This window comes from Quercus lobata, chromosome 5 (assembly GCF_001633185.2).
Source record: "Quercus lobata isolate SW786 chromosome 5, ValleyOak3.0 Primary Assembly, whole genome shotgun sequence".
Classification (NCBI taxonomy): Eukaryota; Viridiplantae; Streptophyta; class Magnoliopsida; order Fagales; family Fagaceae; genus Quercus; species Quercus lobata.
This window is the reverse complement of record NC_044908.1, coordinates 21,906,089-21,978,177: the sequence shown is the minus strand read 5'-3', so window position 1 is coordinate 21,978,177 and position 72,089 is coordinate 21,906,089. Positions and strand designations below refer to the sequence as shown.

The window sequence follows — 72,089 nt, the reverse complement described above, 5'->3', positions numbered from 1 at the left end:
TTGAGTATTTCCCTTCTTAGCCCTAGAGTTCTTAATCTCTTTTTTATCAAGCTTAGGGGGTGCTCCTAAGATAGATTTACCCTTGTCTACATTCTCACTAGCTAATTCATTCTTAACATCATTGTTCTCAGTTTCAACATTATTAGCTAGAGGAACAAAAATAGTAGTACTAGTAGAAGCAATACTAGGAGAAGAGAAATCATACCCTAAATCGGTTTGATCGAAAGTAGATTTCTGAAGATTAAGTATCTCATTGAGCTTAGTGTTTGAAGTCCTCTCCAACTGAGCTCTAACTTGGAACAGTTCTGCCTCAAGCTTCTTGGTCTTTTCAGCCAATAAATTATTCTCAAATCTCAGTGCTCCAATAGTCTAATTGGCTTCATCAAACTTTGTGGAGATTTTTTCTTGCTCAAGCTCCACATCACTAAGCTTCTTGGTGGCCAACCTATACAACTTCTCATGCTTTTCGGAGACCTTGTATAACTTTGCATAGGCTATGTGGATATCATCTTGTTCATCCATCTTTTCAAACTTAGACTCCACCAATTCCTCTTCTTAATCCACATCTTCAACAATTCCTTCAGTAGGATTTACAGTGGCAGTGAAGGCATTTAGGATTCCATCATCCTCATTATCGGAGTCATCCTTAGGCTCAGTGTCGCTCAAGGTAGCAGCAAGTGCCTTGCTCTTCCCAATAGTCTTGAGATACGTAGGGCACTCTTGTTTCATGTGACCGAAACCTTGACATCCAAAGCCTTTTGGTCCTGAGGGAATAGTGTACTGACCGCCATCCCTAGCATCCTTCTTCCCTTTGTCTTGACTCTTGAACTGCGAAGAACTGGATTGCTTTCGGTCCTTGTCAAATCCTTTCGCGTTGGCATTCTTCATAAACTTCTTGAACTACCTTGTAATATAGGATTTCATCTTAGAATCTTCATTGTCTGAATACTCATCAGCGTCACTGCTCTTGGCCTTCAATGCCAAGCTTTTGCTCTTGCTTGATTTCCCGATTCTTGTCAAGCCTAACTCATAGGTTTGCAGATTGCCAACCAATCAAAGGAATTTTGTCAATATCCCTTGATTCCTTAATCGCAGTGATCTTGGCATGAAATCTCTCGGGTAAAGATCTAAACACCTTTCTCACAATCTTGGGTTCAGGAATGGTTTCCCTAAGATTAAAAGCTGAGTTCACTATGTCCTTGAGGTTGGCATAGAACTCATCGAACGACTCATCCTCCTCCATCTTGATCTCTTCAAAACTTGTAGTGAGCCTCTAAAGCTTTGAATCCTTGATAGCCTTGGTTCCCTCATAGGTTGTCTGGAGAATGGTCCATGCTTCCTTTACAGTTTTAGTGGAGGATATTTTCTTGAACTCCTTATTTGTGACTGCAGTGAAAAAAGCATTCAATGCCCTACTATTGAAGTTTGTCGCCTAGATCTTAGCATCATCCCAGTCAACTGGCGCTTCCATAGGCTTAGTCCAGCCTATCTCATAGCTTGCCACGCTTTCTCATCTAAAGACTGTAAGAAGGCTCTTATGCATACTTTCCAGTATGCATAGTTAGTGCTGCTAAATAAATGAGGTATAATAAGAGACTGTCCTCTATCCATGACAAATAAGGGTCAATGGATCACATAGCAAAGATTAACACCTAATCAGAGTGTGCCTACTCTGATACCACTTTATAGGCCAAGAATGTATTAACCCTTTGTGATAAATTAACCAATTAATTAGCCAAGTGAATTAATTAAGTTAATTAATATGCAAAGCACGTGGTAGTACAAAAAAATCACCAATTAACTAAAGTGCAGTGGAAATTAAATTGACACGGTGATTTGTTTTTCAAATGGAGAAAATCTACACGGCGAAAACCCCACCGGGTGATTTTAAGGTCATCACTCTCGAGAATCCACTATTATCAAAACAAGCGATTACAAGTAAATGAATCCTAGTACCTTATATCAACCTACAGTTGAACCCTTACTCCAATACCCAATTGGACTTGTTCTGTAGTAACAATCTCTCATTTCAATGCATGCTTCCAGTATGTGACTAACCAATAGATGCGCAGATCCCAATACACAACTTAATCACCAACTTGAGAAGAATCTTGGCTGCAAAGTTTTTCAGTTCATCACACGATGAAGTTTAAGAAGCTCATTGGTCACAAAATCCTATGGTGTACAAACACAGCAGCTTCTTCAATAGAAAGATGAATTAGGGCAAATTATGTCTCAGGTCACAATTTACATGAACAAAACTTTGCTTCACACTTGCGCAACCCTAGATGGCCCTTAAAATAATCCTTATATATGTTTGGGGTTATGAGAAAAAAAGCCTAAGCACATACTCACGGATTGGATGAAAATTAACTCTGAAAAACTGAGTTTCTTAAACTTTGATAGATAGCCATCTATCGAGCTAGCTATCGAGTCATGGGTTGAAACAGCTTTTAAACCTCGATAGATGCTAGTTGTCGAACTTTAAAATCCAGCACTTCTTCACTTGTTTCTTGGATAGACTTGCATGGTTTTAACACTTGAACTTGAAACCTTGTTCCTTGAAGTATTAAACACATCCTAGATCTACCAAATTACAAGTAAAGTGCGTTTTGTCAAAGGATTAGCCAATTACATAAAATATTGACATATGTTCTTAACATCAAATCACATATGTCCTAACAATCTCCTCATTTGGCAATCCGTGACAAAATCACAACAAACAAATGAACATATGAGAGAAGTCATAAATCACTCAACTCATACTCACTTGTTGAATACAATAAAACCTATCCTAACACAAACTCTTGAAAAATTTTGCAAGAAGAGAGTTTATGGCAAGAAGACTTTGACAACATGTATTTCTGAAACACTACAAACAAAACTCATCAAGGCATCTTAGTGTGAAACAAAAATAATAGATTGCATACATTAAATAAGAAGCATGTGCATAAGGAGAGTCTCCATTCAAAGAGAGTCTCCAATACTTTGATGAGCTGAAGTATAATGAGTCAAACAGAATTGTGGATACTTTTAATAAAGGTTTACGTTATTGTATTGACGTTGGAGTAGTAGAGTTAGCTGTAGGAATCACATTCCTAACGAAATTCACCACTGACCTAAAGGCGATTCTACATCTCCTTTTCTAATGACTCTAGTCCTTTTTGGGTTCCTTTGAAATGAATATTTATTTTAATAAATGTTTGAATTTTATCTAAGTTTTCATCCTTTTTTTTTTTTTTTGGTTTTCTTTTTATGTTTAATTTTTATTCATGCATTTATTAATCTTATAAGATATATGAAATGTTGAGTAATAAAATTATAGCAATATTAAAGTTTTAAAAAAACTGGTGCCACGTGCCATAATGAAAATAACATGGCATTCTTTTATTAGATGAACTAAACATACATATATGACAAGCTTATGTGGCACTTAATAGAAAATGTAGAAGGAGGAGCTGTTGAGGCAAATAAAATATTACTTTATGAGGCAAAATCCAACATCTGAAACTTTAGGGTGTAAAAACTCCAAATTCAGATGTGTGTTTTGCATTTTAATCTAATTTCTTTAAATAGTGTCTAAATATCATATACAAACACAATTTACTATATAATGAGTATCATAATTGTATATTGAATAGTTTCTTATATAGAACATAATCTTATTAAATATCCAGGCCATTAATTACTATTATAATAATCAAATTCATATGTTATATTGTTTCATATATAAACAAAATTAGAAGGTGAAAATGCTATTTTGGTTTCTACAATTTGGTAGCAGCCAATTTGATCCATGATATTTTCATCTTACAATCAATTTGGTCATCGACTTACCATCAACTCACTAATAGAAAATGTCTACATGACAAATGGAATACATTATTGACACAGTTGAAGCTTATGTGACTAATAAAATGCTAATATTTTTTGATAAAATGATAATATAAATGACATGTAGACAATAAAAAATTTTAATTTATCAATTTTAATGAAAAAAGAAAAAAGAAATAAAAGTAAGAACCCATATGTGTGGGCACAACGGAATGGAGTCGCCACCTAGTTATATGGTCTAGGAATCATAAATATAGCGTCTTTTCAAGGAAGGACCTTTGATCTTACTACTAGAGTTTTGGTTCAGAGTTTAGGTATTCTCTTGGGAAGGTGTTAAGCACCCAAGATCGTCCAACCCTAAGGTTGGCCTCCCATCATTGTGTCTTACGTCTTAACCTTATTAAAAACATGTTCAACACTTGCATCTATACTCACACACACACTGGCATACATTTAAGCATGCAACATGGCATCATTCGTCCCAAAACACATTTCCACCCTCAAAGCAATGAAGAAAACCTAAAACTAAACATGTGTAAACATAAAAACAACAGAAAAAGATTAAAATAAAGATAATAGCAGAAAAGAAAAAGAAAAGTTTAAAAGGATACCTTAAAGAAAAAGCTCCTAGGCTTGATTTTTGATTGTTCCCCTCAGTTAAATCTATCACAATTCAATAAAAAAGTGATTAGCAATCTTAAACTCAAAGGGTTGGGGCCAGAAAATGTCCCAATCAAATAAAAATGACTTGAGAGTGTTTTGTAAAAAACTCTATTTTGATTCACTATTTTCTAGTGAATCTTAGGTTTTTCTCGTGGAATTTCTATGTGTTTTGAAAATGTACCATGTATGGCTTTATATAGTGGAAAAAATGGAGTTTGGAATGGCTTCTAGATGATGTGGGATTCGTTCCAAACCCTAGCCATTATTGCAGAAAACTTGCATTTCTTATGCTTTTGAAACCCTGGCTGCTTACATAGGAATGTGGCTGCGTACGCAAGCCACGACCCACGTACGCAGGCCGAAGGTTACCTTGGTCATTTTATTTCCAAAACTAGTTTTTTTCTCATTTAAAAGGTTATATTTTCCATTTTAACACTCCTTAAGTCATTTTAATATATGATTGGGCTCTAAACTAGCCTTGGGCCTTAGAGTTCGAGCATCATTGGGGAACAGGGGCTTGATTCGTAAGGGGTACAAAATACGGTGTCTAAGAAGGTTACATCTAAAAAAATTCAACCAATTTAACCAATAGTAAAATAAAAATTTAACCAATTTAAAAAGGTTACCTCTAAAAAATGAAGAAATTGGTGAAGGGTGTTAGGACATATGTGAATCATGTTAGGAACATAGGTCAATATAGAATTGGCTAATCCTTTGACAAAATGCACTTTACTTGTAATTGGATAGATCTAGGATGTATTTAATACTTTAAGAAACAAGGTTTCAAGTTCAAGTGGTAAAGCCATGCAAGTCTGTCCAAGAATCAAGTGAAGAAGTGCTGGATTTTAAAACTCGATAGCTAGTATCTATCGAGGTTTAAAAGGCTATTTAAGCTTGATGCTCGACAGCTGCTTAATAGATAGGGTATCTATCGAGATTTAAGAAAATTAGACTTTCAGTTCCGATTTTCATCCAATCTGTGTATAGATGTTTGGGCTTTCTTTCTCATAACGCTAAACATATATAAGGATTTTTTTAAGGGTCATCACAGCTGATGCATCTCAATGCAAAAGTTTTTCACAAGCACATTATGAACCAAAGACATATGCTCTAGTTCATCTTTCTATTCAAGAAGTTGCTGTGTTTGTACACCATAGGATTTTGTAACCAAGGAGTTTCGTGGTCGTCATTGTGTGGATGAACTGAAGAACTTTGGAGCCAACATCTTTCTTAAGTTGGTGAGTAAGCTACGTACTGCGATCCGCACATCGAATTGGTTAGTCACATACTAGGAGCCGTGCATTGAAAGGAGAGATTGTCACTATAGAATAAGTCCAACTGGGTATTGGGGTAAAGGTTCAACTGTAGGTTGGTATAAGGTACTGGGATTCCTTTACTTGTAACCGCTTGTTATGATAATAGTGAATTCTTGGGAGTGGTGACCTTAATATCACTCGGTGGGGTTTTGCCGTGTAGGTTTTCCCCATTTGTAAACAAATCATAGTGATAATTTATTTTCCACTGCATTTTAATTTAGTTGGCGATTTGTTTGTGCTACCACACTTATTACATGCTAATTGAATTAATTAATTAACTTGGCTAATTAATTGGTTAATTCATCACAAGGAGTCAATATATTCTTGGCCTATCAAGTGGTATTAGAGCAGACATACTCTGATTAGGGTTAATATTTGTTGTGTGATCTATTAACCCCTATTTGTCATGGATAAAGGACAGTCTCTCATTATACCTCATTTATTTGATGACACTAACTATGCATACTGGAATGTACGCATGAGAGTTTTCTTACAGTCATTAGAGGAAAAGGTGTGGCAAGCTGTAGAGATAGGCTGGACCAAGCCGAAGGAAGCGCCCACCGATTGGGATGATGCTAAGATCAAGGCGGAAAATTTCAACAGCAGGGCATTGAATGCGTTATTTAATGCAATCACGAATGAGGAGTTCAAGAAGATATCTTCTACTGAAACTGCTAAGGAAGCATGGACCATCCTTCAGACAACTTATGAAGAAACTAAGGCTGTCAAGGATTCGAAACTTTAGAGGCTTACTACAAGCTTCGAAGAGATTAAGATGGAGGAGGATGAGTCATTCGATGAATTCTATGCCAAGCTCAAGGACATAGTGAACCCAACCTTCAATCTTGGGGAAACCATTCCCGAACCCAAGATTGTTAGAAAGGTGCTCAGATCTGTACTCAAGAGATTTCATGCCAAGATCACCACAATTGAGGAATCAAATAATATTGATAAAATTTCTTTGACAAAGCTGGTTGGAAATCTACAGACCTATGAGTTGGGTTTGACAAGGATAGGGAAATATAGTAAGGGAAAGAGCATGGCATTGAAGGCCAAGAGTAGTAAAATTGATGAGTCTTTCGACGATGAAGATTTTAAGATGAAATCCTATATCACCAGGCAATTCAAAAAGTTTATGAAGAATGCCAATGCTAAAGGATTTGATAAAGATCGCAAGCAGTTCAGTTCGTCTTAGTTCAAGAACCAAGACAAAGGAAAGAAGGATGCTAGGGATGGCGGTTAGTACACTGTTCCTTCAGGACCAAAATGCTTTGGGTGTCAAGACTTTGGTCACATGAAACAAGAGTGCCTTACGTATATCAAAACTACTGGGAAGAGCAAGGCACTTGTTGCTACTTTGAACGACATCAGGCCTGAAGATGATTTTGACTATGAGGATGATGGAATCTTAAATGCGTTCACTACCACTGTAAATCCTATTGAGGGGATTGTTGAAGATGTGGATGAAGAAGAGGACTTGGTGGAGTCTAAATTTGAGAAGATGGATGAACAGGATGACATCCATATAGCCTATGTAAAATTATACAAGGTCTCGAAAAAACATGAGAAGTTGTATAGGTTGGCCACCAAGAAGCTTAGTGAAGTGGAGCTTGAACGAGAAGAAATCTCCATGAAGTTTAATGAAGCCAATCAGACCATTGGAGCACTAAGATTTGAGAATAATTTATTGGCTAAGAAGACCAAGAAGCTTGAAGCGAAGCTGTTTCAAGTCAGAGCTCAATTGGAGAGGACTTCAAGTGCAAAGCTTGATGAGATGCTTAGTCTTCAGAAATCTACTTCCGATTGAATCGGTTTAGGGTATGATTTCTCTTCTCCTAGTATTGCTTCTACTAGTACTACTATTTTTGTTTCTCCTCCTAATAATGTTGAATCTGAAAACAATGATGTGAAAAATGTGTTAGCTAGTAAGAACATAGACAAGGGTAAATCTATCTTAGAAGCACCCCCTAAGCTAAATAAGAAAGAGACTAAAAACCCTAGGGCTAAGAAGGGAAACACTCATAAGCGGTTAGCCACTTATAATCATTGTGGTGCAATTGGACATACTCAACCTAATTGCTATAAGCGGTTAGCCACTCAACAGAGCAACAGTATGATCTGATCGGAAAACCAAAATCAGTTTCCATCCTCTTTTGCTTATTTTAGAGATCTTCTCAAGGCCCTCATATTCCTTTTGAACTTGAACGGTTTCAATTCTTCCACTTCACTGCCAGATCAAGGGTTTGCAAAATGGAAAAGTTCTTCCAAGGTGTGGAAGGAAAAAGGTTCCAAGTGATTTAGTCACTTTTTCTCTCTCTCCCCTTCTTGTTTTTGGTTTTGCATTACTTGTGTGTTTTACTTTCATGTTTTGAGGTAGTCTAGTTTTATGCATTGCTTTGTTTAACAAGTTTTTGTTTGTTTATTTTTTCAGTTTTGCTTTATTTTTGTTTTTCATAAAAATAAAAATAAAAATAAAAATTGAAAAATCAGAAAAATACAAACATAGTGTGTGTTTGTGTACATTGGTACTTGTGTACCTTGAATGGCCATTAAAGCAAAGTTTTCTAAACTTTGTATCTTTTGTAGCTTAGATGAGCATCTCTTTACACAACTAAGCAAGTGAGCTTTGTGGCTTGTGTTTGTGATAAGTAAGATTAAGTAATCTCTTGTACTTAACACTCATATCACTTTTTTTGACAGGAAGGACTAGAAAATTCTAAGAGAAAGGCATGAATAATCATGTAACACCCTAGTTATTAAGTGTAATTTGGAGGAAGCTTGACGGGAAAATTGGTAATTTACTCACAAGATATTTTTGGGGCAAATTGGTAATTAAGCTTTTCAACTTAAGTCAGCCCCCCCCCCCCTCCCCTTTTCTTCCTCATTTTCACGTTGATATCTCTCTTCCTCTTGACTAGCTGCCCCTTCTCTCTATTTCTCTATCCTTCTATCTCACCCACCCACCGAAACACACACAAACACACTCTAGCTCCCATCTCCTTCATCATTTCTTTCCCCTCTCTAGTCGAAATCTCCCTATTATGGAGGATTATGTCTCCATTGATTCTCCTAGTAGAGCCAAAACTCCATGAGATTTTGAAGTGCAAGAGACCCAACGTAAAAATCTAAGTTTTCTCTCAATTTCTTCTATGAAATCCCTTGGGTTTTTTTAGTTTATGATTTTTATGGTATATACTTGATGGGTTTGGTGAGTATTGGAAGTTTAGAGGGTTATGAGGATTTGGGCATCAAGAGTTTTTATTAAATCCGAAAATTTCAAAATATTTGGGAGTGTTTGCTTTGATGGGGTGTTTTGGTTGTCTATTTTTACTAGTAGGTATTTGAGGTTTGGTTTCCTAGAGTAGCTATATGGGTTTTGTTGTTGCATGAGTTGATTCCAAAGTGCTTCCCTTGCATTTAAATGGCTTTGGCAAATGTGAGTGTGATTGAAGTCTGAAAGTGGAGTGTGAGCATGTGCTTTTGCATACCTAGCATTTGATAAGTTGTTTATATGAGATTTTGGGTTTTATTCTTTGTTTTTAATATGCTTTAAATCTGGGCGTTTTAATCTTAGTAAATTCTCAAATGATTTGGGCTAGTCTTACAACTATAGCAATTTTCTAAAGCTGTCATGACAGATTTGAGTCAGCCACAATGCATGATTTTTAATAAATTACAGAAAAATTGTTTTGGGCTAAAGTTTCTGTGGTACATTGTGTACATATAGGGGAATGTTCCCTTAAAGTTTTGAATTAATTGGATAACTTTTCATTGACCAAATTTTTTTTACAAAATGGCTTCCCTGCTATGTACTAAATCTAAAAGCAAGACTAAAACACTGAGAAATTGTGGTATTAATCCTAAAACTTGGTTGAAATTATCTTAGCTTAAATATATTATTTAGTACCCAAAGAGATTCTTGAGTATGCTATATTATCTTATGATACACATTATTGCAGTAATGAATTTAAAATGTTTTGGTTGTGTTGACACTATGAGTTTCTTGGATGCTTGTTTGGTTCCTGCTTGGGAAGGGTACTTGTCTTAGGATGGGCAAGCTAGACTTTAGGGCCTTTGGTTTTATTTTAGGGTATTGTTATGATTATGGAGATAAGCGTGATGGTACTTTGTGAAAGGCCTTGTTATTGATAGGTTTGATCATTGTGTTTCTAGGTTCCGATATTCTTGGTGATGGACCTAGTGACTGGATTAGTTGATTTTGTGATGCCCGGTTGGGTTAAAATTGGTTGGCCTTCTGAGGTAAGTAGCTTTTTAATGGGATTTTTGGAAAATAACAATGTTTCATAAATGTTATTTTTGGGTCAAACACATTTTGCAAAATTATATATGGATATATGTTTTCTTAAAAGTGTTGTGTTGTGACCCTATCATATATTATTATGTATGAAAAGTGCATCATATTTGATATTGCATTTGGGGAAATGCATGAATTTTTGACATGGAAAAATGAGCATCTTTTCTTTAATCTTTGATAAGAAAATCATGGATTTTATGGTGTATTGGAAAATTTAAAGATGCTTATCTTGTCTTAGTACTTGGGAAATTAATAGAAAATCGTTTTGACAAGAATGCAGTTGAAAACCTTACAAACTTTGTAACGGTTAGATTATTTAAGGTTTTTCTGAAACTACCTAGATATAAACTATGTGTTTCAAAGTATATGTAACATGTGAGCTTTATGTCATTTTAGCCCTATGCCATGTGTGATTTCCCCGTGATCACCCGATTTGGTTTCCATAGTCTTTGTGACAACGGAATCAAATCCAGGTCAGTGTCCTTTCACTTTGGATGACGCATTCTTTCCTGCTGCCTATGGGGGGAAGAGGTTCCTTAATTGTGTGTGGGTGAGGCTGCTGCCCATGGGGCCAAGAGACCATATGCAAGAGAGGTCCTATTTGACGCGTTCTCTTTGTTGCCCATGGGGGGAGAGAAAAACCTTGAGGGTATGAGTGAGGCTGCTGTCCATGGGGCCAAGAGTCTGTATACTAGAGAGGACAATATCATGCCAGTTGTGAATGGGTGGATCCCTTGACCAGTCTATGTGGCAGTATGGTATATTTGTGATAAAATTACCATATGTGAGATTTTATGGCTTTGGAAATTATATTATTAGCGCTCACAGATTATAATATATAATTTCATGGTATTATTTTGAGAAACTTTGTGTTTTATCATTTAATCATTCTTGTTACATTATTACAAAAAATGATCTTGCAGTATTCAGTTAGCAATTTCCCAAACTAAAACATGTTTTGCAAACTGTTTATAATCATGAAACTTGCATTTCCCCCACCCTCATTAATTATGCTACTTTCTAGGCTTTAGCTCATTCCACTTTCCAACAGTTTTACAGATAAATTAGCTATATGTCGGGCACGGAGCTTAGTTATTGGTGGTGATTGGAGTACTACGCTAAGTGGGAGATTTGTACCATAAATTGTTGGTGCTCAGTTTACTAAATTATTCGAGGCCATAGCTAATTCTACTGGAAGTTGGGCTTTTGAGGTTTGTTAACCTTGGGCATGATAGGCCTAGATTTTGTTGAGATTACGTATCTTAGAGAGGATCATGATTTTGTGTTTATTTATTTGGAGCTTTGGATTTTCATGTATATTTGGAGACACATGATTTGTAGTTTGTATTGTTTGTAAGTGTGATTATAGAGCTTTGACTCATATTGTGGAGAGATCAATATATTTATTTATTTTTATCAAATGGAAAGAAAAAAAAAAATCACTACAATACCTCTTGAAGACTCGGTCTTTCATGCTTTGGACCCTTTTGGGTTTGGGGCGTGACAACCCATCTCACCACTATTGCCTGCCAATCATAAAATGACATTTGTATGCTTTGGCATAGCAAAAGTGTAATGTCAAAAGCTTAACATCATTGGGTATTTCTTTTCTCTCTCTTATATGCCCATGCATGGTTTGCTTAAAAGAAAAATATGCAAAGAAAAAATATAAAAGCAGAAAGAATCAAAATGCTTTATATATGATTGTAAGCGTGTCTTCTAGGAGATGTAGGAGTTATAGGATGTACCTCGAAGGTAATAGTCCCTATCAAATAGTTATGATTGTGTGTGAGTTAAAGTGATTTTTTCGTATCTCAAATCGTCATAACATGTAGACACTTATGCAATCTTGCGATGTTTTTCACACACAAAACGCAATATTCTTTGCTACTCTTGATACATGTGCAGGTACAATGTAATTTGGCCATCACAAGGAATACATGTGTTAATGTATGCTCACTAAACTATCTTAACTTGTTTTTGAAATATAAAATTGGTTAGACTTGTTTAGTGTGTGTGTGTGATCTAAATGCTTGACATTTTTCTTGCCGAGAGATGATTTTGGGAGCTTAAAATGTTGTTTGGATCTTTGGTTGAGTAGCATGTTTGATTGCATTCATGTTTGTGCTCTTCTTTGAAAAGCTATTTTAAGCAATCTCGACAGCTTTTCGATACCTCTCGACAGCTAGGCTATCTATCGACCCTCTTGAGCTTCCTTTCTCGATAGCTGTTATTGCAATCTTGATCCATCGAGATTCAATCTCGATAGCTGCTCGATAGCTTCTCGATCCATCGAAATTAATTTGTTGTGGACACCTCTCGAGAGCTCCTCGATAGCTATTTCTCGCTTTTTAATTCTCGATAGCTCTCGACACCTTTCAATCCATCGAGAAACTAAGACTTTTATATAGTGTCTGTGAGACATTTCTCTCATTTCTCCCCGATCTCTCTTGACAAAACGTGTCTTCTCACCTTCCCAAACACTTCTCTCTCACTCCAAACCTCATTCCCAAGTGATTTTCGACCTAGATCAAGATTTTCCTCTTTGGTAAGGGTCCTTAATCCTTCATTCTTCATGCATTTCATGCATTACACCTAGGTTTTTGGGTTTTTGAAGAATTTTTTTGGGTTTTTAAAAATTGATAAAGTTTTGGTGAAATTTTTTGGGATGGGTTGTAAATGATCCTAAACGTTTATGCATTGCATCACATTTGCATTTTAACTATATTTTCATGCATTATAGATGTGTGCTATATGTGTTTAATTACTGTGTGCTGTTAAGGTTTGGATTGGGCTAATCCCATAATGTTTTTACTATTGCATGTCACATGTTCATGCATTTTTCATGCATATGTACCATTTTTGTTTCTATCATATTGATGTTAAAATGTTTGGTGCTTTCTATGTGTCTCTCTCTCTCCCTCTCTCTTTCTTGCGTTAGTTTGCTCTATGGCACCTAAACGCAAATCTACTCCATCTCGGAACCCTCTTCATTATGGGGCATCTTCTTCTTCTTCTTCCTCCTCTAACCCCACTCCATCTCATGTCCGGTTCTATAGAGATAAAGCCCGTAAGGACTTTTCAGAGAACTTCTCACGACGAGGCATTCATTCGGAATGTCAAGTCATTCTATCTAATTTTCTGATACTGACCTTCCTACTGTCATCTACAGTTAGGGTTGGGAGTCACTGTGTGGCATCCCGGTTACTTGTCCCTCCATGATCGTATAGGAGTTTTACTCAAACAAGCATGGATTCGATTATTCAGTAACTCATTTTATCACTCACGTTTGAGGCACGCGCATTGTAGTCACTATGGGTATTGTATCCAAGGTACTACACGTTCCTAGGGTAACGTATCCTGACTACCCTGGTTATGATCATCTGAGTCTGTGTCTAAAGACGAACTCTTGTCTCTTTTTTTTGAGACACCTTCATCTTGGGGTGACCATCAAAACACCCCTTGCTCGGGCTTTGCAAAAGGTCCGTAGTTTCTTAACATGGTGATGACATTCGTTCTCCATCCATTGTCTCACTATAACACTATCACAGAGCCTCATGCTCGATTTTTGTTGTCCCTCTTTAAGAGGCTTACCATTGATTTTCCCTCTCATTTCATTCTATCCCTTATAGATTTCTATAGGGATACGACAACCCGTGATAAGCTTATTTTGCCTCTTATCTCGAGTCTCCTCATTTTTCAGTCATGTGTGCCATAGGCGCTGCTACTGTTAGTGGAGCGAGGCCCAGCTTTGACCGAAGCGGCCAAGGACAGAGATAGCGACTCCTCCCTCTTCTTCCACTCCTTCCACATTTGCACCTTCTTCATTGGCGGGTGGTATGACCCTCGAGGCAGTCATGGCTTAGTTACAGCGCATGGATGCTCACCTTGACATACTCAGTGATGAGTTGTGTTAGGTGAACACCCGTGTCGGCTATATTGCTTCACGGCAGGCTCGCCTTGGTGGCTTCGTAGAGTCTCCCTCTCCTTCTCCAGAGGCATTTGAGGACGAGGGCGATGATGGTGACTCTGACGACGACGATGATGATAAGGATAAGGATGCTAGCTCACCTAGTGACGATGAGATGACCGCTTAAGTTACTTACCCTTTGTCATTCATGACAAAAAGGGGGAGTAGTTTTGGGATGAGAGTAGTCATGTACATAGGGGGAGAGTTAGCATAGGAGATTTTTGTTAGGGGGAGTGTTTTTTTTTTTTTTTTTTTTTTTTTTTTTTTTTTAAGGGATGTAGTTAGGACTTATGTATTTTTTTCTTTTCTTCTTTTTTAGATACATTGTTCTTACTTTGTGATAGCAAACCTTGTACTTATGATGTTATATATATATATGATGAGGTTGTCATCACAGTTCTTTCACCTATCTTTACATGTGTTAGATACATTGTTCTTACTTTGTGATAGCAAACCTTGTACTTATGATGTTATATATATATAATGAGGTTGTTATTACAGTTCTTTCACTTATCTTTACATATGTTGTTTCTTTTCTCTCTTTATGCACATGAGTTTTGTTTAAAGTGTTTCAGAAATACAGGTTGTCAAAGTCTTCTTGCCATGAACTCTCTTCTTGCAAAATTTTTTAAGAGTTTGTGTTAGGATAGATTTTATTGTATTCAACAAGTGAGCATGACTTGAGTGATTTATGACTTCTCTCATATGTTCATTTTTTGTTGTGGTTTTGTCATGAATTGCCAAAGGGGGAGATTGTTTGGACATATGCGAATCATGTTAGAAACATATGTCAATATAGAATTGGCTAATCTTTTGACAAAATGCACTTTACTTATAATTGAGTAGATCTAAGATGTGTTTAATACTTTAAGGAATAAGGTTTCAAGTTCAAATGTTAAAGCCATGCAAGTCTGTCTAAGAATCAAGTGAAGAAGTGCTGGATTTTAAAACTCGACAGCTAGCTTGAAAACTAATATCTATTGAGGTTTAAAAGGCTGTTCAAGCCTGATGCTTGATAGCTGCTTGATAGATAGGGTATCTATCGAGATTTAAGAAAATCAGATTTTCATTTCAGATTTTCATCCAATCCGTGTATAGATGTTTGGACTTTCTTTTCTCACAACCCTAAACATATAAGGATTATTTTAAGGGCTATCACAGCTGATGCACCTTAATGCAAAATTTTTCACAAGCACATTGTGAACCGAAGACATATGCCCTAGTTCATCTTTCTATTCAAGAAATTGCTATGTTTGTATACCATAGGGTTTTGTGACCAAGGAATTTTGTGATCTTCATTGTGTAGATAAACTGAAGAACTTTGTAGCCAATATCTTTCTCAAGTTGGTGAGTAAGCGACGTACTAGGATCCGTGCATCAAATTGGTTAGTCACGTACTAGGAGCTGTGCATTGAAATGAGAGATTGTCACTACAGAACAAGTCCAATTGGGTATTGAGGTAAGGGTTCAACTGTAGGTTGGTATAAGGTACTAGGATTCTTTTACTTGTAACCATTTGTTGTGATAATAGTTAATTCTAGAGAGTGGTGACCTTAAAATCACCTGGTGGGGTTTTTGTCGTGTAGGTTTTCCCCATTTGTAAACAAATCATTGTGTCAATTTATTTTCCATTGCATTTTAACTTAGTTGGTGATTTGTTTGTGCTACCACGCTTATTGTATGCTAATTGAATTAATTAATTAATTAACTTGGCTAATTAATTGGTTAATTCATCACAAGGAATCAATACAATACATTCTTGGCCTATTCGAGGGGACATCTTTCTATTTTTATTTTTAGAAGGGCTAGATTTATGGGTAAATTTGAATTTGTGAAAAGCTTGATACTCCCTAGAACAGGGACGGAGCCAGGACTTTAAGTTATCGGGGGCAACTCTAACCTCTAGCTTAGTGACTTCTTAGCCACTGAGGGTTTTTTTTTTTTTTTTTTTTTTTTTTTTTTTTTTTTTTGATGTTTTTGATGTGTGCATCTACTGGGTAAAGACAAAATTATCCTGTTTAAATCTTTTTAAAGGGCCAGTTGTTTGTTTGATTACAATTGGTTAATTGAACATAATTTTTTTTAGCTTTGCTATTGTTGATTTTTGTTGCACAAATGTTTTTGGGCTAGTATATGTTGTTTTAGATTTTAGATATATATTTTTTTTAATGGCCTTTAATTGCTAGAGGTATATTGTTGATATAGTGAGTGATTATTGGTAAGTAACAAAGTGATGTGAGTAATAGGCCCAAAAGCAAACCAATAAGAATTTGTACCTCAACAATTTATAAAAATGTTGTAGATAAGTTCGTAATTGTAATGTTACTCTAAAAAGAATCAATGATATTGTTAAGGGGGCAAAATGTAATTTTATAGAAAAAAATTGCTAAAATTAATGCATATATATATACACACTAATATATTTTTTAAAAAAATATAGGGGGGCCATTGCCCCCCTAGTCAATTGATGCCTTCATCCCTGCCCTAGAATATAAGATTGAGTAATGTTATATCCATAATATTTTTCACAACATATCCTAAATGGCAGTTATTAGTTACAATTTGAGCTCATCATTGAAATAACTTTTTTATCCATCAGTAACAGCTTGTGACCTATGATTTATTGTAAAAATGTTATAAATGTAGATTACTCTAGAGTATTCACTTTTTGACAATATATGTATTTGAGAGCATATTATCAGGTTTTTTTTTTTTTTTTTTTTTTTTTTTTTATAAATTTTGTTTGTATGTGTGTAAATGCCAATGAAAAACAATGAATGTCTATTTTTTTTAATAGTATTTCATATACAAACATACAATAAATGTCTATTTTTTTATAGGATATAATATAATCAAATTTCAACTCATGTTGTTTAGAAAAAGTCTTAATTTATTAAATTTTTTTGTACATTGGATGGTTGCCGACTAATGGGTTAAAAAAGAGAAACTTTTTGTTTCAGGACAAACAGAAATTAGATCCCAGAATAGGAAATTAGGTCGAAGTTTCCATGTCCAGCCCCACTGAAAAATAAAAACAAGATAAGAAAACTACCGGAAAAAATAAAGATATAAAAGAAAACTACTCGAGTGGTCAATTGAAAATTTTGAGAGTTAAAATTTTATTTTGATTTGGATTGATATAGTAATTTGAGGTGTTTATATTTATCATGTCACTTGTCTATTGGGGTTTAAATACCAAAATAGGATGCTGAGTTGATATTACTATATAGCAACAGATACATTCCATATATGCCTTGAGTGCAGATCCATTCAACAATTAATTAAAATGAAAAAAATAACCTAAGGGTACGTTTGGTACATTGAATGTGGATTACAACAAGAATGATAATCTTTATTACCAGGAATAAAAGGTGTTGTAATGGAATAACTAAACCTATTCATTAGTTTGGTTGTGAGTTGTAACATTAGAATAAAACTTATGATCTATTTTATGAAATATCTCATTCATACAAATATATTTCCTAGAAAATAATATATTTTAAATTTTAGAGAGATGAGTTATTTTCTGATGATTTTTTATTTCCATAATTGTTAGGTGGATATGGAAAGTTTATTTATTTGGAAATATATTAATGTTAGAAATTATTACATCTATTAAGGAATAACTATTACAACCCTTTTAGAGAGAAATAATTATTCCTCATTTTAAAGAATAACTATTCATAAGGAATGACGATTCCCGTAATAAAAATATAACCAAACTATTGAATAGCTAAACCATAGGAATAACTATTACATTACAGTAGTGCCTATTATAGTCTATCGAACGTGATTTACGAAGTGACAAGGGAGATATTTTTGGGAGTGAAATGGGAGAACTTTATGGTGTCAGTAAAGAGGGTAGTGTTTCTCTAGAAGCATCCATTGTGGTGGGCCGGGTTGGTAACAAAAATGAGACCATAGTGGGCTTGAATAGGCCCAACCGTAATAAAAATAATAGTAAGGGGCCCTTAAAAAATAAAACTGGGCCTTCTCCAACCAAGCCTACACCGGCTATAAGGAGAAGCCCACGTAAAGGTACTCCCTTAAATATACAGGAAGGAGCATGTGAGCAAGGGGGTGCCATGCAATTAGATAATGAGTACATAGCAAAAAGAAAATATGAGTATGCATGCATGTCGTGCGAGGAAAGCATAGAGATAAAAAAGAAGATATGAATGGAAGAGGAAACTAGACAACTGAGTGTCCTGTTAGCTGAACATTTGGGATCGGCGGAGGCTACTGGGTAGCCCCGCCGGGCACAATGAGTCTGTTAAGCTGGAACTGTCGGGGGCTTAGGAACCTCCGGTCAGTTAACGCCTTGGAAAAGGTGGTTTGAAAAGAAGATCCCAAACTTGTCTTCCTCATGGAGACAAAGTCAGACAAGAAGAATTGGATAGATATGGTAAAGGACAAATGCAACATGAAGGATGACTTGTTTGTTTCGAGCATTGGGAAGAGCGGAGGCCTGGCTTTATTCTGGAAGGAAGGGGTTACAGCGATGGTTCAAACATACTCTTAAACACACATTGATGCATTAGTGGATGGGGGTGCAAATGTTGGGTGGTGGCACTTCACTAGCATTTATGGGAACCCGGACATAGCCAAACGTCCTGAGTCTTGGGCAAAACTCAAATATCACAAAGGAACTTCATCTTTGCCTTGGTTAACAATTGGAGATTTCAATGAGATCATCGAGACATCGGAGAAGGAGGGTGGTAGTGATAGACCGAGACAACAAATGACGAACTTCATTGAGACTATAAATGCCTGTAGGCTTCGTGATTTGGGGTACACTGGCCCTAAGTTTACTTGGAACTATGGGAGGGCAGACAGTGTGTGGATACGAGAGAGGTTGGATAGAGCGCTAGCAACTCCTTAGTGGATCAGCTTGTTTCCTTTGGCAAAGTTATACCACTTATCATCATCGATGTCAGACCATGCTCCCTTAGTGTTACGTATGACACAAAAACCGAGTTGTAGATGACAAAAGAAACTTTTCCGGTTTGAATCGATGTGGTTGAAAGACCAAAGATGTGAGCAGGTGGTGATTGACGCATGGGAAAAAGGGTGGTTTTCAACGGAAGGACATGTTCTACAGAATTGCTTAGAGCAATGTAGGTCTAGTCTGGATGATTGGAATAAAAAAATATTTGGTCACGTGGGTAAAAAAGTGGCCGAGCTCCAAAGGAAAGTAGAATGGCTAGAGCTTCAACCATCCTTAACTGTAACTAATCTGGCTTTGAGAAGTACTCGGTCCGAACTGAACAGTTGGCTTGACAAGGAGGATGCAATGTGGAGACAACAATCACGGCTTAATTGGTTCCAAATCGAGGATAGGGACACAAGCTTTTTCCATGCAAAGGCGTCCGATAGATAGAAAAAGAATCTCATTACAAGCCTGCTAGATGATGAGGATGTATGGCAGGAAGAGGAGGGCAAGGTAGAGGAAATTGTAGTGGGTTATTACAGAACTCTTTTCCAGAAAAACAACCCCACAGATTTTATAGAGTTGCTGGCTGCTATCCAAAGGAAGGTTACCCCTGTCATGAATCAATAGGTCACCAGAGAATATAGTGAGCAGGAGGTGAAGGTTGCTCTAAAGAAAATGTATCCGCTCAAAGCACCAAGTCCGGATGGGATGCCCCCACTATTTTTCCAGCACTTTTGGTCTACCTGTGGTGACGTGGTCTCTAAAACGGTTCTGGACTTCCTAAACCAAGGTATCTCTCCGCCCAACTTCAATGAAACTCATATTGTGCTAATTTCAAAAATTAAGGAACCTAAACGAGTGACTGATTACAGGCCCATAAGTTTGTGCAATGTTACTTATAAGATTGTATCCAAAGTTATTGCAAATAGGCTGAAGAAGATCCTACCCTCCATCATTAGTGAAACCCAAAGTGGGTTTGTGCACGGAAGGCTTATCACTAACAATGTACTCGTTGCTTTTGAAACTATGCACCATATTACCAAGAAGAAGTCTGGGAAAGTGGGAGAGATGGCACTTAAACTTGATATGAGCAAGGCGTATGATAGGGTAGAATGGGAGTGTTTGGAGAAAATCATGGAGAAGTTGGGCTTTGATGAGAGATGGAGGATGCTGGTTATGAGGTGTGTGAGGTCTGTAACTTATTCTATCAAAATAAAAGGCAGTCCTAGGGGTCACATCATTCCTTCTAGGGGCATCCGTCAAGGTGACCCCCTATCACCGTATCTTTTCTTGTTGTGTGCAGAGGGGCTTTCAGCTCTTATAAAAGCTTCAGTGGCTAGGGGCGACATGAAATGAGTCTCGGTGTGCCGTGGGGGTCCCATTTTATCTCACCTATTTTTTGCAGATGACAGCCTCATATTCTGTAAAGCATCTCTTGAAGAATGTGATGCACTTCAGAAGGTCTTGCGAGTGTACGAGGAAGAAATAAAAGGGAGATTCAGCAGCAACACCCCTACCACTATAAAGGAAGAAATAAAAGGGAGATTCGGAGCACAAGTGATCAAACATCACGAGAAATATTTAGGCCTACCTTCCTTTGTAGGAAGGAATAAACGGAACTCTTTCAACAACATAAAGGAAAAAGTGGGTAAGAAGGTAGCCGGCTGGAAGGAAAAGATGTTATCCAAGACGGGTAAAGAGGTCCTGATCAAGGCAGTGGCGCAAGCAATCCCTACTTACACGATGAGCTGTTTCAAAATCCCAAACTCTCTCTGTGACGACTTTACCAGTATGATAAGGAATTTCTGGTGGGGCCAAAAAGTAGAAGAGAAGAAGATTGCCTGGCTAAGCTAGGAGAAAATGTGTGAACCAAAGTGCAATGGAGGAATGGGTTTCAAGAAGCTGAAACAGTTCAACTTGGCCTTATTAGCCAAGCAAGGGTGGCGGCTCCAAACGGATCACTCATCCTTGGTCTACAGGGTACTCAAGGCCAAATACTTTCCCAGATGCAAGTTCATTGAAGCAACTATGGGAAACAACTTGTCATTCACGTGGCGAAGTATCATGGCTGCTCAACACATAGTTAGGAGGGGATCAAATGGAGGGTTGGCAATGGTAATAGCATTCAAATATGGGGTGACAAGTGGCTGCCTTCAACCCCAACTCATAAAGTGACTTCTCCCAGGTTAGTTCTACACCCAGATACACTAGTGGGGGAGCTCATAGACCATGAAAATGTACGGTGGAAAAAAGAAGCCTTAGCTGCCTTATTCCTTCCGTATGAGGTTGACATTATATAGAGCATACCACTGAGCTCCCGTTTTCCGGAGGATAAGATTGTATGGGCTGAAACATCAAATGGAAAGTTTAGTGTTCGTAGTGCTTATGCAGTATCAACGAGACTTTCTTCTGACCCCAACAGTGGCACTAGCTCGGATATGGGTCCAAGTCGGCAGTTCTGGAAAAGGTAATGGGCCCTTCCCCTCCCACACAAGACTAGACATTTCGCATGGTGAGCATGCCACGACTTACTTCCCACCAAGGTAAATCTCTTAAAGCGTAAGGTAGTGCAAGACAGTCTCTGTGATCAGTGCAGGATGGAGGTTGAAACAACAGGTCACACTTTCATCTCCTGTCCAAAGGCACGTGAGGTGTGGGCATGCTCAAAAATAGTGTTGCCAGGTGGAGCTTTTTCTATGACTTCCTTTTATGATCTGATGTGGAGGATGGTTATGGTTGACCAAGTTGATGAGGACATGGTAGCACGAGTGGTCCTTCTAGCATGGACAATGTGGTATCATAGGAATGAAGTAAGAATGGGAGCTTAGAGAAAGCCAGGTAATGTGTTGGTTAGTTGGGCAACATCCTATTTAGAGGAATATAGTGCTGCTACAGTAGCACAAACAAACCTGGAACCTATCATCAAGAGAGCCATGACATGGTCCCCACCACCAAGATTTTTGTTTAAAATAAATGTTGATGGTGCAGTAGATAAAGCTAATGGGAAGGCAGGTGTGGGTGTGATTATCAGAGATGAATTGGGTAGGGTGGAGGTTGCAATGTGCAAAAACTTGGATGCACCCCTAGGTGCCATTGAAACCGAATCCAAGGCTATTGAGGCAGGGTTGTTGTACGCACTAGATATTGGTATTCGAGACATTGTAGTGGAAAGTGACTGCTTGCTCATGATCCAAGCTCTGAAAGGTACAACTACTCCTCCATCCGTGGTCTCAGCTGTAACACAAGGCATTCTGGATCTCAACATAGGCTTCAATAGGGTGGAATTTTCCCACGTTAAAAGACAAGGAACAGGCCGGCTCATGTGTTAGCAAAACATGCCCTCGGCATTACTGATTTTGTTGCATGGATTGAAGAGACACCTTGCTTTTTAGAGCAAGCTCTTATCCACGATGTAACGTTTTACGCATTTTAATCACATTATTCTCAGTATTCCTATAAAAAAAAAAAAACGTACCCTAATTTTTTATTGTTAAACGAGTCTCACTGAATTCATAGTCGACCTACACCATCCATGGACAACAAACCAAACAAAATTTCAACAGATTTTTGGGCTTTATTTTTAGAAAAATACTATGTTTATAATATTTTTAAAACACTTTTATAAAAAATCTTAAATGGTAGGTTGCTATTAGTTGTTATGGGTAGACAAAAATGTAATTTAAGTTGTGAATTTAAATTAAAACTAATAACAACTTTTTGTTTTTGGGAAAAAAAAAAACTAGTAACAATTTATCACTTTTGATTTGCTGCAAAAATATTATGGACCTACCACTTCTCATATTTTTAGCCTTAACAGCTTTATTCTTTCCATTCCATCGTTATCCTTGTGACCATGATACTTGTTAATCGAATCAGTATGGAATAATGTAAAAAATCGTTTCAAGGTGAGGACAAGAAAGGACAAAAAGGTTAGATCAAACTGGTGTCGAAAAAAATATTATGGAGATACCACTTCTCGTATTTTTAGCCTCAACAGCTTTATCCTTTCCATTCCATCGTTATCCTCGTGACAATGATACTTGTTAATCGAATCTGTATGGAATAATGTAAAAAATCGTTTCAAAGTGAGGACAAGAAAGGACAAAAAGGTTGGACTAGTCTGGTTTCGAATGTAGTTTCCATAATATAAATAGGCCGATAGGCTCTTTTATTGTGTTGTGCAAGAAATGGCCATGGAAGTTGATGTTTTTCTGGATCTCCTAGTGATTCCTATTATACTTTCTACTTTGCTTTCAAGCCACCATTATGCAAAAGCTTCTAATGAGATTGGCAAGCCCCTAATAGCCAAAACTTGCACCCCAACCGAGTTTCCTGATGTTTGCACCTCCGTTTTGGAGTCAGATCCTCGCAGTTCCAGTGCAAATCTTGCAGGCCTTTCTGGGATTGGTTTGGAGGTTACTGCAACCAAAGGTAATGAGACTGCTCCAGTGGCGTACAAATTGATGAACAGTGCCAAAGACTATGCCGAATGGTCGATACGTTCTACTTGTATTCAAGCTTTTAATATTAATGTCTATCGAGTAAACGGCGAGGGTCTCAAATATTTTGATGCGAAGAAGTTTGATAAGGCATACGAAATTGTGGATATTGTTAATGGAGAATTACAATATTGCAGTACACTTGGCATAGCAGAGTTAACTGAAAGCAGTACCTTGCTAGCGAAGTTCACCACTGATCTAAAAACAATTCTGCATCAACTTTAATTACTAATTTGTAATAACTGCGGGCTGTCCTTTTATATGGGTCCTTTCTGAAATTATTGTAAATATAATAAATTAAAGTTTCTCAATGTAAAAATTTATTTTGCTTGAAATTACCATACTTAACGAGGCCAATGGCCTTTGAAATTGAGTTGGATGACCATGGCTATGAGATAGACAGGACCCTTTACGTAGCATTTGGTTCTGAGATAGGCAAAGGATACAATGCAACAACAAAAAAGATAAATAAAAGCCCATTTGACTACAGAAACCTAATAACGCAGCTCGAGGGAAGAAAAAAAAAAAAAACTGACAGAATAAAGCATTTTTTACACAGTGCAGCCCTTGTACATGCACTGTACTAGGGTAATTAATTATAGGACCATCACTACTCATTAGTGGAGGGACAAAGGGCAAGAAAAACGAGTTCTACGACCGTGATTATGAAGGTTTGGAAATCAGCAAGATTAATCAAAGCAATTATGGCAATTCGCAGCAATAATTAGAGATAAGTATTTGGAATCTAGCATATATATCCAGAACCAGAAGATTATTAAGGTTAATTTTCCAATCAAGCACAAGTTCAGAGGAAGAGCATTAATGTTGATATTCCAGTACGTTTTATGGTAATTCTTATAGAAGTTTGCAGTGGACCCGGATAAACGATAATTACAAGAATAACGTCTGTTTTTATAAGAAGTCAAAACACAGAAGTTGATAAGCAAGAAATCACGTTCTTAATTGATTTCCCTTATTAGTATTTTAGCTGACTTAAAAGACTATTTGAAATAGAATTAGGATCTTTAGTTTATTTCCTTTCTTTGTCTCCAAGTCTGTGATAGGTAGACTTGTATTATAAAATCGTGTAAGAGGACCTTGGGAAAGATGAGCTTTGTACTTCAAGTTGACAATTATAATGAAATGCATAAGTTTTGTGGTAGCAGTGGGCCCAGTTCCACATCAATCACCAAAATTACAAACATCTAGAACTTCTTCCAAAGTAGAAAAAGAATGATGACTCCATACTTAATGCTGGATGCAGAAATGACAAAAAGTAGAATACGTTTACTTCAAAAAAAACAAGAAATAAAACATGTTTTCTTCTGAAAATAACTTTAAATTCATAAGAGTTCCTTAAATTCACAAGAATAAATGGTTCTAGAATCTACCAAAGAAACAATAGACAAAAGTTTGTATTTTTATTAAAATCAATAATACTAAAAAAAAAAAAAAAACGTTTATAAATTTGGAGGCCTATTTAAGGGCTTCATAAAACTTGACAAACAAGAAAACATATTCTAAAATAAGTCCTAATTAATACCTAACTATTATAAGAACCAAATTTAACCTAAAAAGCATTAAAAGCACCTAAAAATAAGGAAATAATAACCCTAATCATAAAATTCCTAAAATTACAAATTAAATACCAAAATTAATAAATAACAAAAGTCTAATTATAGATTCTATCCTACACCAGACCTCTTCACTTGAAAAAAACTAGTTCTCAAGTTAATAGTTAAGATTTGAAATCTGCCATGCCAAGCAAACAAGTACTTGGAATACTTTAGTCCCTTGGTCTTCTTTCCAAACTTGCAACTCATCAATTGATGAAAAAAAATTAACTTGAGATTCTCTTTCCTCAGTTTTCATGCAATTGACAATATTCGCCAAATAAGAGTTTTCATGCAATTAACATGAACGTCGGACTTGCAATCACCTGATTTGGGTTCATGAAGATCTTGATTATTCTTGAACAATGTTCTCTACAATTTTTACCTCACAATCATCTACTTCACTATAATTTTCACCAACCATATTAAGAACATTTTTCTTTTCCTTGTTGGTTTCAAGATCATTTTCATGCAAGTTATCTACACAATTTTTCAACTTGTGATAATAGAGCTTTACTTTCTTCAATCTCTTCAATATTTTCTTTATAAATTGGCTTCATCTTGTCGACCCTTAAACATTTTTCTTTTCTTAAATCATATGAATATAAAGATCTATAATTAACACTTGTATAATCTAGTATATCATAATAATCATGAGGAAACAATATATCAACCAACACCTTCTTCATTCTTTGCCAAAAGCAGATTGGATGCATATCTCGATACTTTTTATCAATTTGTATGTCTTCCTACCATTCCTTTGCTTCGCCATCTAATTTATTGAATGCAAGCCATACTGTTTCTTCATCACAAATTTCCCAATAATAAAAAATATCTTCCAAATCAAGAAGCCAATTAATAAAATCCAACTTACAAATCTCTCCATCAAATAATGGAATTTTCTTATATTTAGGAGTGCATCTATTGGTGTTGCTTTGGGAGGATTTCCTAGAAAGAGGGGTAGCAACTACTGGCTGTAGTTCGCGTAATACTTGTTGGACATCATGTTGAAGTTGAAATAATTCCTTCCCAACTTCTGTTTTAACCTTTTGGTTACTAAAAATGCTACCATCACATTTAGTAGCCATCAAACTAGGGTAAGGACAAGGCTTTGATACTAACTAATGCGATATGCAGAAGCGACAAGAAACAAAATATGTCTACTTCAAGAAAATAAGAAACGAAACATGTTTGCTTCTGAAAATAATCTCGAATCCACGAGGGTTTTGTGAATCCACAAGGAAAAAGGGTTCTTGAATCCACTAGAGAAACAATAGACAAAAGTCTGTATTTTTATTAAAATCAATAATACTCCAAAAAAAATGTTTACAGATTTGGAGGCCTATTTAAGGGCTCCATAAAACTTAACAAACAAATTTTTTTTTTTTGTTTATTTAGACCCTTGAACACTTAGATTTTTTAACTTAATATATTAACCAAGTTGATACTTAGGTTGATTATGTAGATTTAGGTTAAACAATAACAATCATATCACATAAAGCAGAATAATAAAGAAGACAAGCGATATGATGACCCAGAAAAACCAATGAAACTATCCAATTTCAAGATAAAAACACTTGAGGAGGATTTAACCTAAACAATCCACAAGGAAACAATTCACTAATAGAATAAAAGCTTTTACAATAAACTTAACCCTAAATCTATTGCTACCTCTTGTAGTACTTACTCACATGACCATATGCAGCTCTGAAATCCATGGACTCTTTTATTATGAATTTGTTGAACACAAACACTCCAGTTTGTGACTTTGAGAGCTCCACTCAAAGATATAGATCATCAACACAAACTCTCCAGTTTGTGATTCCGAGATCACCCTTGAAGGTTTAAATCTCTAGCACCTTTGATGACTAGTGATGGCAGCAACTTCTACAACACTAGATCTTGAGTGTCTTCAAATAATATTTTCGATAGAATATTTTAGAGAGTTTTGGGCACTAAAACCCTAGATCCACAATTGAAGGCACAATATGCACTCTTCTCTCTCTAAAAACCCTTTAAACGTGCCTTAGGGTTTCCTTTAAATACAAGGAGAATTAGATTTGAAACCTTAATCACTTAATAGGCTTAATGAGTTGTTAGGCTTTAATAAATTCTGCAGATCCATGTCTTGATTGGTCAAACCATAATCTCGATCAATCGAACCTGGCATGTTTCGAATTTCCTAAACCCACAACTTCCTTTTTCTTGTGTTCTAATTTGTAACACCTTGAGCATTGTCTAATCATACCTATAGACTTAGGATTCTATATCTAGTCAAGTTTGTGCTCACGGTTTGCCAATTGTTTTAAGCTTTTAGAACCTAACAAAATACCCCTTGGGCAATCTGTGACGAAACTTACATACAAAATGAAATGCTCAAATACAAGAATAGCCTTATTACAATAAAAGGCTCAAATATATCACAAATCCCAATCTAATACTTCTAACCCAAAAGTTGCAAGAATAGGCAGACGATCTTTATCGAAATGTGCCAGTCTTTCCTGAAACACTCAAAAGAGCACATCAACGCATGTATGGAAATAAAGACAAATAAACAATATGAATCACAATAAGCAATAAAGCAAGTGAACCATAAAGCAAATAGTTTGATATCAACTTGTTGAACTTAACCAAGAAAATATAAAACCATAAGCAATCTAACACTCCCCCTAAGTTAGATACATAAAAAAAAAATTAAAAAAAAAAAAAAAACTTTTATTTTCTCCCCCTTTCAAAAATAATTTCATCTCCCCCTAAATAAAAACAGTTAAAAACCTTTACCAAACTTCATCTATTTCTCTCTCTTTTTGACATGTATTGACAAAGACAACCCAATAAGAAGGTAGACAGTAAATATATGTTGATACCGCATTTTGTCTGCCCTCGATTTACGTGTCGGACTCCTGAAAATCCAAAAATATTATTTTCTCTCTTTGGGGTCATGAGAACATCTAGAATGACGTGGCACAACTTGTTCGGGCACCAGAGTACCAGAAGTGACTTTTTTCATTGAAATGACCAAAATGCCCTTGATCAGCCCTAGGTTTCACCGAAGGTTAAACATGGTCCTAACTCTCACAAAACGACATTTTTCACATTTTCACTTCAAACTCGAGCTTCTCAGAGATTTTTAGCTACTTTGATTCAGTTTGACTAAGTTTGACCGAAAGTTTATCACAGGTGCGTCCAAAAACCCTAATTTTGATCCGGCTGTCGGAACAGGTTGAAACCAATTCCACTGCAAAGATTATCAAATTCTTGTTCCAACGACTATTCATGGGTCAAAATCGGAGTTAGAACGGTCGAGATATCTCGAAAACTAGAATGACGCATCGATTGATGCACCACAAACTTCTGAGAGCCATAACTTTTGATCCGATCGTTGGATTTTGAGTTACATAACTTTTTAGAAACTAAAAATCAAGATCTATACAAAGGAGTCAAGATCAGCCTAATCAGAGGAGGATCAAGGCTGGCGGCCATTATGAGGCCGCTAGCGACCTTACAATGGCCACCGCCCCGATTTTCACGCCTAGGGCTATAAATAGCCCCAAGCACGCCCCAGACAGGGAGGACACACATTTTTATGAAATTTCCTTTTTGCCTAGCTGCTCTCTACTTTTTTTCTCTCTCCTAAACACCAAAAAACACATCAAAGTCTCTTAATTCTTCTCTCTTCACCAAGAACACAAGGTTTTGCTTTTTTTACCTAATCTTCCTTTCCTTGGTTCTACACTTTGGATTTAGGGTTTAGGGGTGTGGATGTAGCTTTTTAGCTATTATCTACACCCCTAACCTTCTAAATATGTTTCTTAGCATGTTCTTGCTCTTTTTGCCATAATAACATGATTTATTACTTTCTTTAACATGTTGCTTGCTTTATGTGGGTTTCTACCTTAGATTCCATGTGTTTTTGTGCTCTTTGCCATGTTTTGTGCTTTGATCTATGTCCTTTCATGCTTATATGTTTAGATCTACATGCTTAGGGTTTTATGCCATGTTTCCTTTGTTTCGTTCCTCTCTTTGCTTTGCGTTGATGTTAGGGTTCTGTGCTCACATGCTTGATATCATGTCTATGGTTATGCTTTGCTTGGATCTATGTGCTTGTATGCTTTTTGCCATGTTTTATTCTTAGATCCGCATCCATACATGCTTATATGCTTGGATTCATGTTCTTCCATGTTTATGTGCTTAGATCTACGTTTGCACATGTTTGCATGCTTAGATCTAGGTTTTCACATGCTTGTGTGCTTAGATCTATGCTTTGCTTGGTTTATGCCATCTTCCATGTGCTTGTGCACTCCATGCCTTATTTGCATGCCTATACCTAGGCTATGTTTGTCTTGCCATGTGCTATTGTAGCCCTTTTGTCGCTTTATCTTTCTTTCTTGCATTTTGGCCTATTGGTTAGGACATGATCTAGACCCTATGGTCTTTGTCATCGTTCGCACACCTTGGCCCATATCAAAGGGTTTGGATCACCCCATTTGCATGTCTATGCTTACCTTCTATGCTTTATGCTTGTGTTAGCCTCTCTAGTTATAGGCTTTGCTATGCTTGATGCCCTTAGCGGGTTGTAGTTGTGTGGTTACATCTGACGCCCATGAGGCCTTGTCTGGATGTAACCACTTGGGAGGCATCTCTGTGATGCCGGTTGCTTCGTACATACCTCTCCCTTTTCTGCTTTGTGTGATGATATGCTTACCATGCTTGTTTGTGCCACCCATTGGCTTTCTATGCATCTTTACCTGCTTGCTTACATGTTCATGCATGAGTCTTGCTTGCTAGTGTATCGTCCATGCTTCAACACAATGAAGTCATGGACATTCAATCCAAACCTACATTTTTCCCTCACGGACACCACCTTTTATTTGTTTCTTTTCTTGTTGCCTTTCTTGCTTGTTTGTTCGCTATCTCCTTTGCTTGTTTGCCCGCGTCCTTGTTTCTATGCTTGCCATATCTATCTGTCTTGTTCACTTTGCGTCCTCTTGCTATTATCTACACATTTTCCTTCCATTGCTTGTCTGCTGGTTTTCTTGTCTTTTTGTTTGCATGTACACATATGGAGCGAGGACACACAAAGCTAGGGTACGATCTCCTAGGCATAAGCAAAAAGGGCATGGATGCAAGCATGCGGTCGAGTCGAGGGGTCGCGTTCAATAGGTCTAGGCTTTAGCTTTTCCCTTTGGTTATGTACTCTTTAAATCCCTCTCTTCCTCCACCCTTTCTCTTAGATGGTCTGTATTAGGTATATCATGCTGTGTACCATTTGTTGTCATATCTAGAGTATGGTGACCCCTGTTTACTTTCCTGCACTTATATTTTAAGCCATGCTCTAGGGATGTAGGCATTTACTTTCCTGCTCTTTGTGCTAGCATTGTGCATAATGCGTGTATATATATACTTGCTTGCTCCTTTCTGGTGTGACTGTCATGATCCGTGTCACCTAAGGCTAGCAATGCCTAATTTCTGCCACGAAAGTAAGGTGACTTCTCGCTGGGTTTTTGGGGTGGAAATCTGGCATTTTGCTCGAATGCCTCAGGAAAGCATAGATTGGGACCACTCCCATTCAAAAGCCAAAACCTCAAAGCCCCCATGCATGCAAAGCCCCAAAAGCCAGTGCCGAAATCGTGTTTTTACTACCAATCTCCAAAAATTAAGGTTTTATCAAAACAAAAGAATGTCCTTGGATAGGCATTGTGGGGTGCCTAACACCTTCTCCACACGTAACCAAACTTCTGGACTTAAGAATCAAGATTTTTTTCCATCCACATTAGATTAGGAAAAATGACATTTTTCTTAACCTAGGATTGGTAATAAAATCAACTAGAATCAGGTGACCGATCACATCTTAGAAAAATCCAATGATTGGTGGTGACTCCACTCACCTTTGGTAATCCCTTAAAATTTGGCCTAGATTCCTACCATAAAACCAAAGGTAGACCTACCTTCCTCCACTGAGAGAGAGAGCACCCAAAGCTCCACGTGAACCATACACATTCACATCGAGAGGGGCTCCAACGGGCCCCACGCTCGTGAGCTATCGCCACGGCGGCAGCGGTTTTTTCCGCTACCCAAAGATCGAGGCCGAGCATTGACAATATACACAACAGATGTCAAGAGAAAATTGTAAGAACCTAGAGAGTTTGGTGGTGTTAAGGGATTATGCATATGTCTACAATCACAGCTTAACCCTTTTATACAATTCATATCAGTAGTAACTAACTCCAACTGACTCCATTATTTCAGCAACTAACTCTAATTCTGTAACTAACTCAACTTCCTAACTAATTCAATCACTAGTAACTAACTGTTGCCACTACCACTACTGTTTAGAATTGAGTACAATTGAGTAAGTACCTATCATTACCCCTACCTTTCAAAGAACATCGCTCACAAGGTGAGGAAAGGAAAGTTGGAGCTGGTGTAGGAACTCCCAAGTAGCCTCTTCTATGGTTGAACCTGACCACTAAACTAACACCTCAATAACATCTCAAGGTCTTTGTCCTAGTCTACAAAACTGCAATGGGCTCAGAGCAGAGCTGTCTGGTATCATCCACTGGTGGCAGTGTAGGAAGAGGAGTGACATGCTTACCTAACTTCAACTTGAGGTAGGAAACATGAAAAACATGATGGACTTTAGATTCTGGTGGCATGGCCAATTTGTAAGATACTTGGCCAATCTGTTGAATCACCTAAAAAGGTCCAAACTACCTAGGTGAAAGCTTCCATTTACCCTTATAAGCTAGGGTTCCCTTCTTGTATGGTTGCAATCTAAGATAAACCCAATCACCAAGCTGAAATGATCTTATAACCCTATGTTTATCTACATAAAACTTAATTCTTTCCTATGCAACCAAAAGGTGACCCCTGTGAGTAGCCAAAACCTCCTGTCTTTGACTGAGTAAGGAGTCAAAAGCATGCACCCTAGTGGTACCAGGTATATAAGCTTGTAGTTTAGGAGGTGGAAAACCATAAAGTGCCTCAAAGGGAGTGAGCTTCAGATTGGTGTGGAAGTTGGTGTTGAACCAAAACTCTACTAGAGAGAGCCATTCAGCCCATTGATTAGGTATGTCACAAGTAAAGGCTCACAGGTATTGCTCTAAACTCCTATTCACCACCTTAGTTTGGCCATCAGATTGAGGATGGTATGCAGTGAACATGGCTAGAGTAGTACCCTGCAATTTGAACAGCTCAATTCAGAAAAGAGAGGTGAAAGTGGCATCCCTATCCAAAACCATAGAAATAGGCATTCCACGAAGCTTAAAGAGATGTGGCATGTATAGAGATGCAATTTTAACAGCAGTTTAGGGATGGGAAACAGGCACAAAATGAACATATTTTGTCAACTTGTCAACCACTATTAGGATGACTTCAAAGCCCTAGGAAGGCCTTCTACAAAATCAAGACTGATATCAGTCCAAGGAGTGGTAAGAATGGGCAAGGGTTGAAGCAGCCCAACAGGAGCAAAAGTCTCTGATTTCACCTTTGGCAGATATCACACTCCCTAACAAGCTATTTGAGGTTAGTTTTCATGCCATGCCAAAAGAATTCCCTCTTAGCTCTTTGATAGGATTTAAGGAAGCCAAAGTGACCAATCAAGGGGCTACTATGCACATGATGTAAAACCTATGCTTTTAGAGGACAAGTAGAGCCCAAATAGAACCTTCCCTTGTAGAAAAGCAAATCATTTTGGAAAGTGAAACCTTTTGGGGCCATACCAGACTTAATTGATTGAATGATATGTGGAATCTCAAAATTTGAGGAGTAGCTGTCCTTGAGAATGAGCACCAAGATGGATCTGGAATTGACAGAAGGCACAAACATCCCTCAGAAACACCTTTACCACCTAATTAGCCAGAACTAGATTCATGAATGGATTCAAACTATCTAGAAATGGCATCAGTAACCTTGTTATCTACTCCTTTCTTATACTCCACCACAAACATATAACCTAACAACTTGGCTTACCATTTCTGTTGTGCCAATGTTGCAATTCTTTGCTCAAGTAAAAACTTCAGACTTTGATGGCCAGTCTTCACCACAAAGGGTTTTCCCACCAAATAAGGTCTCCATTTCCTCACTGTAGTATCTAATGCCAGCAATTCAGTTTCATAGGCAGACAGAAGAAAATGCTTCCATTTCAAGGCTTGGCTATGAAATGCAATGGGCTTGTTGTGCTGCATCAAAACAGCTCCCAATCTAGAACTAGATGCATCACATTCAATAATAAAGGGTTATGAAAAATCAAGGAGGGCCAAGACTAGGGGATGAGACACTACTTCCTTAAGACTATTGAATGCTTGCTGAGTCTCATTAGTCCAGTGGAATGAATCCTTCTTAAGAAGATTAGTCAAGGGTTAAACAATGGAACCATAACCCTTGATAAACTTCCTGTAGTAGCCTGTGAGTCCTAAGAAGCCCCTCAAGGCCTTAACAGAAGTAGGGACAGGCCACTGCTACATGATGATGTCTTTTTAGGATCAGCTTAAACACCATTGACTGAGATGATGTGCCCAAGTACTCCACTTCAGAACAACCAAACACATACTTTGACTTCTTAGCATATAGCTGATGGAGAAGTAATGCATCCAACACAATCCTTAAGTGAATCAAATGAGCAGATAAAGAAGAGCTAAAGACTAGGATGTCATCAAAGAAAACCAAAACAAATTTCCTCAAATAAGGCTTGAAAATATCATTCATCAATGCCTGAAAAGTAGAGGGAGCATTGGTCAACCCAAAGGGCAACACTAGAAATTCATAGTAACCCTCTATGTCCTAAAAGCTGTCTTAAAAAAATCCTCAGGCTTCATCCTTATTTGGTGATAGCCAGACATGAGGTCTAACTTAGAAAAGATGGATGCAACTGCAAATTCATCTAATAACTCATCCACAATAGGAATTGGGAATTTGTCCTTAATAGTGGCTTTATTAAGAGCCCTATAGTCTATACACATCCTCCAACTACCATTTGCCTTCCCTACTACCAAAACTGGTGAAGAAAAAGGACTCTAACTGGGTTGTATAGACCCCATGCTCAGCAATTCATTAACGATTTTCTCAATTTATGATTTTTGGAAGTAGGGGTACCTGTAAGGCCTTTCAAATACTAGTTGTGTTCCTTCCTTAAGTTTAATACCATGCTCATGTTCTCGGAATGGTGGTAAGCTAGATGGGACCTTAAAGACCTTAGAATAATCATCTAGTAAGTCAGAGAGAGCAATTAGAAGTTGCGACTGTACTGTAGCAGCAGGTGTGGCATCAGTGATCTGAAGGACCAATCCCTTCCTAGTTGAGCCATTGAAGAACCTATCAGCTTCTTGGAAGGAAGAACCATTGGGTTTTACCCCTTGCAAGAACACCCTTTTGCCCAAATGGCAAAACTTCATGGTCAATAGTTGGAAGTCCAAGTTAATTATCCCTAAAGTGCACAGCCATTGAGTTCCTAACACTACCTCGTAGCCCCCCTAAGTGCAAAACATTAAAATCAATAGTAAACTTATGCCTTTGCGTCAAAAGAATCATTGCATGACAGACCCTAAGGGTTTTAATGACATTACCATCAACAACCTTAACACCCAAGAACTGAGAAGAATCCAAGGGCAACTTCAAGATTGGTAATATAGCAGCATCAATGAAATTACGAGTACTAAATGAGTCAAAAAGTGAAACTACGTCATGATTATTAATTCTTCCCTTAATTTTCATGGTTGTGGAAGATGGATTACCAAATAAAGCACATAAGGTAATTTCAGTAACACCACTACTCTCTTCTTTCTTCTCATGTTGTTCAATCACCACTCCATTATCAACTATCTCAACCAATTGCACCGTATGAGGCTTCTGCTTAACTTCCAGAGGTAATTCTTCCAACAAGAAAAACTTGGCTCCCTTACACCTATGACCACTCTGCCATTTTTCATCACAATTATAACAAAGGCCTAACTTCCTTCTTTCCTCCATTTGAGAACTAGTTAATCTCTATAAAGGATTAACTATATATACCCTCATTACCCACAAATGTAAGAGAGGCCATTCAGAAAGAAAAACCCTAGATAGGTTTTCTACAACACACACCCATCTTTTAGAGAGAGAGCTACTCATCCTTAGTGAGAATTCATTGTAGCCTCTTCTCCTTCCCTCTCCCATTATCATACATTGAGAGGAGATTTGTACCAAAACACAATCCACACCTTTTCAGAGTGTAGTGAGTGTTTTTGGAGTTGTTGGGAAGCATTGGAAGAAACCAAGGATGGCAGATGCAACATGGAGCTTGTTGCGGGATCCGGAGAGCTAGACAAGACACGGTTCTGAGAAGGCTTGTTGGAGTAGGAGCTTGGAGGGCTTAGGTACAAAGGGTAGATTAGGCTTAGAGGGTCTCTTGCTTACCTATGTATCCCAACTGATTACCTAGTGGATCGATTACCGCTTGGAGGGTGGCGGAGAGGTTTTTTGCCGAGTTCTTCGGTTTCCTCTTCGATAACACGTCTCGGTGTTATCTGTGTTTGCATCTCTCTTCCCTACTCTTGTTCGTTTCATTTTACTGCTGTGTTGCTTTAAATATGGATTAGAGTAGCTCCCTTGCTTGTATGCTTGCTTTTACACTATTCCGCACTTAGTATTAAGTTATTGTAAAATCAACCAAGCCATAATTTGAATTGGGGGTCTAAACAAGCTCTTGTATTTTTAACACATTTTCGAGCTTTCAATTGGTATCAGAGCGGGTACACTTGTTGTGGTTTAAATACCTAAGTGTGATCCTTGACCCCTTGTGTTTATTTGCCATGGATAATGCTTTGTATACTTCTATGGATATTGTTGATTGTAACATGCCATGCGTTTGTGAAAATGCCTCTATGAGTGTTAATCCTCATGATTGTGATGACATGTTACATGAATCTTTAGGTGTTGTTGTTGATATTCCTAACATCAAACTCTTGAAGAAAGATGCTAAGAAGTTTTAAAAGAATTTGAGCAAGTTAGTTTGTGAAAAGGATGGTTTGATTGCTAAGCTCAATGAATCCAACAAATTGGTTGAGAAATATAAGAATCTTGCTGAAATTTCTCTTGAAAAGCTAAAAGAGTTTGGATGTTTGAATAGGGACTTAGATGCTAAACTTGTTTTGTCTAACAAACTGGTTGATGATCTTAAATTTGAAAAAGAATTTCTTAAGATGCATGCCAAGTGTTTGATTGTTGAACCTGTTGCTAAAACGGAATAAAATATATGTTGCAATCATCTTGTGGTACCCGATTTTGTGCCTATTGTGTGTTCTACCTCAAAGGACAAATCGGTGTACATTCCTCCACACAAAAGAAATCAAAAGTGGAGAGAAAGGATCTTAAGCCTAAACCTCTGTTTAGGTCCCATTCTAGGGAATTGAGTGGATCTAAGTTTGTTCCTACTTGCCACCATTGCGGTGTGATCGGTCACATAAGACCCCAATGCCCCAAGTTAAAAAGAGAACAAACCTTTGTTGTTAGATCCCTTCCCAAAAAGCCTAGTGGACCTAAACACATTGTTTGTCACCATTGTGGTGCCTTTGGTCTTCTAAAACCTCATTGCTCTAAGTTTCAAGTTCTTAAGAGAATCAAAAGAAAAGAGAAACTTAAGCTTTTTGGAAGTTGTGCTTTGAAAGCTAAACCGGATTGGATGGAAAATGGTAAGTTGTTGAAGAAAGTGGTTAATGCTCTTACCTTCTTGTCTATGTGCATCTCTGGTTCTCATTCTTCCAACCCTCGTCTCACTTCTCTTGAAACACTTATTCCAAACAATCATTCCGTTTGGATGGGGAAGGGTTCCTATGGTTGAGCTTTTGCTTCTTTGGTCCTTGATCTAATTCTTTCGATCTTTGTAGGACCCTTCATGCATTAGATGCATCATTGTCATGCATTTGTGCATCATGCATCTCTTTATATGCATTGTTTTTGTTTTTGTTTTGATCTTACTTTTATGTCTTTGTTTTGTGTGTGTAAAAATCCAAAACCACATAAAAAAAAAATGAAAAATTCAAGAAGTTTAATCATATATGTTTGAGCACTTTTCACATGTGAGTTTGGCCTAGTACTTTCGTACTAATGGCATAGTGCATTTACGAGTTTAGCTTGTTATGTATGCACATATATCTTTGTGGGAGAAATCTTGAAATTTATGTGTGATTGTTGTAAATAGATCTTTAAGCTTGTCATGAATGATTGGTCAATAGTCTTGTTTGTCTTGATACTTGCATAGACTTGTGCTTATATATCTTCCCACATTTATTTTTATGTTTTTGCAAATAGAGCTCACCAAATATAAATCTCAAAATGAAAAAGAGATTATGAGCTGCAAAAGCCTGTCGCACATACTAGTATTTGACTAGGAAAAAGGGAAAGCGACCTTTTAAATTGAAATGTATGGTGCTCAAAAAGTCAAAGGCTAAATCACAATGTTGAAATATCAAAAATTTCAAGCACTGATCTCAAAAGGAGATGTATTATCCAAAAAAAAAGGATCAAATGTCATGAATTATGCAGAAGCCAAATGAAAAGCTTCTAAATTTTCTAATCATTCTCTTATGGGAGGTCATATATGCTCATTTCTATAATTGAGATAGACTACTTGATTTCGTATCAGTTGTGTATGACTTGATTGAATTGATCATTGAAGCTTCACTCTAGTCTAAGGACAATTCCACACTTGATCCACACACACAACACACAAGTTTAATGTTCAATGAATGCCTATTTCATTTGTGTGGTTGTACATGTTCAAATGTGATGTGTGTGTACTCAATCATATGTGGATCAAACCAAAAAGATTTTTTTTTTGTTCTTTTTGTTTGCTTTTGGAAGTGATTTGTATCACCCATGTTTTTCAAAGTTTTTCAAATTGGTTTTGTGTGAAAAACGTGTTTTCTGGGTGTTTTCGTGACCCATTTCATGTGTAAGCTCAGCTGGAAGTTAAATGGTCCAATTCTCAAGTTTTTCAACTTTACATAGAGAGTTTCGTGATTGTTTCATGAGTAAGGCTTACCAGCGAAATACCAGCGAGATATCAGTGAAATTTTCGCGGGAAGCTAACCAACGAGATACCGGCGAAAATTTCCAGATCAACTTTTTAAAGGTCATTTCGTGGGTCATTTGTTTTAAACGTCTCCCATCTTCTCCTAAACCTCTGTTTTAATGTTTTTACATCAAAACCCAACTAAATTCAAGTGTTTTTTATTCCATTAACATCTCTAAGGTAATCTTTAATACTTTTCATTGATTTTGATCCTTAGATTATGTTTTTGAGGGTTTTATGTTCATAGTTGGGATTTTCTCAAATGAGAGTTGGAAAACTTATTTTTTGTCAATCTTTTTGATTGGACTTTGTTTTAAATGATAATTTGCTTTGGATATTGGCCCTTTGTGGCAAAAATAACATGTATTAAGGCAAGATTTTCATATGTTCTTGCATTGTTTATCATACATGTGTAATGTGTGTACTTTAAGTGTTTGATAAAATGCCCAAATGACATTTTCTCGCTGTTTTGGACTCTGATGATTACCAAACTTTGGGGATCACCATAATTATTCATGTTTATCATGTTTTGATCATTGGTGGTGTGTTTTATGCACTTTGCCCCGTGAGTGCTTATTCATGCATTGGTCATGCATCTCACATGCACACTAGATGCACCTTTGTTGCACACACTCTAACACTTGACATGTTTTGCACTTTTCTCGTGCTAGTAAAGTCTTTTTAGACCTTTTAGCACTTAACATGTTCTTGTGTCTTTGTCGTGCCTAGGTTTACATCATGTTCCATCATCCTTAGCATGTTATGCTCTTTATGCTTTGTAGCGTTTTTTATGTTTTTGTCTTATGTTTGAGCTTCATTTTCTCATTCATCTTGCACCCCTTATGCATCATACCCTTGCTCATATCTTCTTTTCTTTCCCTCATTCCTCTTGATTGTTTTGTCTATTCGTGACAAAAAAAGGGAGAGTATACCGAAGAGTATACAGGTTTGTATTGTCATTTATATATGACTCATATGCACACTCTTAGGGGGAGTAATTCTACCTCATGCACATTCGTAGGGGGAGAAAGCTATAGGGGAGATGCATATACTAAGGGGGAGAAGACATTTTCCTTGTTTTGTTTTGGTTTATATTACTCTTGTGCCCTAGTAGGATCTTGTTCCTAGATGGATATACTTCATGTATTTTGCATTGGTTGAGTGTTGGACATGCATTTATCCTTATGCTATTGTGCATTATTGATTGCATGTTCGGATGATCATTTGCTTTGCTATAAGATCATTGTGGTAATTTCCATATGACTGTCATGTGTTTGATCAAGTTGTTCATATGTTTCATAACATGTTTACTTGATCGCATTTTACTTGTTACATTATACTTGTCTTTTTATCACTTGATTTACCTTGAGGGTCTAATGTGTTTTGTGCAAGTGTTTCAAGTCACAGGTATATATGTTCCAAGTGCTACACAGCTTCTAGATTTAGGTGTGAGTGAGTTTTGCCATTGTTCCCAAACTCACATTTTAAGTCTGGAGTCTGTTATAAGGTGTTTTGTCACGGAATAGCCAAAGGAGGGAGATTGTAAAGTTGTGATTTACAACTATATTTTATGTTGGCTTTATTCCATGACAAAAAGTGTTGTAATTGCTCTAATTTTGTTCCTTGTGTTTTGCGGGATTTTATTGTATTAGGTTTAGTATTAAGTTGGTGAAGACTCAAGCTTAAATGAAGAATCAGTGGATTTCACGAGAAGCTCGCGAGAAGCTAAGCCACGAAAGAGCATGTGAGGAGCACATGACTAGAAGCTGAAGAGTCGTGCCAGGCTGTCGTTTTCGCGAGTGTCTCGCGGGTAAGGCCTTCTCGCGAGACAGTCGTGAAACATTCTACTTGGAGGATTTTTATGTGTGAATTCATTACCCTTCACCCATACTATATATACCCTCATTACCCACAAATGTAAGAGAGGTCATTCAGAGAGAAAAACTCTAGATAGGTTTTCTACAACACATACCCATCTTTTAGAGAGAGAGCTACTCATCCTTATTGAGAATTCATTGTAGCCACTTCTCCTTCCCTCTCCCATTATCATACATTGAGAGGAGATTTACCAAAACACAGTCCACACCTTTTCAGAGTGTAGTGAGTGTTTTTGGAGTTGCTGGGAAGCATTGGAAGAAGCCAAGGATGGCAAATGCAACATGGAGCTTGTTGCGGGATCCGGAGAGCTAGACAAGACACTGTTTCGAGAAGCCTTGTTGGAGTAGGAGCTTAGAGAGCTTAGGTACAGAGGGTAGATTAGGCCTTGAGGGTCTCTTGCTTACCCATGTATCCCAACTGATTGTATAGTGGATCGATTACCACTTGGAGGGCAGCGGAGAGGTTTTTTGCCGAGTTCTTTGGTTTCCTCTTCGATAACACGTCTCGGTGTTATCTGTGTTTGCATCTCTCTTCCCTACTCTTGTTCATTTCATTTTACTGCTGTGTTGCTTTAAATATGGATTAGAGTAGCTCCCTTGCTTGTATACTTGCTTTTACACTATTCCACACTTAGTATTAAGTTAGTGTAAAATCAACCAAGCCGTAATTTGAATTGGGGGTCTAAACAAACTCTTGTGTTTTTAACACATTTTTGAGCTTTCAAAGGCCTTCATAGGATCATTATAGGCTGTGACTCCAAATCTAGTCTGTAAAGCTTGAACAAAGACCTCCCAACTCGCAAATCCACCAACTTGCTCTGCATTCTAAAACCAAATCAAGGCCTCCCTATCAAGGTGATACGAAGCCATCATCACTTGTTGATGCTCAGGAGTATGATTGTAAGAAAAAAATTGCTTTGCATCGTACACCCAGCAGGTAGGGTCTTCCCCTTGAAATCAAGGAAATTCTAATTTTAGATTCTTGATCAAATTCATCGAAGAAGATTCTGAATTTCCCAAATTGTTGTTAACCAAGATAGCTTTAGAGCCAGAATTTGGACTCTGTTGTTTCTTTTATTCAGCTTCAACCATTCTTTGCATGAATACATTAATGGTTTGCAATTGCCTTTGAATCTCTTGCAAAGTTTGTTCGTGGTGCTCTGAGACTTTAGACAAAGTTGCAATCTTTTTTGTTTTTTGAGATTGAGCACAAGTTTCAGCCATGGTGGTAAGGATGGATCAATGCTCTGATACCAAAAATGTTAAGAATCTAGAGTGTTTGGTGGAGTTAAGGGATTGTGGTAGATCTCTTTGAAGGGATCTGGACCTCCTTAAGAAGATGGAGAGAGATATATTGAGAGAGGAAGACATTAATGAGATCACAATCAGATTATGCATATGTCTACAATCACAGCTTAAACTTTTTATACAATTCATATTAGTAGTAACCAACTCCAACTGACTCTACCATTTAAGCAACTAACCCCAATACCTGTAACTAACTCAATCACTAGTAACTAACTGTTGCCACTGCCATTGCTGTTTATAATTGAATACAACCTTACAATTGAGTACAATTGAGTAAGTACCTATCAAAAATAGAGAATCAGGGAAACACAAAATAATTTAGCTCTATAGAGAATTGAGACAACTCCCCCTATGAAGAGCAACAACTCCCCCTATGAGCAGTATAGGTTTTAAAAACAGCTTTCTCCCCTTATAAAAATAGGAAAAACAAAACAGGTTTTGGGAAAAGTTTAAGAGGTGAGGAAAATAGAGAAACACAAACCAAACTAAACTAAAAAAAAAAAAAAAAAAAAAAAAAAAAAAAAAAGATGTATAGATTCACATAAATACACATTCTCTCTTTCAAAATATGCAAACTTGACACTATTTGACCCATAAAAAGATGTATGCAAACACTCTAGACACAATCAGTTAAGACTATATAATATAGATCTCATTGATATAAAAATTCATCATGCAAAGTGTTTTCATGTGTCAAGGTATTTTGAACTCAAATCAACCTCAAGAGTAGAGAAAATATTTGCATATTTGTATTTGAGGGTGTGTTGTTAGTGTTGTTATCCAAATGCCAATGGAAAACCATGTGCCAAGCATATTTGCATTTGGATACGTAAATTAGGATTTGAATTTTAAATCAATGTTTTTTTTAGAAACCCACATACACGAGAGGAGGGAATGTGGTTCCAATATAAGCATACCACAAACTCCAATTTTTTGATATGTCTTCATTTTGGTTTAATACTTTCTAAAAAACATTCCAACTTAATAGATTATACAATTTATTGTTTGGATTTATTTTCTTAGGTTGTTTTTGAAGTTTTAAACATATTGTTTGAGAATTTTAATAACTCACAAAATTTCATTCAAAATTCTCACTCTTTCCAAATGACCTAAATACTCCATAAAATATTCAAAATGACAATCCATCGTAACTAATAAATAATTGCATGTCTTTCCATATTTAAGGTCCTTAACTAATAAATATATTGTTTTTGAATTTTTAAATATATTTTTTGGGAATTTTAATAACTTATAAAATTTGATTCAAAATTCTCTCTTTCCAAATGACCTAAATACTCCATAAAATATTCAAAATGACAGTGCATTGTAACTAATACATAACTGCATTTATTTCTTTCCATATTTAAGGTCCTTAACACATGGTCACTCCACAAGTATTAAGTGCTTGTGGGGAGTGGGGGGCAAGGGCCGGGATTCAAGTTTCTTGAAAAAAGCTTCACACACATATACACTTAGATTAAGTTAGAGTAGAATTTCAATCTTGTATATGATAATGGCTTATTTTTGCATATTTATATCATTATTAGAAAGCATTATCATACTTATTTTGACTTAATTCATGCATTTTATAGTTGGTTTTGGAATAATGCTGAATCATCAATTTAGTGCTTAATTGAATTTTAATGCGTGAATTTGTCTTTTGTAGGATAATGAAATTAAATAAGTGGATTTGTGTAAAGAAGAAACCTAATGGACTTTACTTTTACAATGGCCATGATAAAGTCAAAGAAGGCCAATCCAATTAAATTCGAGTCCAATTGGAGCGAGGAATCAAAGGAAATTTGCACAAAATCCAAGTCCAATTCGGATTAGGATTCCAACCTGCACATTAGTTAGTATTTGGAGCGTAACTTTCGGGTCAGATTTTCAATCGAGATGATTCAAGTTGGGCTAGAAAGTTAACTTAAAGGGATACAACTTTGTAATTTACCAATGTCTGAATTTCAGAAGTTAAATGAAGCCTAAAAACTTGGAATTTTCTCCAAACGGGAATTCAACTTGTAATAGGATTCCTTGACCTATTTAAAGGCTCTTTAGGGAAAAATTTAGAGGAGAGTTGCCGTAGAACATAATTTAGGTTTTCTTAAAGTTTCTTTATAGTTTTTAGAGTTTTTTTTGTGTTATAGCTTGGTAGAAGCCTTGCTAAGGCAAGGGGTACCGTTTACTGGTATGTTCTTAACAATTATTTATTGGTTTTAATTCTTATATTTTTATGTTTTTGATTGATTTAATCATCTAGAAAAGTGTTTAGATATATATAATTATTTGATTTATCATAGACTCCGGGCACATTAAATGTTTAGTATTCCCTACGAACTAATTCACTAGTTTTGTTTTGCCTATAGTCAATCAATTTCATGAAACTACCTTAGAAAACTAATGCTTGAGTTTTTATTGTAAAATCATCCGACTAAGATCATCCTTTGTATGAATTTTAGTTGAGTTATAAAATAAATATTGTTAAGACTACCAATAGATGTATTGTGTGTGGATTCCTAAACCTTAGCGCCTTAATATATTGTTATTTTTCTCTCAATTTAAATTAACTTTACTAAACCATAAAAAATCTCTTCAATTAAACTTAGGATTTTAGTTTTATATTCTTGTGGTTTGCTAATCAATTTCCTTTTCTCTGTGGCTTCGACCTCGAACTTACTGAGTTATTACTTTGCGAAAATCCTGCACTTGGGAGCATTATTTAAGTCATAGCAAGATTTTGGCGCCGTTGCCGAGGATTAGGCAATTAGAGAAGTGTTCCACTTCATTTGGAGAGGTTTTTGGCATTAAATTTCTTCACATATTTGGTAACATCTCTCCAACTCTTTTCTTTTTAAGTAGTTTAGTTTTCTTTTAGAGTTTTTTCTTTTCTTTTTACTTCTTTTTATTGTTAAAGGTATTTGTTTTATTTTATTTTTATTTTTATTTTTATTTCTTGCTTTACTATTGCATGCGTGTTTGGTGTCGTGATAATGATAATCACTTGGTTAGAATTGTGTCTAATAATTTGTTTCGCAATTTATCTGATTCTTTCACACATTCTCACACACTTGATTTCATGGCGGACTTAGAGAGTAATCATGGTGATGAGAATAATTTAAATAATGAAAACTTCCATGCTTACCAATCCATTAGAACTCTTAGGGATTATTTGTAACCTACTAGGAGTAGTGCACCATCATGCATCATTTTTCCAACTAATGCAAATAATTTTAATTTTAAGCCCGCTATAATTTTATTACTTCCTAAATTTCATGGCTTAGATTATGAAAACCCTTACCTACACTTTAAGGAATTTGAGGAGGTATGTTCTACCTTCCATGACCAATCAAGTAATGATGAAACCATTAGGTTGAAGTTGTTGCCTTTTTCTCTTAAAGACAAGGCAAAAACTTGGCTTAATTCTTTGAGACCTAGGTCAATTGGTACTTGGCAAGGGATGCAAACTAAGTTTTTAAAGAAATTTTTTCCAATTCATAGGACTAATGCACTTAAAAGACAAATAATGAATTTTTCACAAAAAGATAATGAGACATTTTATCAATGTTGGGAAAGATTTTAAAGATTTGCTTAATGCTTGTCCACATCATGGCTATGAAACTTGGCATATAATTAGTTTTTTCTATGAAAGTTTAACTCCAAAGATGTGCCAATTTGTAGAGATGATGTGCAATGGAGAGTTTTTGAATAAAGATATTGGTGAGGCTTTTGATTATTTTGATCTCTTAGCTAAGAATGCCCAATCTTGGGATACCATTGATACCTCAGATAGGTCTAGAGCATCCACCAACCCCTCTAGGGGTGTAAGTACCAACTTAGGGAAGATGATGACCTTAGTGATAGAGTGCCTAGTATAACTCGGAAGCTTGAAGCCATGGAATCAAGGAAAGTCAATGGAGTCAATACTTGCCTAAAATTGATGAGGATTGTAGAATTTGTGAGACCATGGAACACCCTACCAATGATTGTCCTACAATTCCAGCATTTAAAGAGGTGTTGCATGATCAAGCAAATTTTATGAACTTGGTGAAAATATCATACCCTTCCCCCTATTTAGACACATACAATTTAGGGTGGAGGAATCACCCAAATTTTAATTGGAGGAATGATAATGTGGCTGTACCTCCTACACATGGTTCTTTAAATTTTGTTCCCTATAATCCCCCTCCAAAGAAGAGTCTTAAGGACACTTTGCAACAATTCATGCAGACTCAATCCACCATTAATAATTAGAACTCACAAGCCATAAATGACGTTAGGAGCACTCTCACTAAATTGACCACATTCATGAGCACAATATAAAAGGGTAAGTTTCTATCTCAACCATAACCAAACCCCCAAGGTCAATTTTGTGTTGATAATTGTAGATCCTCTAAAAATAAAGTGAGTCAAGTTAAATCTATAACTACTCTTTGTAGTGGAAAATCATTGTAAAAGATATTCCTAAAAGCAATACACATGATGAATTTTCTAAAATAAAGAGTAGTGATGAAGTCCTTGAGCCTAAATCTAATGAAATTGAAAGGTGTCCTATCCCTGCTCCCTTTCCCCGAAGGTTGATTCCACCTCAGAAAGTGAATCAAAATTTTGAAATCCTTAAAGTGCCTAAGCAAGTTAAAGTGAACATTCCTCTTTTGGATTCCATAAAGCAAATTTCATCATATGCTAAATTTTTGAAAGATTTGTGTACTGTTAAGCGTAAGCTTAATGTACATAAGAAGGTTTTTTTAACTGAACAAGTTAGTGCAATCATTCAAAACAATAGACCTCCTAAGTTCAAAGATTCAGGTTGTCCCACTATTTCATGTGTGATTGGTAATTCAAAAATAGAGAAAGCTTTGCTTAATCTTGTGGGCAAGTGGGAATCTTTTGCCATATTCAGTGTATGAGCAATTAGGTCTAGATGAGTTAAAACCCATTTCCATAATTTTGCAACTTGTTGATGGATTTGTGATTGTTCCTAAGGGTGTTATTGAGGATGTTTTGGTTCAAGTGGACAAATTTTATTTTCCTGTTGACTTTATTATCTTCGACATGCATCCTGTTTCTAATGCCAATTCTCAAATATTTGTGATTTTAGGGCGCCCATTTCTTGCAACTTCTAATGCATTGATAAATTGTAGAAGTGGGGTCTTAAAATTATCTTTTGGCAATATGACCCTTGAGCATAATATTTTTAATACTTGTAGCAAACTAGGGATGAAGAGGATGTGCTTGAAGTTAACTTGATTGAAACAATTGTTCAAGACCAAACATTAGAAACTTGTTTAGTCAATCATGTGATTTTAACTTTGATGAGAATTCTGAAATTGCATACATTCATTGTCTCTTGGAATCTGCAATTAGAAGCAAGCGATTGGAAATTGAAATATGAGGAGTTGCCACCTTGTGAGATAAAGTTGTTGCCATCTAGTGAGCAAGTACCTAAATGGGAGTTGAAGCCCTGGCCAAATGATCTCAAGTATGCTTTTCTAGGAATCGATGAGACTTTTCCTATGGTAATATCTTCTGAACTTGACTCCTTGCAAGAATGTAAGTTATTAAATGTTTTGAGTAAACATAAGGGTGTCATAGGAAGGAACATGACTAATATAAAAGGACTTAGTCCATTGGTTTGTACTCATAGGATTTATTTAAAGGACAATGACAAACCATCTAAGGGGAGTAAACAAATTTTGGAAAAGACAGTTAACCCAAATTGTAAATATTTGTCTTCGAGGTTGAATGATGCACTTTGGGCGTACCGCACTATCTATAAAAATATTCTTGGTCTGTCTCCCTATAGACTTGTTTATGGTAAAGCTTGTCACTTGCTTGTGGAATTGGAACATAAATCATATTGGGCAATAAAGATGTTTAACTTTAACTTAGACAAAGCTAGTTCATTGAGAAAATTGCAATTAAATGAGTTGGAAGAAATTCAATGTGATACATATGAGAATTCTAGGATTTCTAAAGAAAGAATGAAGGTTTTTCATGACAAACAAATTTTAAGGAAATCTTTTGAACCATCTCAAAAAGTTCTTTTGTATAATTCTAGGTTACATTTGTTCCTCAGAAAATTGACATCTAGATGGACTGGACATTTCATTGTTAAAAATGTTTTCCCCCACGATGCCATAGAAATTGAAAATCCTAAAAATGGTAACATATTTAAGGTGAATGGACAACATCTTAAGCCATTTCTTGAGAATTTTTCAGAAGAGGAGGAATCCACCAATTTGGAGGATACTATTTATCAAGACTTGCCAAGCAATTAGCATTAGTGTTTGTGTCGTATTTTAGATTTTTTTCTTTCTATTATTTTTGTTATTTTGTTTTCTAACCCCTTTTTCAGATGTTAAATTTTTTTTTTTTTATTTTTTTTTTTTATGTTGATCTCTTCAAGGTACTCTCTATAATCTCTTCTCTTTACTGTTTTTCCTTGTTATCATTAAGGACAATGTAAGTTTTAGGTTGGGGGGAGGAACTTGAGATGATTTGCATTTGGTTTTATTTTATGTTTTTTTTTTTTTTTGGTTTGTTTTTGAATTTTTTTTTTAGTCCAATTTTCAACCCAAAAAAAAGAAAAAGAAAAGTTGCTGTAGCAAAAGGTTTAGGTCAAAGTTCTTTATGATACTTCTATCTAAATAATTCCATTGTTTTTCATGCTCAACTATCATGCACATGCACTTTAGCCACATGAACATGTTTCTTGGAGGAGAGATAGATGTGACTTTGAAAATCTTGAAAATAAAATGTAAAGACTATAACCCAATTGAGTTCTTGAGCCATTCATTTTTTTAGAGGGTTATTTTCTTTTGATCTCATTTTTCATTTGGAAGCACTTAACTTTGTGGTTGCTTAGTCTCATTATTCTTTGATTTGGTCGAATGCTAAGAATTCATCAATTTTATGCCACACTTGAATATGTTAAAGTCATGGATTTTGAAGAACTATCCCAATCCTTAAGAGATGATTTTAGGCCATCTTTGTTAATTTTGAGCCTTTATTTTTTTCTTTCTTAATACATTACCGCTAGTCACCCATTTGAGCCTATTATTTTAGCCATTCTTTCTCAAACCCTTTCCTAAAGTGTTCCAAGAATGAATGCAATCAAATTGTCTTACTGCAGTAAATTTGTGGTGAAATAGTTGGAAGAAAAGGAGGACTCACTCAAAAAAGAAAAAGAAAAAAGAAAAAAAAGAATCATAAACAAAAAAGGAAAAATGTCGAAAAAAAAAAAAAGGAATGTGAAAGAGGAAGAAATAGAGAATGAATTTGTTGATGAAATTTTGAAGAAAAAAGAAAGAAAGTGAAAGTGCAATATTCAAGAAATTTGAGAGGATAAATCCGTTGTCATATACTCAAAAGAATTTGTCTCTCTAATTATTCTTGGGAACTCTTTTTATTTTTACTTATACCCTTTGTTCTAAATTCCTCCTCTTTACCTTACATTACGTCCCAATTAAAGTCCAATTTGATCTTAAGGAAGGTATGGTTTGGATCTTGACATGACTAATCAATGTGTGTGGTGTAATATTCTTAGTGTTTGGCATCCTTTCATGAGACTATAAATGTCCTTCATTTTGTTTCACCATTCTTCATCTTATTTATATGTGAGATATTAGTCATTGTTCTACATTATTTTGCTCACATATGTTTGAGAGTGTTACACCCTTTTCAGAGTGATTTTATTTGTTAAGTGTTTACAACTGTGAGATTTGAGTTGAAGCAGAAGTTTGGATAGAAATTCAAGCCATATTTTATCTTAAGACTAAGTTTGTGTTTGTGTTGGCTAAACTATTCACACACTGAGTATTGATGGCATGTGGAATATCTTTGGTAGTTGTTAGTGTTTTGACCTTTGATTAACTATTTCTACTAAAGTAATAATTTTTTTGTTATTTTGTGTCTTTGTCTCAAGTCGCTTAAATTGCTAGGGACTAGCAATGAGCTGGTTAGGAAGTGTGATAATAGCTTATTTTTGCATATTTATATCATTATTAGAAAGCATTATCATACTTATTTTAATTTAATTCATGCATTTTATACTTGGTTTTGGAATAATGCTGAATAATCAATTTTGTGCTTAATTGAATTTTAATGCGCGAATTTGTCTTTTGTAGGATAATGAAATTAAATAAGTGGATTTGTGCAAAGAAGAAAACTAATGGACTTTACTTTTACAAGGGCCACGATGAAGTCAAAGAAGGCCAACCCAATTAAATTTGAGTCCAATTGGAGCAAGGAATCAAAGGAAATTTACACCAAATCCAAGTCCAATTCGGATTAGAATTCCAGCCTGCACACTAGTTAGTATTTGGAGCATAAATTTTGGCTCAGATGTCCAATTGAGATGATTCAAGTTGGGCTGGAAAGTTAACTTAAAGGGCTAAAAATTTGTAGTTTGACAAAGTCTGAATTATGAAGTTAAGTGGGCCAAAAATGTCAGTTAATTGAAGCCTAAAAACCTGGGATTTTCTCCAAACGGGAATTTAACTTGTAATGTGATTCCTTGACCTATTTAAAGTCTCTTAAGGGAAAAATTCAGGAGAAAGCTACCGTAGAATGTAATTTAGGTTTTCTTAAAGTTTCTTTACAGTTTTTAAAATTTTATTTGTGTTATGGCTTGCTAGAAGCCTTGTTAAGACAAGGAGTGAAACCCAACCATTTATTAGTATGTTCTTAACAATTATTTATTGGTTTTAATGCTTATATTTTTATGTTTTTGATTGATTTAATCATCTAGAAAAGTGTTTAGATCTATATAATTATTTGATTTATCATAGACTCCGGGCACATTAAATGCTTAGTATTCCCTACGAACTAATTCACTAGTTTTGTTTTGCCTATAGTCAATCAATTTCATGAAACTACCTTAGAAAATTAATTCTTGAGTTTTTATTGTAAAATCATCTGACTAAGATCATCCTTCGTATGAATTTTAGTTGAGTTATAAAATAAATATTGTTAAGACTACCAATAGATGTATTGTGTGTGGATTCCTAAACCTTAACACCTTAGTATATTGTTATTTTTCTCTCAATTTAAATTAACTTTACTAAATCATCAAAACTCTCTTCAATTAACTTTATTATTTTAATTTTATTCTCTTGTGGTTTGCTAATCAATTCCCTTTTCCCTGTGGATTCAACCTCGGACTTACCGAGTTATTACTTCATGACAATCTTGCACTTGGGAGCATTATTTAAGTTGCAACAAGTTTTTTGGTTCCACACACAACACATCTATTGGTAATATCAACAATATTTATTTTATAAATCAACTAAAATTCATATGAAAAATGATCTTACTTAGATGATTTAACAATAAAAACTCAAGAATTAATTTTCTAAGGTAGTTTCATGAAATTGATTGATTTTAGGCAAAACAAAACTAGTGAATTAGTTCGCAAGGAATATTAAGCATTTAACGTGCGCTGAGTCTACGATAAATCAAAGAATTAAACAGAATTAGACGCTTTTCTAGATGAGTAAATCAATCAAAAAGATAATAACATAAACATTAAAACCGTAAAATAATTGTTAAGAATATACCAATAAACGATTGGGTTTCACCCCTTGCCTTAAGCCATAACACAAATAAAACTCTAAAAACTGTAAAGAAACTTTAAGGAAACCTAAATTATGTTCTACAACAGCTCTCCCCTAAATTTTTCCCTAGAGAGCCTTTAAATAGGTCAAGGAATCCTATTACAAGTCGAATTCCCGTTTGGAGAAAATCCAAAGTTTTTAGGCTTCACTTAACCGACGTTTTCGGCCAATTTAACTCTTGCAAAGTAATGCTCCAAATACTAAATGATGCGCAAGCTGGAATCCTAATCTAAATTGGATTTCGATTTGGTGCTAATTTCCTTTGATTCCTTACTCCAATTGAACTCGAATTTAATTGGGTTGGCCTTCTTTGACTTCATCATGGCCCTTATAAAAGTAAAGTCCATTAGCTTTCTTCTTTGCACAAATCCACTTATTTAATTTCATTATCCTACAAAAGACAAATTCATCCATTAAAATTCAATTAAGCACAAAATTGATTATTCAGTATTATTCCAAAACCAACTATAAAATGCATGAATTAACTCAAAATAAGTTTGATAATGCTTTCTAATAATGATATAAATATGCAAAAATAAGCTATTAGCAGTATAAATAAATAAAATAAATAAAATAAAATAACATAAGGCATGCTAGTAAAATAAATTTGATGTGTTATATTTGTTGACTTGTGGTGTGAGATTATTTGTCCACATGGTTCTATAGATTAGTAGTCCGTTTGATAATAGTTTATTAATTTTCAAAAGATTATTTGCATAGTATTTATCAATATATATATATATATATATATTATTTTTGGTATATTTTATGTTAAATGCATGAAAAAAAAGTTAAAAGCTAATGTATTTTCAAGATAACTAAAAATTAGATTATTTTCAAAAACAATTGACAAAAAAAAGAAAAAAAACAAATAGTTAAGCAATTACCAAACACACATAAGCTAGAAAAATTGACATTTGTCAAGTTGTGGAACCTCTAAACATCACAAACGGCAAAATCTCAGCATAAATTTCCCTAATATATATATATATATATATATATATATATATATATATATATTACATATTGATATTGGCATTAAAAAAAATAAGGGAAAATTTAGGTAAGTTGGCTTGTAATTCTGGTACACGTGTGTAACTTAAAATATTTAAAAATAAATTCTAACAAGTAAAGTCATCAAAGTTAAAGGCATATTGGAATAGAAATAGATCAAAAAAAAAAAAAAAAATGCAGTAATGCGTTGGATCATTATTAAAACTAGCCACTACCTTTTCTTATAGTTAAGGTAGTTTTTGAACGGAGTTTGTGGTGTGCATTTATGTTATAATCCTTTTCACTCTCCCTTATATATGTGTGTGTTTGTTTCTCAAAAAAAAAAAAAAAAAAAAAAAACTATAATATACATAAAATTAAAGACATTTAACTTTTAGTTAACCTTATGATATTTTGCAACATAAAATTTTGAGATCTCACAATTTTAAATGTCAATATTCTAATTTTTGAAAATTGAATTTAACCTCTGTTAATACCCATTTTCGCGACACATTATGTATAAGCCCGATTCAACCAAGATCGACTTCCTTGTAGGCTCAATTAACGTATTATATTATATTTTATTCTTTTAAGCATGGCCCAAGTCCATGTGATTTATTGGGAAAATTGAGGAAGTGTGGTTTAGAGGGTATGGGTCTATTCCTTTCAGGCCTTTTGCTTGAGCCCAACGCATGCATGCTACCAAGTGGGTAAGGGATACTAGTAGCACCTCAGGCTCATGGAAGAGGTCTTGTATCTGAAATTTCCACCCTAAATGAGTTTTTATGCTCTGGCTGTCTGTGGCCCAAAGTTTTTACCCTAAACCACCTTTGCCTTTCAAACATAGCTAGCTCTCATTGGCTAACTCTAGCTGCTAGCCCTCACTTAGGTGAGTATTCCAATAATCTGAAATGGCTAACAAAAGGCAGCCAATTAGAGCAAACCCCCTTTATTTCCCAAATCATGTTAAAAGCATACCAAACTCTTCCTTAAACAAAAGCAACCCAAGCCAAGCCACCAAATTAGTGTCATGTGGGATAAAACCTCTTCTACTACCAAAAAACCAGTCATTAGCAACACCCCAAACTCAATATAGAACTCTCTCTTCAGTTCAAAAATGAACCAACCATGTTTTACCCACATAGCTAAAAGTACTTTAGAGCAAAAGCCCATTTAGCTAGCCAACATTCTCACAATTCCGAAACTTGGGGATGGAAATATGGATACAAAGGAACCTTCCCTCTCTTCCCTAAAACCTCTCTCTCAATTTCCTCTTCTTGCTGATTATGGGTCGAAGTTTCAAACCTGTTGTGTTTCTATTTATTTTTTAGAATTTTTGTTATTGGCATTTTGATTTCTCTTGTTAAAGCACCATTAACCTTAATTTGTTCATTATACATTTGGAATTTTGGGCTTGATTCTCCATAGATAATCACTTCTAAAGAACCCAAGGAGAGATTTGTGTCATTCTCCCATTTTTGGCCCTTGTTGCAAAAACATCCCCGACAACTTCTATTCTATATTTAAACAATTCATTAGAATCTTAATATATCATATTTTCTCTACTAAATTACAAACTACATATCTACAATTTGAGAATCTTTAAATTTTACACTTCGAAATTTTAGAATATCGATTTATTCTCTTAAGATATATCCCGTTTGTAACATAAATCACTTTGTCCATATTTTCATTTAAGTGTCATATAAGATTGTCATGTATATTTAGTTCGTGAAATAAAATGATACTGAGTTAATATATAAATATATATAAAAATAAAGCATTTACCTCTATTTTCTTTGTGCTTTCCTTTGATTTGATCCCTTATGCGCAGCTTGTATTCTACAAAAACATTTTGCTCTGATGGAAGACAATCGCATAAGAACAAGTAGATTGATATCGCTGGATTTTTTACAGTAGAATCTCCTTTGGGATAGACCATTAACTTCCTGGATTCAGTACAAAGAGTTACAAATAACAGTTGCTAAGTTCAAAAAAGCAAGATTTTCATTTTTATAACAATGTTTGTTTTTGGTTTGTGTGTGCTGCAAATACGTTTGGTAGTCTTCTCTTTGATTTATGCTCTATGGAAATTTGTATTTGGTTTGGTTTGTTAGTTTGAGTTATAGATAAATATTTCTTTGAAGGTATTGATCAGCAATGTAAATTTCTCTTTGTTTTAGGTGCAACCCTTAATCTTTGAAGTTGTGAGGAAGAGCTATTTTGGTTTGGGTATTTTCTAGATTTGGGTATTTTCTTCTATACAGTCTCTTATATTGATTTTGGTTCATGGAGCACGTTCAAAACAAAAGGTATGTAAAGAAAAGTTTTTATTTTAATTAGAAAAAGTTTGAGGAAACATAAAAGGAAAAATAACTAAAGAACGTAGAATCTTAAAAAAAAAAAAAAATAGTGACTATATTAGGCAAAGGCTTTTGGAGATTGTTGTTTTTATTTTTGGAATTTTGAAGATTGTTTTTCTTATTTTTGGAATTCTTTACATTCATGTATATGTATGTATTGGGTTTAATAGAATTGGAATTATCTTTGAAACTTTGGTTTTGATTGAATAATGAAAGAGGAAGTATGTTACAATATTTGGAGTCTTCTGTATATGTGTTGTTGTAGTTTAAACTTGGTATTTGAATTGTTAAATTGTTAATTCGTTGTTTCATTGTTCATCTATTTATCATGAATAATAATATTGTTATTTGCAACCATCATGATACGGTATCAATGATGTGATCATTCCAAATGCTTTCCTTTAGAGTTTAGATAAAGTCTATTTTATGATTTAAAAAAATTTCAATTAAAAGACTTTTGAAATTAAATTTTATTAAAAAAAATTATAGGATACATTAGATCGTAAATGACTTTTATTAAACTCCATCCTTTATAGCATCTGTAAGGACTCAATTTGTAACGATCCTAAATCCAGTCTTGGGTTCGTACGTTAAAAGGCCCAAACAATATAATTTGTAGAGCATGGGCTTGAAAGGCTAGGCCTTGGTCATCGGACGGTGGTTAGTCATGGTGTTCATACAAAATTAAACCATGTTCCCTCGAGGAGTCTTTCTCCTTGAGACGGTCTGGGAGGCTCTAGTTCTTAGCCTTTTTTTTTCCCAGCTCCTTTTCTGGATTGCTTACTTCTCCTTTTATATTAGCCTTTACCCATCCTCCAACGTCCACGTGTAGGTTCAGCTTTCCAAGGCTGATACTTGTCCCATCAGCCCATACCCAAAGTGGTTGGGGGTGGTTGTAAAAGCTGAAAAGCATTGCTCTGCATGGCACATAGTATTTAATTGCAGTAATGGCAGCCTTTCCTTTGTTCTTTGTCGCCATATTGTCCAGGGGTCCTTTCTCTATCAACGCGGAGGTGTTCGGTTTTTCCCAAAAACTGTTCCTATACCATTCTTGCCTTTTCTTTTAGGAGTGCCTTGGGGATGCCGAGGACAGAGTCATCCTCGGCTATGTCTCAAGGCTATTTGAACTTTCATTGTATGTCCTCGGCTATATCCTTCCTCGGCTCGGGCCTTGGGCCCCAATGTAAATTGGGCTAGGGTCACAAATCCTTTGGCCCCACAATAGCCCCTCAAAATGCTGCTGCCCGAACTTTTGGTCGGGGAGGAGGGTTTTGGTGATGTCGGGCCTATATCACGGCTTGCCCAGCTTCGTCCTTCATTAATATCGGTGTCTTTTAGTTTGCTTGGGAAACGCTTCCGGTCATGAGACATTCCTTTAACTTTACTCATGTCGTGCCTCTGCCGTTTCAGTGTACGAGGCGCATTTTTAATAAGTTCCTTTTACGAGGCGACGCCCATCCAATGGTTGTAGACAGCGTTGGGAGTTGAGTGGGAATTATCTCGCTTTGTAGCTTTTCTTGGAAATTTGTACAGATTAAATGCAACCAGATTTGCCTTTCGTATAAGAAGCAAGGCAGGAGGTCACTTCCTTTACGTACAGACCCTTCAGTCTTTTCAAATTCCTAAACCTTCAGCTGCGTTCCAAGTTTTCATTACCAGTGCAATTCAAGCCTTAGTGAGTGATATGTTTGAGGCAAAAGTGGGGGTGAATGGACCACACCCTCTCCAGAGGCACTGGGTCTCTCCGAGACTCAAGATGGTGCGGTCAGGGTAAGGGAGACGGAGACTCAAGACAGCTCTCCCATTTCACAAGGCGGGGGAGAAGCCTCCTCCTCCTTCAGCCAAAATCCGAAGCAGGTGCTGGTCGCATCAGATTTTTAGTGCAGCAGCAATGGGGTTTCTCATCGTCGGTACCATCCGTTCTCTCTCAAGCGCTGCTAATATGGCACCCGTGTGTTAGGAGTCAGAGCTGATGCGGGGATCGTACATCCTCGCTTCCTCCTCTCCTCCTTCTCTGGTGCCTTCTTTTGCCTCCGCTTTTTCTTCTCTTCCATCACTAGGGACATCCTGGTGTTTCTACTTCTTCTTCTTCTGCCTCTTCCCCCCTTTCGTCAAAAGGGGTCACCCTGACACGCCTAGTCACCACAAGAGCAGAATTTTTGAAGGATTTAACGTTCCTTTTATCTTTTTGATTATTTTTTTTTTTTTTTTGCTTTCTCTTTCTGCCTTTGTAATTAGCTTCTGGTATAGGCTTGCTTAAGCCCTTCATTGTATGTTGTGTTATTTCTTGACATTAATAAAAGATGACTTTATCTTAGTCTAAGCATTCTTTCTTTTCTGCAATAGCTATAGTGTGTATGGATGTGCTATATATATATATATATATATATATATATATATATATTTTTTTGAACGGTACTTGGAACCGAATCCCTCGTTAACAAAAATCCATTATTTGAACTTACTGAGACTAACAAGCTCAATAATGCCGACCTGAAAAAGGTTATAAATATAAGACTAACCGGGATAACAGCTGAACGTTCTGTATTGCGTATGAGGCAATCATCCGATGATGGGTAACTCAAAATGAACTATCCGAGATGGTCGCTATGTACTTGGGTGCTTTACCACGTTCCTAACAACATTCATGGCTTTGACCACTTTTGGCATCCGATCCGAGGACCGAGGTATGAATGTACCGGGCCTAAATACTAGTTTACATTAGTTTCCTTAGAGCTGGGGATCCGAGAACAGGACGGGATTTCCATTCCGTTTAAGACTTAATTCATTTTCTAATGACTAATTTCCACATAGGTTTGAGTCCGAGGACCATACAACATCTTGGTTTTGTCCAAAACTTAGATATTTTCATTAAGTAATTGGTTTCCCCATAGGTCTGACTCCGAGGACCATACAACACCTTGGTTCTGTCCAAAACTTAGATATTTTCATTAAGTAGTTGGTTTCCCCATAGGTTTGAGTCCGAGGACCATACAACACCTTGGCTCTATCCAAAACTTAGATATTTTCATTAAGTAGTTGGTTTCCCCATAGGTCTGAGTCCGAGGACCATACAACATCTTGGTTCTATCCAAAACTTAGATATTTTCATTAAGTAATTGGTTTCCCCATAGGTCTGACTCCGAGGACCATACAACACCTTGGTTCTGTCCAAAACATAGATATTTTCACTAAGTAATTGGTTTCCCCATAGGTCTGACTCCGAGGACCATACAACACCTTGGTTCTGTCCAAAACTTAGATATTTTCATTAAGTAGTTGGTTTCCCCATATAGGTTTGAGTCCGAGGACCATACAACACCTTGGTTCTATCCAAAACTTAGATATTTTCATTAAGTAGTTGGTTTCCCCATAGGTCTGAGTCCGAGGACCATACAACACCTTGGTTCTGTCCAAAACTTAGATATTTTCATTAGTAGTATAGTTGTAGTTGGTCCCCATAGGTTTGAGTCCAAGGACCATACAACCTTGGTTCTGTCCAAAACTTAGATATTTTCATTAAGTAGTTGGTTTTCTCATAGGTTTGAGTCCGAGGACCATACAATACCTTGGTTCTATCCAAAACTTAGATATTTTCATTAAGTAGTTGGTTTCCCCATAGGTTTGAGTCCGAGGACCATACAATACCTTGGTTCTATCCAAAACTTAGTTATTTTCATTAAGTAGTTGGTTTCCCCATAGGTCTAAGTCCGAGGACCATACAACACCTTGGTTCTATCCAAAACTTAGATATTTTCATTAAGTAGTTGGTTTCCCCATAGGTTTGAGTCCGAGGACCATACAATACCTTATTTCTGTCCAAAACTTAGATATTTTCATTAAGTAGTTGCTTTCCCCATAGGTTTGAGTCCGAGGACCGTACAATACCTTGATTCTGTCCAAAACTTAGATATTTTCATTAAGTTTAGGGGGACTAGCCCCTCGGCCAAGGTGTGGGACGTTGATTTGACGCTGGAAGCCCCTAGAACTGCCTATGCCACTGGTGCTTCGAAGCGCAGCCCCTAGTGGAACTTCATGTTAGGGCACAACAACGGGACATTGGAAGTGGTGGAGGGACTTTCCCGACCCACCGCCTGTGCTAACGCACAAGCCTCCCTACAGATGACGCCAATTGTAAAGACTCAATTTGTAACGATCCCAAATCCAGTCTTGGGTTCGTACGTTAAAAGGCCCAAACAATATAATTTGTAGAGCGTGGGCTTGAAAGGCTAGGCTTTGGTCACCGGACGGTGGTTAGTCATGGTGTTTATACAAAATTAAACCATGTTCACTCGAGGAGTCTTTCTCCTCGAGACGGTTTGGGAGGCTCTGGTTCTTGGCCTTTCTTTTTCCCAGCCCCTTTTATAGATTGCTTACTTCTCCTTTTATATTAGCCTTTACCCCTCCTCCAACGTCCACGTGTAGGTTCAGCTTTCTAAGACTGATACTTGTCCCATCAGCCCATACTCAAAGTGGTTGGGGGTGGTTGTAAAAACTGAAAAGCATTGTTCTGCATGGCGCAGAGTATTTAATTGCAGTAATGACAGCCTTTCCTTTGTCCTTTGTCGCCATATTGTCTAGGGGTCCTTTCTCTTTCAACGCGGAGGTGTTCGGTTTTTCCCAAAAACTGTTCCTATACTGTTCTTGTCCTTTCTTTTAGGAGTGCCTTGGGGATGCCGAGGACAGAGTCATCCTCGGCTATGTCTCAAGACTATTTGGACTTTCATTGTATGTCCTCGGCTATATCCCTCTTCGGCTCGGGCCTTGGGCCCCAATGTAAAGTGGGCCAGGGTCACAAATCCTCTGGCCCCACAGCATCATTAAAAAGAAAACTTATATAAAACCGAAGCCTTTGACTTTTAGTTGACCTCTCCACAATTTTTCACATTTACATTTTTTATTTATATTTTTTAATTTGATTTAATTAAAAAAAAGTAAAAAAGAAGAAGAAGAAGAAGAAGAAGAAGAAGAAAGACTCACGTTATAAAAAAAAAAAAAAAAAAAAATTAGGATTAAGAAAAAAAGAGAAAGACTTTTGTTAGGACTGTTTTATATATATATATATATATATATATATATATTTATATAAAGCATTTACCTCTATTTTCTTTGTGCTTTCCTTTGATTTGATCCCTTATGCGCAGCTCGTATTCTACAAAAAAACATTTTGCTCTGATGGAAGACAATCGCATAAGAACAAGTAGACTAATATCGCTAGATTTTTTACAGTAGAAATTCCTTTGGGATAGACCATTAACTTCCTGGATTCAGTAAAAAGAGTTACAAGTAACGGTTGATAAGTTCAAAATAGTAAGATTTTGATTTTTATAACAATGTTTGTTTTTGGTTTGTGTGCGCTGTAAATATGTTTGGTAGTCTTCTCTTTGATTTATGCTCTATGGAAATTTGTATTTGGTTTTGGTTTGTTAGTTTGAGTCACAAATAAATATCTCTTTGAAGGTATTGATCAGCAATGTAAATTTCTCTTTGTTTTAGGTGCAACCCTTAATCTTTGAAGTTGTGAGGGAGAGCTATTTTGGTTTGGGTATTTTCTCCTGTACAGTCTCTTGCATTGATTTTGGTTTTTGGAGCGCCTTCAAAACAAAAGGTATGTAAAGAAAAAAAATTTATTTTAATGAGAAAAATTTTGAGGAAACATAAAAGGAAAAAGAACTAAAGAACACACAATCTGAAAAAAAAAAAAAAATTAAATAAATAATTAGTGACTGTATTAGGCAAAGGCTTTTGGAGACTGTTGTTTTTATTTTTGGAATTTTGGATTTTTTTTTTCTAGAATTCTTTACGTTCATGTGTATGTATGTATTGGGTTTAATAGAATTCGAATTATCTTTGAAACTTTGGTTTTGATTATATAATGAAAGAAGAAGTATGTTCCAATATTTGGAGTTTTCTGTTTGTGTTGTTGTAGTTTTAATTTGGTATTTGAATTGTTAAATTGTTAATTCATAGTTTCATTGTTCATCTATTAATCATAAATAATTATATTTTTATTTGCAACCATCATGATACGGTATCAATGATGTGATCATTCGGAATGCTTTCCTTTAGAGTTTAGATATAGTCTATTTTATGATTAAAAAAATTTACAATTAAAATACTTTTGAAATTAAATTTTTTTAAAAACAAATTATTGGATTCGTTAGATCTTAAATGACTTCTATTAAACTCCATCATTTATGGCATCATTAGAAAAAAAAACTCATATAGATAGGTATTAGGATATTATTTGGAACTATAATAATAGACTAATGTATTACACACAGCTAACAGTAACATCCTATGCTATAAAATAAAAATTGGGCCTATTGTTATCTTCACTTTTAGGTAAAATAAAAACTTTATTAACTAAGTTTTAAGAAATTTAAAATTCTATTTCAAAAAATTTCCAGAACTTTAGATTTTATTTTAATTGTTTTAATAATATATCATAATAATTTTATATTGTAAAATAATAAAATTTATACATTATATACAATCATTACTCCAATTACCTTCTAAATGATAAGATATGAGAATGCAATTTGTAGATCTATTATCAAGATAACATAGATAAGATTTGTGGTAGATAGTAGATTTAATTGCAGTTGAGTATTGTATAAAGTCATCACCGTAGAATAGTCCACGCCACTATGTGTTATGTGAAACAAATGATATGAAAGAAAAATAATTTTTCTAAAGCATTATATTGAATAAAAAATTACTTATTTTTATTCATTTTCAAGTTATACATTTTTTTACAAGTCAAGTCATAAACTTTTAAGTAAAATAAATACTTCTAATTTTTATTTAACTATTTCGTGCATTGTACGGGTTAACAACTAGTATTATGGTAACAACATATTCTATCTATGTTTGCCTTGATGGCAGATCCATTCAACAAATAAAAAGCAAAAACAAAAATAATAACGTAATTTTTTACTTTAAAAAGTTGTAGTAGAAATTATCCGAATAAATCAGCCCTAAGGCTATGTTTATTGCGTTTAAACGATTCTCATTGACCTAGACCATCAATGGACATAACAAACCAAACAAATTTCAACTGAATTTTGGGCTTTATTTTTAGCCTCATCAGCTTTATACGTTCCATTCCATCGTTATCCTCATGAATGTGATACTTGTTAAATGAATCTGTATAGAATAATGTCAAAACTTAAGAGCGTTTCAAGGTGAGGACAAAAAGGTTTGACTAGGCTGGCTTTTCAAAAGTTTCTACAATATATATAAATAGGCAGTAGGCTCTTTTAATTTATTGCATGTGTTGCAAGATATGGCTATGAAAGTTGATGTTTCTCTTTGTCTCTTAGTGATTCCTATTGTACTTTCTCTTTTGCTTTCAAGCCACCATTTTGCTAAAGCCGATAATGAGATTGGCAAGCCCCTAATAACAGCAACTTGCATCCAAACCGAGTTTCCTGATGTTTGCGTCTCAACTTTGGAGTCGGATCGTCGCAGCTCCAGTGCAAATCTTACTGGCCTTTCCAGGATTGGCTTGGAGTTGGCCATAACCAAAGCTGATGAGATCAAAGCAGATGCTTATAAGTTGATTTTTAATGCAACTAGCTATCATAATTGGGATATACGATCAGCTTGCTTTGGTGCATATAATCTGAGCTTCTATCCATTCAAAGAGACTCTCCAATACTTTGATGAGCTGAACTATAATGAGTCATACAGAATTGTGGATACTTTTAATAAAGGTTTACATTATTGTATTGACGTTGGAGTAACAGAGTTAGCTGCCGGAATCACATTCCTAACGAAATTCACCACTGATGTAAAGGCAATTCTACATCTCCTTTTCTAATGACTATAGTCCTTTTTGGGTTCCTTTGTAATGAATATTTATTGTAATAAATGTTTGAATTTTATCTAACTTTTCATTTTTTTTTCCTTTCCTTTGGTTTTCTTTTTTATGTTTAATTTTTATTCATGCTTTTATTAATCTTATAAGATATATGAAATGTTGAGTAATCAAATTATAACAATATTATGTGTTCAAAAAAACGTCATTTTGGTCTTTGCATTTTGGTAATAGTCAATTTAGTCTTTACATTTTGGTAACAGCCAATTTGATCCATGATATTTTCATCTTACAATCAATTTGGTCACTGACTTACCATCAACTCACTAACAGAAAATGTCTACGTGACAAATGTTATACATTGTTGGCACAGTTGAATCTTATGTGGCTACTAAAATGATAATATTTTTTGATAAAATGATAATATAAATGCTATGTTGACAATAAAAAATTTTAATTTATCAATTTTATTGAAAAAAAGAAAAAAGAAATAAAAGTAAGAACCCATATGATCTTGAACACGAACCCAGAACTGGGAACAAATTTTTCCATAAATTCAAATCAAAATTCAGCAATTGAGTATAGTTGTTCAGCCAAAATTAATCTCAAATTATAACCTCTGTGCCCTCATTCATCACTTTTCTTCAGCCAACAAAAAATTACTCAATAGTCAATGGCATGCCTAAACCTAATCCGACCCCTATTAACCATCAAGTTCAAGAACCTATTTTCAAAGAAGTTACATCTACATGAGCAAATCCGCTTTCGAAGGAAAATGTTAATGGGTTTTGTTTGTTTATGAGAGAGAGAAATTTTGTAGCTGTTAATTTTGTTTTAATTATTGACCAAGGTGCTTGTTTGGTTTTTGCTGTTCTGAAATACTTTACCGTTGGTGGCAATGGAAGATGATAGTGGTAATGAGAATAATACTCTTGTTTGGGGAAATGAGCTTTTTGTCTCAAAATTCAGCAATTGAGTACGTAAATTTTGATTTGGATTTATGGAGGTGTGTTCTCAGATCGAGTTTGTGTTCAAGATCATCTATGTTATTTTTATTTTTTAACTTTTTCAATAAAATTGTTTTTTTTTTTTTTTTTTTTTTTTTTTTGTTAGGTGCAATTGCCCTCCCCCCGCTCTGTCTATGGTATTATCTTATGTCAAGTCCTCCAAACAGTCCTTGTGATACATTAATGTCAAAACCCCCCAGAGAGAGAGAGAGATGTACTTGCAAATATGTATGTAAGTTTTGCCTTTCTGAAGTCAAATTCTATCTTTGTCATTGGATGGCACAAAGGTTGTTTTTTATTTTATTTTATTTTATTTTATTTTTTAGCTAATTACAACTTACCCACTTATGGTTTTGCTGAAATTTAAGTTGACTACCCATGATTTGAAATTTGGCACTTTACCCACTTGAGGTTAGCTCAATTAGGATTCTGTTACCCACCTCTGCTAAAAATGGGGTTAAATATGCATTTTTCTCTCTTTTATGTCTCTCTCATCTCCAAACATTAAAAATAAATAAATAAATAAAAGAATACATAAGAGAATACAAGATCAAAAAGTGAGAATTTTGTAAAAATTATGAACAAACATTACTGCCATAATAGAAGCTTCTATCAATAATCATCTCTAGCAAAATCAAATTCCTTACGATCAAACATTACTGAAAAATTATCATTTTCACTTTGCATTAAACCACCAATCTTTGAACTTTCATAGCCCAAAACAACCAAACTTAATATAAAACTAAGGTAGCTAAGTAGTTTGGTAATACAAAAAGGGTAAAGTGGGGATGTAGGTACTGCTAAATTGAAATCAATCTCTCTCAGATCTATTTCTTCGTTTCCTTCCTTCTTCTCATTGTAGGCAATAGAACACAGAGGCCCTTTGTATGGAATTTTATATATATTTAAATTGAAAGTAATGGGCTTTTGGGATTTGCAAAATAGTGACCGGCAGGTGGAGGTCAATGAAGTTGGCTCTTAGAGAGCTTTGGGTACAAAACCCCTAGATCTACAATAGGAGGCACAATATGCATTCTTCTCTCTCTAAAAACCCTTTAAAACGTGCGTTAGGGTTTCCTTTAAATACTAGGAGAATTAGAGTTGAAACCCTAATCATTTAATAGGCTTAATGAGTTGTTGAGCTTTAATTAAATTCTCCAGATCCGTGTCTCGATCAGTTAAACCATAATCTTGATCGATCGAACTTGGCATATTTCGAATTTCCTGAAACTACAACTTCCTTTTTCTTGTGTTCAAACTTGTAACACCTTGAGTATTGTCTAATCATACCTATAAACTTAGAAATCTATATTTAGACAAGTTTGTGCTCACGGTTTGCCAATCATTTTAAACTTTTAGAATCTAGCAATATACCCCTTTGGCAATCCGTGACAAAACTTACATACAAAATGAAATGCTCAAATACAAGAACAGCCTTAATTATTACAATAAAATGCCCAAATATATCACAAATCCCAATCTAATACTTCTAACCCCAATGTTGCAAGAAGAGGCAGAAAATCTTGATCTGAATGTGCCTGTTTTTCCTAAAACACTCAAAAGAGCACATCAACGCATGTATGGAGATAAAGATAGATAAACAATATGAATCACAATAAGCAATAAAGCATGTGAACCGCAAATAGTTTGATATCAACTTGTTGAACTCAACTAAGAAAATATAAAACCTTAAGAAACCTAACACTACCTCTAAGTTAGATACATAAAAAAAAAAATTTATTTTCTCCCCCCTTTAAAAAAAAAAAAAAAAAAAAAAAAAAAAAAAAAAAAAAAAACGTCTCCCCCTAAGTAAAAACAGTTAAAAACCTTTTCTAAATTTCATCTATTTCTCTCCCTTTTTGTCACATATTGACAAAGACAACCCAACCAGAAGGTATGTAGTAAAAATACACAATAGAGGACAAGAGAAAATAGAGAATCAAGGAAACAAAAAATAATTAAGCTTTATAGAAAATAGAGGCAACTCCCCCTATGAAGAGCAACAACCCCCATGAATAGTATAGGTTTTAAAAACAGCTTTCTTCCCTTATAAAAATAGGAAAAACAGTACAAATTTTGGGAAAATTTTAGGAGGTGGGGAAAAATAAAGAAACACAAACCACACTTTAAAAAAAAAAATGGTTAAGGATTCACATGAATACAAACATTCTCTCCTTCAATATAAGCAAATTTGATACTATTTGACCCATAAAAAGATGCATGCAAACACTCTAGGCACAATCAGTTAAAACTATACAATATAGATCTCAATGATATAAAAATTCAGCATGCAAAGTATTTTCATGTGTCAAGGTATTTTGAACTCAAATCAACCTCAAGAGTAGAGAAAATAATTGCACATGTATTATCCACCCTATCTTAAAAAATATTTCCAATTTTCAGTGGTTCACACTTCAAGTAAAATAGTATATACTAAAATGTACTGAACACAAAAATTAGTTAATCAATTTTTAGTTCAAGTTGAGTACCCAATTTAGAGAAGGAAATGCGTGTTGTGTGTGGGACCAATCTATGAGAAATATGACTATAAAAACGCAAGATAGAAAAACAAAACAATGCAATGCATGTCCTAATCTATATGTGCATATGCATGTGAATCCTATTACAAATGATGCATGCAAAGACTGATCGGGCAGGAACTTTAAAAACTAAATTTTTTAGAAGTTCAATCAGTCAAGAGGAATCGAGCATCAACGCAAAAAATATCCTAGGAAATTTCGGTCAGTCGAACATCAATCAGGTATCAATCGAGTCAGGTAGAGAGTTTTGGCCTAAAATTTGAACATTTTCGATTGGTTGAGGGTATGGTTCGATCAGTCAAACAATGTAAATTTTAAAATTTTAAAAATGTAGAAATTTTTATGCAGAAAAACAACTTTGAAAAGCAGTTTTTGAGATTCAATGCAGATGCATATGATCTAGAAAAGTTTTAAAAACATGATGCCTCTTAAATACAAATATCAAAACCATTCAAGAAGTTAAAATCACAAAATTTAAACTTCTAAAACATGAAAATCTTGTTTTCAAATTCCCAACCCAAAAAAAAAAATTGCATTTACACAACATATTTTATGCAATTAAAGATGACTAGACTAGACATGTAGATAGTAATCAAGCAAATTTTCTACATCATCAATCACATTGATTTGAAAGTGGATATCGCCTAAAGAGTTACATCATATAACTCCCACATCTCCTGGGAAACATGCTTGCAATCATGTAAAAGCAGTTTGATTCTTTTTACTTTTTTTTTTTTTTTTTAGCACAATCAAAGATATCATGTATAGGCATATACGAGATAGAAAATAAAATACCCATTTTACATTTTTATATTTATCTTAACACCTCATTTTATCTTGCTTTGCAAGTGCTAAATCTTACCGAGAACTGCTTTTATGATTTGCACACAAGTGTTCATGATTAGTGAGTAACAATGGTGAGATTATTATTTATGCCTTTCTCCTTGGATTTTCTTGTCCTTATGATCAAAATACGTAACATAAAAATCAAGGTCGTTTGTTCAAAGTCTATAAACAAATCACACAATAAAGTATAAAGTAGCACAAACTAGTAAAGTGCAAAAACAAAGCTTATCAAAGATAAATAAGGTACACAGTCATGAATGCAAAGTTTCATTGGCCAACCTTAATTACACACTAAATGGTGTGCAATACCAAAAAAAAAAAAAGGAAGCAAACAAACAAACAAATAAAAAAACAAAAAAAAAAATCATTTTGGATTTTCAAATTTTTAATGATTTAAAATAAAAAAGCACACATTGTGCTAAATGAAAACAATGCAAAAGCAATGCATGATAGTATAAAACAAGACACAAAATAAAATATTTTTGTCTTTTAGAAAATTTTCAATGTTTTTGGATTTTTTTTTTTTTGAATAATGAAAACAAAATAAAAACAAATCAGCCAAAAATAGAAACTAAATACGTCCACAAATAATTGAAAGAATTAAATCTAGGATAAGTAAACAACACTCACCTCAACAAATCTTTTCTCACCCATACAACACTCATCTTTGGCTTTGTAGGTGAAAACCCATGAGAACCAGAGTGTATTTAAGGTACTATAGAATTCTTCTGAGAGAGAGAAATCCTGTAATTTTTCTTTCACAAGCCAACAAGTTTAAATTTTTCAAAAGCATATGAAACAATTTTTTCTAGACTTATGGCAAGAGTATATCATCACATATCCTAGACTAAAACACAGAATACTTAAATTTCAATTTAAGATAGTTAGGACGAATGTGACCAAGAACACTACAAAAGTGACAAACATGAAAAAATTTAAGAACATCAGTATTCCTAGAAACAGATCTAGTCTTTAGTTCATGCCTCAAAAAAAATAAAATAAAATGAAAGGGCTTGGATTTGTGCTAAAACACAAGAGCTTTATTAGACCCCAATTAAAAATTATGGGTAGATTGCTTTTACTCTTACTTAATCAAAGTGCGGAACAAGAGTAAATGTGCATAATGAACCAATAACTACTCTAGTACATAAACATGAACAACAAATAATAAATGTAAAGCACAAGAGTAAGAGAAGTGAGATGCAAATACAAGAAAACACAAAGACGTGTTATCGAAGAGGAAATTGAAGAACTTGGCGAAAAACCTCTCCGTGATCCTCCAAGTTAAACTCAATCCACTAGTGAATAAGTTAGAGTACACGAATAACAAAAGACCCTCCAAGTCTAGTCTACCCAATATACTTGAGCCCTCCAAGCTTCTGCTACCAATGGACTTCTCAGAGTCTTGTCTTCACTAGCTTTCCAGATCCCGTAATATGCCCGATTGCATCCGTCAAGCCTCACTGGCTTCTTTTGGCAAATCCTCAAAACTTCCCAAGCTCCAAAACACTCTCTACACTCTGAAAATGTGCGGATTGTGTTTGGATACAAATCTCCCCTCAAGGTATGACAATGGGAGAGGGAAGGATAAGAGGCTATAATGATTTCTCACTAAGGATGAGTAGCTCTCTCTCTAGAGGTGGGTGTGTTGTGTTATAGAAAATCTATCTAGGTTTTTTTTCTCTCTAAGTGGCCTCACTTACTTTTGTGGGTAATAAGGGTATATATAGTATGAGTGAAGGGTAAGAAAGTCACACTTAAAATCCTTCAGGTAGAGAATTTCGTTGGTACCTCACGGGTTGGCCCTTCTTGTGAGACACTCGTGAAACTAACAGCCTAGCATGACTCTTCAACTTCCAGCATATGCTTCTCACATGCCCTTTTCACGAAAACCTTTACCCGTGAGCTTCTTGCGAGTTAGTCAAGAAATTGCATTGATTCTTCATTTCATGCTCGATTCTTCACCAACTTAATACTAAACCCAATACAATAAAATCCCACAATATACAGGGAACAAAATTAAAGCAAATACAACACTTTTTGTCATGGAATAAAGCCAACATAAAATATAGTTGTAAATTACAACTTTACAATCTCCCCCTTTGACTATTCCATGACAAAACACTCTATAACAGACTCTAGACTTAAACGTGAGTTTGGGAATAATGGGAAAACTTACTCACACCTAAATCTAAAACCTGTGATGAACTTGTTACACAATACTTGTAACCTGAAACACTTGCACAAAATGCATTAGACCCTCAAGGTAAAGCAAGTAATAAGAGGACAAGTATAATGTAACAAGTAAATATGTGATCAAGTAAACATGATGTGAAACATATGAGCAACTTAATCAAACACTGAACAGTCATATGGAAATGACTACAATGATCACATAGCAAAGCAAATGATTATCCGAACATGCAACCAATAAAGCACAATAACATAAGGATGTATGCATGTCCAACACACAAACACGATGCAATGAAGCAACAAAGCATAGATACTAAATGTAACTCAAAGCACAATAAAGCAAACAAGAAAACAAGCATAATATAAAACAAATCACAAAAAAGGTTTTCTTATAAAAAGATGTTTTCTCCCCCTTGGTATATGCATCTCCCTTATGGCTTTCTCCCCCTACAAATGTATACGAGATAGAATTACTCCCCCTAAGAGCGTGCACATGAGTCATATAGAGATAAAAATACACTTTGATATACTCTCTAGTATACTCTCCCCCTTTTTGTCGCAAATAGACAAATGAATCAAAAGGAATGAGGGAAAGAAAAGAAGATATGAATAAGGGTAATGATGCATGAGGGGTGCAAGATGAATGAGAAAATGAAGCTCAAACAAAATTTAAAACAAAATGCTATAAAGCATAAAGAAAACTTAACATGCTAAGGATGATGGAACAAGGTATAGACCAAGGCATGACATAGACACAAGAACATGTTATATGTACTAAAAAGGTCTAAAAAGACTTAACTAGCATGAGTGAATGCAAAACATGTCAAGTGTTAGAGTGTGTGCATCAAAGGTGCACTAATGTGCATGTGAGATGCATGACCAATGTATGAGCAAGCATTCATGGGGGAAAGTGTATAAAAAAACACAACCAATAATCAAAACATGATAAACATGAATAATTATGGTGATTCTCAAAAATTGGTACTCATTGGAGTCCAAAACAACGAGAAAATGTCATTTGGGCATTTTATCAAACATTTAGAATGCACACACTACACATGTATGTTAAACAATGCATAAACATATGAAAATCTTGCCTAAATACATGTTATTTTTATCACGAGGGGCCAACATCCAAAGAAAATCATCATTTAAAACAAAACCCAATAAAAAAGATTGATAAAAATTAAGTTTTCCAACCCCCATTTGAGAAAATCCCAATTATGAACATAAAACCCCCAAAAACATAATCTAAGGATCAAAATCAATTAAAAGTGTTAAAGATTACCTTAGAGATGTTTATGGAATGTAAAACACATAAAATTAGTTGGGTTTTGATGTAGAAGCTTTGAAAAAGGGGGTTTGAATAGGATAGAGTCATAATAGAGACATATGAGGAGTTTTGAACTAAAAACTCACGAAATACCCATAAAATAGCTAATCTGGAAATTTTCGTAGGTAGCTGGGAATTTTCGCGAGTAAGCCCTTCTCGCGAGACACTCACGAAAGTCTCTGTCTGATGACCAAAAATGCATTTTTTAGTTTCGCGACTCGTAGTCCAGTCGCGAACAACTCGTGAAAGTCACGAAATGAACCGATAACTACTCTAGTACATAAACATAAATAACAAATAATAAATGTAAAGCACAAGAGTAAGGGAAGAGAAATGCAAACACAAGATAACACCAAGACATGTTATCAAAGAGAAAACCGAAGAACTCGGTGAAAAAACTCTCCACGACCCTCCAAGTCGAAATCGATCCACTAGTGAATAAGTTGTAGTACACGAATAACAAAAGACCCTCCAAGTCTAGTCTACCCAATGTACTTGAGCCTTCCATGCTTCTGCTACCAACAAACTTCTCAGAGTATTGTCTTCACTAGCTTTCTGAATCCCGTAATACGCCCAATTACATTTGCTAAGCCTCACCAGCACCTTTTGGCAAATCCCCAAAACTTCCTATGCTCCAAAACACTCTCTATACTCTGAAAAGGTGTGGGTTGTATTTGGCTACAAATCTCTTCTCAAGGTATGACAATGGGAGAGGGAAGAAGAAAAGGCTACATTGATTTCTCACAAAGGTTGAGTAGCTCTCCCTGTAAAGGTGGGTGTGTTGTGTTGTAGAAAACCTATCTAGGGTTTTTCTCTCTGAATAGCCTCACTTACTTTTGTGGGTAATGAGGGTATATATAGTAATGGTGAAGGGTAAGAAAGTCACACTTAAAATCCTTTAGGCAAAGAGTTTTGCAGGTACCTCGCGGGTTGTCCCTTCTTGCGAGACACCCGCGAAATTGATAGCCTAGCATGACTCTTCAACATGTGTGACATGCCCTTTTCGCAGGAACCTTTACTCGTGAGCTTCTTGCGACTTAGTTGCAAAATTGCACTGATTCTTCATTTCATGCTCAATTCTTCACCAACTTAATACTAAACCCAATACAATAAAATCCCACAAAATACAAGGAATAAAATTAAAGCAAATACAACACTTTTTGTCATGGAATAAGCCAACATAAAATATAGTTGTAAATCACAACTTTACAAATTTGGTCTAATGTGACCAACAACACCACAAAGATTACAGGTAGGCACAAAAATAGATTTCTTCTGCAATTTACCAGTAGTTTTAGACATAGGTTTAGAAACTTTAGAGTGTACATTAGAACTTTCACCTTTGTCTGTCCTAGTAAAATAATCCTTTTGTTTATGATTCCTCTTAAAAGAAGGAATATAAACATTATCAGCTTTAGGCTTAATGGAAACAGAAAGAGATTTTCAAGTTTAGTTTCAAACTCAGCTAACTTTTGTCCCAAACTTTTCACCTTTTTATCATATGAGGAAAATTGGTTTCTTAAAAATTCATCCAATCTCACAATCAATTCCTCTTTTTCGAGATTAATTAGCCAATTTTAACTCTTCCTTAAATTTCTTAGCAATTTTCAAAGATTTAGATAATTCCTTACGGAGAGTTTCACAAGCATCAATAAAATCAACAAAAAAATTAGCATCTTTGTTATTCAAATTTTTACAAATATGAGCAGAAAGACACTTAATAATCCATGATAGCAAGGATCAAGGATCTCACTCAGGACGTTAATCCAATCAAATTGAATCCGCTTTGATACCACTTGTTTGTATATTTAGAACCTTGAACACTTAGATTGTTTAACCTAATATATTAACCAAGTTGATACTTAGGTTAATTATGTAGATCTAAGTTAAACAATAACAATCATACCACATAAAGAGGAAGAGTAGAGAAGGCAAGCGATATGATGACCCAAGAAAACCAATGAAATTGCCTAGTTTCAAGGTAAAAAACCTAGGGAGAATT

At 35.4% G+C, this 72,089-nt stretch overlaps 3 protein-coding genes, 1 non-coding gene and 1 pseudogene across 4 annotated transcripts; 4 read left to right on the top strand and 1 right to left on the bottom strand.

Annotated features, from left to right (window-relative positions):
• Positions 1 to 21,964: 21,964 nt before the first annotated feature.
• On the top strand, positions 21,965 to 22,360 carry LOC115990167. Its single transcript, XM_031114021.1, has one exon. It carries the CDS (start codon positions 21,965 to 21,967, stop codon positions 22,358 to 22,360), a length of 396 nt encoding a protein of 131 aa, XP_030969881.1.
• Positions 22,361 to 23,218: 858 nt separating this feature from the next.
• Positions 23,219 to 23,755, top strand: LOC115990166. The gene has a single exon (XM_031114020.1). The coding sequence runs from the start codon at positions 23,219 to 23,221 to the stop codon at positions 23,753 to 23,755; it is 537 nt and encodes a 178-aa protein (XP_030969880.1).
• A 21,126-nt stretch (positions 23,756 to 44,881) lies between these two features.
• LOC115993410 lies at positions 44,882 to 44,989 on the bottom strand. The gene has a single exon (XR_004092951.1). It is a non-coding gene; the product is annotated as a small nucleolar RNA R71 (small nucleolar RNA).
• A 49-nt stretch (positions 44,990 to 45,038) lies between these two features.
• On the top strand, positions 45,039 to 47,654 carry LOC115990165 (annotated as a pseudogene).
• Positions 47,655 to 61,634: 13,980 nt separating this feature from the next.
• LOC115990163 lies at positions 61,635 to 62,171 on the top strand. Its single transcript, XM_031114019.1, has one exon. The coding sequence runs from the start codon at positions 61,635 to 61,637 to the stop codon at positions 62,169 to 62,171; it is 537 nt and encodes a 178-aa protein (XP_030969879.1).
• The last annotated feature ends 9,918 nt before the right edge of the window (positions 62,172 to 72,089 follow it).

Excerpts from the sequence above, each read along its gene's own strand:
- LOC115990167 (XM_031114021.1), top strand. The coding sequence starts at position 21,965 with ATGACATGGTCCCCACCACCAAGATTTTTGTTTAAAATAAATGTTGAT.
- LOC115990166 (XM_031114020.1), top strand. The coding sequence starts at position 23,219 with ATGGCCATGGAAGTTGATGTTTTTCTGGATCTCCTAGTGATTCCTATT.
- LOC115990163 (XM_031114019.1), top strand. The coding sequence starts at position 61,635 with ATGGCTATGAAAGTTGATGTTTCTCTTTGTCTCTTAGTGATTCCTATT.